Source organism: Agelaius tricolor, unplaced genomic scaffold (genome assembly GCF_023055355.1).
Source record: "Agelaius tricolor isolate 1412-34295 unplaced genomic scaffold, bAgeTri1.0.p SCAF_52, whole genome shotgun sequence".
Classification (NCBI taxonomy): domain Eukaryota; kingdom Metazoa; phylum Chordata; class Aves; order Passeriformes; family Icteridae; genus Agelaius; species Agelaius tricolor.
The window spans coordinates 2,047,288-2,116,664 of NW_027269312.1; the positions used below are offsets into that span (position 1 = coordinate 2,047,288).

At 56.7% G+C, this 69,377-nt stretch overlaps 3 protein-coding genes across 3 annotated transcripts; 2 read left to right on the top strand and 1 right to left on the bottom strand.

The window, feature by feature from the left end:
* Positions 1-6,375: 6,375 nt before the first annotated feature.
* Positions 6,376-40,379, bottom strand: LOC139604560 (Fc receptor-like protein 2). Its single transcript, XM_071455687.1, has 13 exons — positions 40,331-40,379; positions 39,419-39,432; positions 37,550-37,631; positions 36,838-36,858; positions 36,519-36,749; positions 36,042-36,296; positions 35,663-35,941; positions 34,827-35,096; positions 34,452-34,737; positions 31,812-31,831; positions 7,209-7,296; positions 6,643-6,722; positions 6,376-6,557 (listed from the first exon to the last, which is right to left on the bottom strand). Exons 1-13 carry the CDS (start codon positions 40,377-40,379, stop codon positions 6,448-6,450), a joined length of 1,785 nt encoding a protein of 594 aa, XP_071311788.1. The 3' UTR covers positions 6,376-6,447.
* On the top strand, positions 10,194-24,754 carry LOC139604524 (Fc receptor-like protein 5). The gene is made up of 17 exons (XM_071455660.1): positions 10,194-10,205; positions 13,787-13,868; positions 14,563-14,583; positions 14,672-14,902; positions 15,147-15,401; positions 15,502-15,780; positions 16,349-16,618; positions 16,708-17,010; positions 17,097-17,180; positions 17,566-17,587; positions 17,680-17,762; positions 21,963-22,168; positions 22,528-22,621; positions 22,722-23,000; positions 23,241-23,314; positions 23,777-23,958; positions 24,322-24,754. The coding sequence occupies exons 1-17, from the start codon at positions 10,194-10,196 to the stop codon at positions 24,752-24,754; spliced, it is 2,910 nt and encodes a 969-aa protein (XP_071311761.1).
* A 1,238-nt stretch (positions 40,380-41,617) lies between the features above and the next one.
* Positions 41,618-49,244, top strand: LOC139604561 (low affinity immunoglobulin gamma Fc region receptor II-like). The gene is made up of 8 exons (XM_071455688.1): positions 41,618-41,666; positions 42,189-42,209; positions 42,298-42,474; positions 42,771-43,058; positions 43,138-43,224; positions 48,857-48,878; positions 48,970-49,049; positions 49,135-49,244. The coding sequence occupies exons 1-8, from the start codon at positions 41,618-41,620 to the stop codon at positions 49,242-49,244; spliced, it is 834 nt and encodes a 277-aa protein (XP_071311789.1).
* Positions 49,245-69,377: the final 20,133 nt, after the last annotated feature.

Genomic DNA, 69,377 nt, shown 5'->3' on the forward strand with positions numbered 1-69,377 from the left:
GAATCCAGACAGGGTCACTCCCTACAGCCCCACCACGGCCGCAGGCAGAGCCACTGCTCTCTATTCCCTCACTTTTCCCTCTTGTCAGGCAGCCGAGGAAGAACCCAAATATTCTTCCCAGGACATTCCAAAGGGCTTCAGGTTTGAGACAGGAAGGAGGAGGGACCCAGTCAGGTTGTTGTGCAAAACATTATTGTGTTTGCAGAAGTTAGGGAGCTATCTCAGACCCTTGATGCTAGGGACAAAGTGATCAATTGCTGCATTTCCGGACTGCTTCCTCCAGAGCTGCCCTTGCAGGAGTGGTTTCCAGACAGCCTTGCTCTGAAAACCATCAAAGACCCTGGCAGAGCCACTGCTTGGGCTCCCTTTGGGGTTTGTGCTTCTTGCAGGGCTGAGCAAACCACAGGCAGGCCTTTTTCCCCCACAGAATTCTCATCTCTGCGGCACCTCCATAGACACAGAGCCCCTCAGAATCTGTCTGGGGCGACGCCCAGGCTGCCGGCACCTTGTGGGGCCATGGCTGGGCTTGGGTCACCCCAAAATCTAAGGCACCCAGGGAAGGCACTGAGATGCACAGGCCCACCCAGCAATTGCCCATTCCTGGGACCTCCATTCCCATGGGAACCGACCATGGGACCCTCTTTCCTTGTGTCCCACCCTCCCTGGGACCCCCATCCTAATACTGACATTCCCCAAGATGTCCATGGCCCAGGACCCCATTCCCAAGGAACCCTCTCCTGTTCATTTCATCTCCTGCAATCCTCCTTCCCCCTGGACCTTGATTCTACCAGGACCCCCATTCCCATGGGACCCCCCCATTCCCCCAGCATCCCCATCCCCTGACCCCAAATCCCTGGAGCCCACGTTCCCCTGGGACTCCCATCCCTAAGTCCCCCCAGCCCTGGGCACCCCCATTGCCATGGCACCCCCATTGCCAGTGACTCTCCCTCCTCAGCACCCCCATTCCCAGGGACCCCATCCCTGGGACCTCCCATACCCCTGGACACCCATTCCCCATTCCCAAACCCCCTGAGCCCCCCACTCCTGGGAGCCCCATGTCCCACCTTGTCCCACCCAGCCTTGTCCCCATCCTGTCCCCACCCTGCCCACAGCCTGTCCCCAGCTTGTGGCCACCCAGCCCCCACCAGGTGCCACCTACGCATGAGGACGAGACCTGACCTCTCTTCCTTCCCCTTTGGCCAAAGAGCCACCAGCCAGGGGACAGCCACCCCTGGCAGCGAGTGACAGCCAGTGCACATGGCTGGGGACACCGGGATGGTCGGGAAGGTGGCGCTGCTCCTGTGGGGTGAGTGCCCTGGGCAGGCATCTGACACCCTGGGGATGGGCCCTGGTGAGGGAGAGATGAGTGGGTAGGGGGCACAGGGGGGCTGCGCAGTTCCTTGTGATCCCCAGGGCCACCAGGGCATGGAGCCCAGTGTGACCAGAGCTGTGGGATGGCCGTGCGGACAGGAAAAGGGGAACAGGAACAGGGGAACTGGGATGAGTGCACAGGAGCATGGGATGGAGATGTTGGGACAAGGATGTGGCAGAAGGAACCTTGGGGCTGGGGCAGCTGTGGGGACAGGGACACAGACATGCAGGGACAGGGACAAGGGGACAAGCACCCTGTGTTTGGGCCATGGGGACAGGTGCCACCAAAATGGGATCATGGGAACAGGGCTGTGAGGATGTGTCTGTGGGTCTGGCAGGGGTGACCTGTGGTAGCACAGGGTCCCCATGCCTGAGCAGGAGTTGGCTGCTGCTGTGTCCCTGTCCTTGAGACATATGTGCGACACCAATGCCCCCACTCCCTTTTTCAGGGAAAGCCCCCACCCCCAGTGCCATCGTGCCTCTGTCCCCACGGTGCCACCCTCACCCAGCCCTGTCCCTTCTCCCTTCCAGCCCAGACCCTCGGCCTTGCTGGTGAGTCCTCGGGGGATGCCATGGCCCCACCCCACTGTCCCCAGCCCCACGCTAGCCCTGCCAGGCTGGTGTCCCCTGTCACCCACAGGTGCCCAGACCACCCAGCTCCTGGTGGAGCCCCCCTGGAGGCTGGCGGTGCTGTGGGACCAGGTGACACTGACCTGCCAGGGCTCGGGGACCGCCGGTGCCACCACCTGGTACAAGGATGGGCAGCACTGGGGGCAGGAGGGATGCGACCCCTTCAAGGTCACTGAGAGTGACACCGACATGTGTGACAGACACAGAACTGGGCTCAGCCCCCCTGGGACAGTCTTAAATGGTGAGGAGTTTTGGGAGTCCTGTGAGAGTCAGTCCGAATTTTCCCTCATCTGCCTCACGATCCTCATTGGGGAACCACTGAAGAGAAGACCCCCCCCTGTCTAAAATCTCTGGCTCTGAAGGAGAAAGTCACATGCCAACAAGGCCCTGAGACCTGAGAGCATTGTTTTTGTTTTTGTTTTCACATGTGTTGTTTGCTGTATGCTACACTGAGCCCAATGAGAAGAAGAAGGGGGCACCGTGCCCTTTTTGCAACAATAGCCTTGGAAGCTGTCCCACCTCTCGGCCTGGCTGGACTTTTCCTGAGTTCTGGGTGGTCCCCTGCAGAAGACCCTTCTCACTCATTTGCAACCACTGTGACAGACAGACTGAGATGTAAGAAGCCTTTCCATCAAAGACCGAGACATGAAACCCCTTTGTGAGAAGGCCCCCTCTCCTCCTTCCAAGGACTGGTACTGAAACCCCCAACCCGGCAGAGATGTGCAGGGGGAGGCAAGCTGACCAAAGCAAGATGGATGTTGCAGGTGTGAGCATTGGACCATGAACACAATGGCTCTCGCCTACTGCTGAGAACAGGGACTGTGTGTACCCTTTGCAAATACCATTCCCCCTTCCCCCATTGAAAGAGAGTAGAATTGGAGTCCAGATGAACTGCACCTCTGAGATCTCCCCGATGTAGCAGGCAGATCCTCAGCTGGACTGCACCAAAGGACTTCGTCTCTATGTTTGGTAGCTATATTCCCCCTCTTTCTCTCTCTTTTTTCTCTCTCTTTCTCTTTTTCTCTCCCTTAATCTCTCTATCGCATTTTGCTATGGTCATTCAATAAAGGTGCATTTGTTTTGATTATTACTGCAAATCCCCTGTGCCGTGTCAGTTTTTTTTTTCCACTCTGAGATCAATCCACGAACCATTTCGAAACTCGTTCGTAAGGACGGATCGTGACACCCCAGCCATGTGCACTGGCTGTCACTCGCTGCTGTGGCCATCACTCCCCTGGCTGGTGGCTCTTTGGATGAAGGGAAAGGAGCGAGGTCACGTCTGTCCCCACGTGTAGTTGGGCCTTAGTGGGAGGAGAGTGGGTACAGGATGGGGGCAGGGTGGGGACCTGATGGGACATGGGGGTGATGGTGGCACATGTTTGTGATGGTGGGACATGGTGGGGACATGGTGTTGCCAGAATTTTGAGGCTGAGGCAGAAAAGGGGGCCAGGGATGGGTGTTCAGGGTAATGGGAGGCCCGGGGATGGCGTCTGTGGGGAATGGGGGACCCAAGGATTTGGTGGACTCAAGCTTGGGGTGAGGGTCCCAGAACAACGTGGCCTCCAGGGATTTGTGATCATGGGATGGGGCGGAGGGATTGGCATGCCATGGGAATGGGATTCCTGGTGGAACCAAGGCCCCCAGGGGAAGGGGGATCCCAAAGGTCAGAATTACCAAGCTGGGGTTCCTTGGGAATTAAGATCCTGGGGACTGCCAGCCCTGGGATGATGGCCCAGGGAAGTTGGGATGGAAGGAGTGGGGATCATATGGTTGGGGTGCCAGGGGAAGGGGGTGCCAGGGATGGACAGTTGCTTGGGTGGGCTGGTGGGTCACAGCTCCTTCCCTGGGTGCCTCAGATTTTGGGGTGACTCAGGGCCTAGTGCTGCTCCCCTGGGGTGCTCGTTTCCTGGGCATAGGGGTCCTGGGTAGCTCTGCTGCTGTGCCCTTGACTTTTTTGAGTCTTTATTTATCTTTTTTCTTATTTTCCTCACTTTTCTGCCAGGTCCCATCATGCCCCGTTCCCAGCTCAGCAATCCTGGAGAGCACCTGAGCAGGGAATGAGTTGGGATGACTCAGAGGAGGGGGGAAACGGGGAAGTGGGGGGTGCAGGGAAGGGTGGGGAGGCTGTGGGGGAGGGGAGTGTCGAGCTGTGCCCCCCAACACTTTCTCTCTCCTGCAGAAGAAGGAAGAGGCCGTTTGTGCTGAGTATAATGGGGGTGGAGGGTTCTGTCCTGAGCAGCAAATCCAGGGGGGGTCCTCTCATGAGAGGATCCTGTCCCAGGGGGTGACACAGCCTAGCATGGGGGGTCCTGTCCCAGGGTATGGCAGTTCCGGAAATGTCCCTGCACATTCCTGGCCGGGTGCCTGTCCCAGGGGTGGCACATCCTGGGGACCCCTGTCAAGGCAAGGCTGGGGCCCAGCCATGGCCCAGCCCCACTGCACAGGGATGGCCATTGCCCAGCCCTGCTCTGCCCAGCCCCAGGTGGCAGCCAGCACCTGAGGGTCCCCCCTGCCCCCTTGGCTTTGATTCTGGCAGCTTTAGAGCTGCTGCAGAGGGGAGAATTCTGTGGGTGGAAAAAGGCCCTGCCTGTGGTTTGCTCAGCTCTGCAAGAAGCACAGAACCCAAAGGGAGCTCAAGCAGTGGCTCTGTGAGGGCCTTTGATGGTTTTCAGAGCAGGGGTGGCTGGAAACTGCCCCGTGCAGAGGCAGCTAAGAGGCAAGCAGTCTGGAAATGCACCAACTGATCATTAGGTCCCTTGCAGCAAGGATCTGAGAGAGCCCCAGAAACCTGCAAAGACAACAATCTGCTCAAAAACCTGACCTGGACCCACGTCCTTCCTGTCTCAAACCTGCAGCGCTTTGGAAAGGCCTGGGAAGAATAAATGAGTTCTGATTCGGCTCCTAGACAACAGGGAAATGTGTGGGAATACTGAGTAGGGGCTCTAACCCACAGCCATGGTGGGGCTGTGGGGAGTGACCCTGTCTGGATTCCAGGTGTCCCCAAAACTGCTCCATCCCTGTCTTCCTCACCTGAGTGAAAGGATGAGGGTTTGCAGGAATTGTGGTGTAAAGCCACCAGAGGTGCTGCTGTGGACCCGACACCTGCCTGGGGTCGGGTGCCGCCTTCCTCCCATTCGGGATCATGGAGAGCAGCCACGGGTGTTGTGCAGGGCGTGTGCCTGGCCCCGGGACACTGCTACGCTGCCAGTGGGCACTGGGATCCAACCTGCTGCTTTGGCGGCTTCTGCCCGCTGCCGGTGGTGGTGCCGGGACCGATTGGCGGCCGTGAGTTTGCAAAAGGAGCGATTTGCCCTCCTCCCTCCCGCCCGAGGCCGCCACGGCCCCTGAGGGGATGGAGCTGGAGCGGGGCGCCCCCTGCTGGCCGGGAGTGCTCCCTGCAGCACCCCCTGCTGGCCGCGGTTATAACTGCCACAAAAACCAACAGCGCTGAGCAGGAGGGAAAGTTCTGGGTTTGTGTTGTTGGTTCTGTTCTGCTTTATAAATTTCCTACTACAGAGCTATTATTCCTTTTCCTGGAATAAAAACACTTTTGCCTGGAAGCCCCATCAGTTTTGAAATTAAAGAAAATATTACACACTGTCTTCTTTCCATTCCAGGAATGTTCCCACTTTCCTTGGCAGATATTTCTCATTTAAACGAGATGCTAACTCTTTGGTTGGGGACAGACACCCCAAAAGGAGACAGGATCAAGGACTTGGTCACCTCATGCTCTGCCTTTTAAGCCACTTGGGCCACCAAGGGCTATGTCCCCAGCTGGCACTCCTGGTCACCCAGCCACTAAGGAGCTGGCTTTGGCAGAGCATCACACTGTCCCCAATGTGCCACGTCTGACAAACTGATGGACAGACGGGGCCCTGTCTCACCAAAAGCAAGGCATGACCCAGCCCTGCCACACGCAGCTTTTCCAAAATGTCTCCAGACATCAAACTTTTCCTGTCTCTGACACCCCACCCTGTGCCATGGCCTTATCCCAACTGCCCTGGAAAAGGGGGAGGCTCCGGAACCCCCACGGGGCCTTTGTGACATCCTCGTGTGGGGAACAGGGCAGAGGAGGGTTTGGGACAAGGAAGAAGAGAATCCAGAGCCTCCTGAACACCACTTTCGCCATCAGAGCAAGGAAGATCCAGGGCCCTGCAAGATTCCTGTGGTGGAGGAAACCTGCTGGGGGAAATGTCTGGGCTTTGTTCCTTATTGGGGGCTTTCCCTGGAAATTGTTCCTTCTGTGACCACTTGGACACTGAACCTTGTTGCTGTTGCTGTTGGTTTTACTCTCTCTCATTGCTGTTTCAGGAAATTGTTCTTCTCTCAGCCCTTTGGCATCTTTGTGCCTCAATGGGGTGCAGGAGAGGCAGTTTTTAGTGGCAGCACAGACACGAGTGGGTGCCCATGGGTGGGGACCCCCAGTGCCCCCAGTTCCCCCCAGTGTCACAGCACATTCCCGTAGATGTCACCGGGTTCCTGCGGTCGCCCCTGGGGTCCCGGCAGCTCCGCGTTGGTCACCTGGGGATCCTGGAGGGTGGTGGCACGGGGGGACGCTGTGAGAGACACGGGCTGTGGGATCTGGGTGGGGTGACACTGGTGGGTGACGTGTCCCTCTGCGTGTGTCCCGCCCGTACTCACCCCCTGCCCTCTTGGTGACCACGACGTGGGTGTACAGCACCTCCCCCTCCTCTGGGGGGGCCGGGGGATCCGGGGGGACCCTGAGGGAATAAAGGGGATGTGGGGGAGGGAATGGAGAGCTGTGGGGCAGGGGTAAAAGGGGACTTATGTTGGGAGCCCTTCACCAACCTTTCCTCGTGTTTCCTGGCAGCTGCAGAGGAAAGAGGGGAGATGTGACTGTGGGATCACAGGGCCCTGAACCCTCCCAGGATTCCTGAACCCCATGGGACCCTCAATTTACAACAGAACCCGCAAGCATCCCTGAAGCCTCCCAGAATTCAGGAACATCCCCAGTGTCCCCAGCCAACTCAGCCTCAGGAACCCAAAGCCCAGCAGGGACAGAGACCTCCTAACTGCCCCAAGGGCCTCTGAGAGAACCCGCAGCATCCCTGCAGGACCCTCCAGCACCTCCCCAAACCCTAAAGCACAGACAATGCCGCAGTTTTGGGGCTGTGGGTGCTGCCCAATCATTGTCCAACACTGGGTGCCTCTACAGCTCCCTGGGACGCCTGTGCCCCCATTGTCACCCACCCACATGGTGCCACCGGTGCCAGGCCACAATGACACCCACGAGCAGGAGCAGGAAAAAAAGGGCCCCACTGACCCCTGCGGCCACTGCAAGAAACAGAGGGGGACACATCAGGGTCACCCATGACCCCAGGGGTCCTGCACTCCCTGGTGACCCTGTGTGACCCCACCTTTGTTGCAGTGTCCTCGTGGTGTCACCTCCAGGACCAGCTCAGGGCTGAGTGCCCGGAACACGCGGTGCTTGTCCTGTCCCAGCTGGTTGGTGGCCACGCACTGGTAGGTGCCCACATGTCCCACATTGATGTCCCTGAGCTCCAGGAGGGCACCCTGGGGCACCTCCAGCCTGTTGTGCAGCCAGGTGAAGGTGACAGGGACTGAGCCCACCTGCACTGAGCAGTGCAGGGTCACGGGGTCACCTGCAAGCACCTGGTGTGCCAGGGTACTGGGGGTGATGGTGGCATTGGCAACGGGCAGTGTGCCGACAAAGACAGGGCTGGCACCTGGTGAAGTGGGATGGGAGTGCCATGGGTGGGCTCATCCCCAGCCAGAGGGTCCCGCTCACCCAGGACGGGGACATTCAGGGGGTCACTCTCGGCCATGCTGTCCCCGTCACTGACCCGGCACCGGTACTGGCCGCTGTCATTGTCCCCAGTGTGGCACAGCTGCAGGCAGCAGCCGGTGCCCAGCAGTGCCCCCGAGCCCTCTCAGTGCCAGGAGAAGGACGGGGGACCTGTCCCCATGGCCACCGTGCAGCTCAGCACCAGGTGGTCCCTGAGTGCCACCTGCCCCCCCATGGGGGCTGCACTGACAGGGACACCCCGGAGGGCAGGACCCCTGCAGGAGGGGAGGATAGCAAGGGACAGTGAGGGACCCAGGGGGGTGGTAGGGGAGGGGCAGGGAGACCCCAGTGAGGGAGAGGGGGCGCAGAGATTGGTGGGGCTTGGAAAGGAACCCCAAGGGACACCTGGAGAGGGGGGCGGATGACACCAGGGTGGGTATGGGGAGTCAGGGAGGGAATGATGTGACCTGGGGAATGTGTGGTGACCTCAGAGAGGGGTGGGAGGGATGCTGGGAGGGGTGAGGGGGCTCAGAGAGGGATGGGGAGACACAAGCCAGGAATGGTGGGACCTGGGGAGGGACCCGGGCAGGGATGGGAGGACACGGAAAATGTGTAGGGGTGGGATGGGGGCATCCCTCTAGGGGTGGGGGACCCTGAGAGGGACATGAGAAGGGAGCAGGGGAGCAAGGGTAGGATCTGGGAAAGGTTGGGACCACAGGGCAGGTGTCTGGAAGGACTGGGCACCCCCTGAAGGCCTGGGAGAGCTGAGGAGGCTGTGGGGGCTCCCCATGCCCTTCCCCGTGCCATCATTGAGCCCGCCCAGGCTCTGGGAAGGAGAGGGGAGGGGAATTTGTGAGCCTGAATCCCTGGGGAGGGGCTGTGGGGGTGTCAGGGTGGCAGCTGTGGGGTGCTCACCGTGCCCTGTCTCTGTCACCGGTGCTGAATTTCATGACTTCCCTGACCACCAGGATTTCACCCAGCCCCTGCAGCTGTAGCGACCGCTGTGGTGCGGCTGCAGAGGGGACAGGGAAAGCTCGGTGCCATCATGGAGCCCGCCCGGACGCTTCTCCTCGCGGTAGAAGGACACCGAGGTGACCGTGCAGTTCCACCAGCCCTGGCAGCTCAGTGTCACCGTGTCCCCCTCCAGCAGTGCCTGTGCCGGCACCTGCAGCACCAGCGAGCCTGGGGTACAGAGGGGTCCTGTTACACCCGATGGCACCAGGACCTCATCTGGGTTACACCCAGTGCACCAGGGGTCCCCAGTTCCCACATGGTTTCCCCAACACTAGGATAATCTGGGATGTCCCCATAGCAGGGGACAGGCTCCGGTTACACCAGGAGGTGACCCAGGGAGTGGAGCCCACCGAGAGCCCTCGGGGTCCCCTGGGTGCCAGGCTGGGGACACCCAAACCCCTCTCAATGTCTGAGACAGTCACAGGGGGACTGAGACTGATGCCAGGTCTGTCACATGTGTAGGTGCCACTCATGGTGACAGTGAGGTGTTCAGGTCCCTCCTGCCCGCAGTGCTGCCCATCCTTGTACCAGGTGGTGGCACCGGCGGTCCCCAAGCCCTGGCAGGTCAGGGTCACCCGGTCCCACAGCACCGCCGGCCTCCAGGGGGGCTCCACCAGGAGCTGGGTGGTCTGGGCAGCTGTGGGTGACAGGGGACACCAGCCTGCCAGGGCCAGCGTGGGGCTGGGGACAGTGGGGTGGGGCCATGGCATCCCCCGAGGACTCACCAGCGAGGCTGAGGGTCTGGGCTGGAAGGGAGAAGGGACAGGGCTGGGTGAGGGTCATGTGGACAATGTGGACACCCCATGTTTGCACACGTCACCTCCACCAGCCCTACAGCACCTGTCCCCACAGCCATAATCCATGGCCCTGTGCCCATCATCCCATTCCATTGGCACCTGTTCTCCCGGCCCATCCCCATGCATCATGGCCCTTGTCCCTGTCCCTGCATCCCTGTTCCCCTGTCCCTGTCCCCACAGCTACCCATGCCCCAAGGCTCCTTCTGCCACATCCTTGTTCCCACATCTCTATCCCCCTGTTCCTGTTCCCACATCCCAGTTCCCCTGTTCCTGTCCCCAAAGCCACCCCACAACTCTGGTCACACTGGGCTCTATGCCCTGCTCTGGCTCTGGTGGCGTTGGGGACCCCAGGGGATCCCGCAGCCCCCCTGTGCCCCCTCCCCTCCCCATCCCCGGGGTGTCAGGCCTGTGCCCGGGGCACTCACCCCACAGGAGCAGCACCACCTTCCCGGCCATCCCGGTGTCCCCAGCCATGTGCACTGGCTGTCACTCGCTGCTGTGGCCACCGCTCCCCTGGCTGGCGGCTCTTTGGATGAAGGGGAAGGAAGCGAGGTCTTGTCCATCCCCATGCGTAGGTGGCCCTTGGTGGGGGCAGGGTGGGGACGCTGTGGGACATGGGGGGGATGGTGGGACAAGGTGGGGACATGGTGTTGCCAGAATCTGGGGTCTAAGGCTGTGTAGGGAGCCAGGGATGGGTGTCCAGGGGAATGGGGTGCCCAGGGATGGGGTCCCAGGGGAATGGGGGTCCCAAGGGTTGGGTGGACTCAGACATGATTATGAGGGTCCCAGAACAATGTGGCCTCCAGCGATTTGTGATCATGGGATGGGGGCCATGGCATGGGGGTGCCAGGGGAAAGGGGGTCCCTGTGAGAATGGGGGCCCTGGGGAAATCAATGTCCCCAAGGGAAGGGGTGTCCCAGGGACTGGAATTACTGGGATGCGGTTCCTTGGGGTTGGAGATCCTGGGGAAGTGCAGTCCAGGGATGGGGGTCTCAGGGAAGGGGGGACAGAAGGAAATTGGGTCCCAAGGTTGAGGTCCCATGGGAATGGGGGTGCCAGGGATGGGCAGTGGCTAAGGGGGTCCTGGGGGTCACAGCACCTTGCCTGGATGCCTCAGATTTTGGAGTGCCCTGCAAAATCACCCCTGGGGTGCTCATTTCCTGGTCAGGCATTGCATGGGGGTCCTGGGTAGCTCAGCCTCTGGGTCCACCCCTGCCCCTGACATTTCCTGTCTTTATTTCTCTTTTTTGCTTATTCTCCTTACTTTTTGCCATGTCCCCTCACCCCCGGTTCCTGGCTCAGCAATCCTGGGAAGCACCTGAGCAGTGAATAGGTTGGGGGGACCCAGGGGATGGGGAAATGGGGAGAAGGAGGTGCAGGGAATGGTGGGGAGGCTGTGGGGGATGGAGGTGTTGGGCTGTGCGCCCTCAACACTTTCACTTTCTTTTTCCTGGACAAGAAGGAAGAGGCCGTTTGTGCTGAGAGTCAGATGGGAAAGGGGGGGTTCTGTCCTGGGGGGGCACATCCAGAGGCTCCTGTCCTGGGGGGATCCTGTCCCAGGGGGTGACACATCCTGGCATGGGGGGTCCTGTCCCAGGGTATGGCAGTTCCGGAAATGTCCCTGCACATTCCTGGCCGGGTGCCTGTCCCAGGGGTGGCACATCCTGGGGACCCCTGTCAATGCAAGGCTGGGGCCCAGCCATGGCCCAGCCCCACTGCACAGGGATGGCCATTGCCCAGCCCTGCTCTGCCCCGCCCCAGGTGGCAGCCAGCACCTGAGGGTCCCCCCTGCCCCCATGGCTTTGATTCTGGCAGCTTTAGAGCTGCTGCAGAGGTGAGAATTCTGTGGGGGGGAAAAGGCCCTGCCTGTGGTTTGCTCAGCGCTGCAAGAAGCACAAACCCAATGGGAGCCCAGGCAGTGGCTTTGTGAGGGCCTTTGATGGTTTTCAGAGCAGGGCTGGCTGGAAACTGCCCCTGCAGGGGCAGCTGTGAGGGAACCAGTCCGGAAATGCAGCAACTGATTATTTGTTCCTGCCCCAAGGGACTGAGAAAACCACAAAACAACTGCAAATCCCACACCAATCTGCTCAACAAGCTGACCTGGACCCTCCTTCTTGAACATAACCTCCTGCCCTTTGGAACTTCCCAGAAAGAATATTTGGGTTCTGGATGTGCACACCAGAAGAGAGGGAAAAGTGTGGAAATACTGAGCAGGGGCTGCACACGAGGGGCTGGGGAACAGGGGTGTCACAGCAGGAGCAGGGAGTGCCCAGACAGGGGAATTCAGGGCAGGCTGGAGTGGATTTACCAGGGAATCAGACCCTAAGGCACACAGGGGCATTTCCACAGATTCCTGTGCACTGTCCAAAGCATGGACAGAACTTCTCCCCTTCCTCCATGGGAAGTCAAACAAGTTTGAATTTTGGAACGAGCAAAATAGGAAGAGTTCCTTAATATGGCCCAAGAAAGGGCTTCCTTAGGTGCTGGGTTGCTGCCCAGCAGGCAGGGAACAATCCCATGGAGCTGTTGGACAGTCAGGGAGATTCCACCCTCTGTGTTATCCACAAGCAAACGCTGCTGTGGGATGCAGCAGGAGGCTGCTAAAGGGACCCAAAAAGTCTCATTTCACTGTGATTTGTTTGTGGTTTTATTGTGGTTTTATTTCCACTTATTTGTGTTTTTATTGTGTTTTGATTTTCTCTTGTTGAGAAAGCAATGATTAAAAGGATTCTATAAACCAGAGCATTTTATACCTTGTCAGTTTGATTTTTGAGGAGTTTGTTTTTTGTTGGGAAAATAATGGTATAGGAAAAGATTTATGCCTTTTTTCTATGGATGTATAATTTTGTCACAGTCAATAGGGCATCAAGTGTTTCCTGAGATTGCTAAGACAGGAAATTTGGGTGACAGGAAAAAGCCCAGGGGTGTGTGGGGCAGAGACCCAGAGCCTCCCAGGACAAGCCTGGAGCGCCCCAGGGTGGGGTCTGTGCTGGGCTCTGAGTCATCTCAAAATCTGAGACCAAAATATGACCCCAAAATTGTCCAAAGCAATTGGGCATCGGGGAATTCAACCAGCTTGATCCTGGGATTTACCATCATCAGGGCAAGGTCATAAAAGATGCCTCCTTAATTTGGTCACCCCAGAGGTCACAGGAACCCACTGGGGACAGCGGGAATGCTCAAGGCCCAGCCAGGACAGAGGACCCCAGGATGTGCCACCTCTGGGAAAGGAATCCCCAAGGATGTGGCACCCCCAGAACGAGGAGGAGCTCCCAGGGACAAGAGGCTGGGACAAGAGCCGGGTGTCAGCACAGCAGAGCTGCCCTTTTCCCTAAAGGCTGGACCCCTCTGGATGTGCCCCTGGACAGAATTCATGTCCTTGCCTCAGCACAAACCGCTGCAGGAAAGAGAAAGAGTTGGGGGGTCACAGACAGGGAGCCCCATCCCCCACAGCCCTGAAACCACTGCCTGCACCCCCCAACCCCTTTTTTCCCTTCCTGGGATTCTCCCAGCTGTTCCCTGGGATGGTTCAACCAGGAAATGCGGGGAGACAGGAAAAAGCCCAGGGGTGAGTGGGGCAGAGACACAGAACCTCCCAGGAGATCCATGGGGTGCCCCAGGGTGGGGACTGTGCTGGGCTCTGAGTTACCCCAAAATCTGAGGCACCCCAGGAAGGAGCTGTGACCCCCGTGCCCACCCAGCCACTGCCCATCCCTGGCACCCCCATTCCCCTGGGAACCCAACCATGGGACCCCGCATTGCCTTGGTCTCTCCTCCCTGGGGACCCCCATCCCAGGACTGACATTGCCCAGCACCACCATTGCCTTGATCCCATCCCATGGGCTGCTTCTTCCCCAGAACCCTTATTCCCAAGGGTCCCCTTTTTCCCCCTGCACCCCCAGCCCTGGCACCCACATGCTATGACCCCAAATCCCTGGGGACCATGTTCCCACAGCACCCCCATCCCTGAATCCCACCAGGCATGGAAACCCCAATTGCAGTGGACTCCCATTCTCCTGGACACCCATCCTTGGTTCCCCCCATCCTCTGAGCCCCCCACTCCTGGCAACAGCATCCCCCACCATGTCCCCATCCTGTCCCCACCCTGCCCACAGCCTGTGCCCTGCTTGTGGCCACCCTGCCCCCACCAAGGGCCACCTACGCATGGGGACGGACGTGACCTCGCTTCCTTCCCCTTCATCCAAAGAGCCGCCAGCCAGAGGAGCAGTGGCCACAGCAGCGAGTGACAGCCAGTGCACATGGCTGGGGACACCGGGATGGCCGGGAAGGTGGCGCTGCTCCTGTGGGGTGAGTGCCCCAGGCATGAGCCTGACACCCCAGGGATGGGGAGGGGAGGGGGCACAGGGGAGCTGTGGGGTCCCCTGAGGTCCCCAATGCAAGCAGTGCTAGTCCATGTTAACCACAGTGGACCTTGGTGGGACTGGGGATGTAGGGTGGCTTTGGAGATAGGAATAGGGGCGCAGGAATTTGGGGATGGGGATGTGGGGACAGGAATGTGAGGACTGGCACTTTGGGCTCATGTAACTCTGGGGATAAGGACAAGGGAACTGGGATGCAGGGACAGAAAGCGACAAGAACCATGAGGATGTGGCCATGGGGGTGGGATCATGGGGATGGGATCATGAGCTGGTGGGGGTGACCTGGGCCAGCATGGCTTGTGTCCGTGGTGTCCTTGTGCCTGGGGTATCCACAGTGTCCCCATGTTCTGCCTCAGCCCAGGGTGGCCTCAGTGTCCCTGTTCCCAAGGTGTTTGTGTCACAGGGATGTGGTGCACAGGTGGCTGTGACACAGACATGTCCCCCTGCCTCTCCAAATATTTTTGAGACCACCCACACACACTTTCCCACAAGAAATGCTGTCCCCATGGGGACAGTTTTTGGGGACAGCCACCACACCCTGTACCCTGGTGCCTCCTTCCCTGCAGTGCCACCCCCACCCAGCCCTGTCCCTTCTTCCTTGCAGCCCAGACCCTCAGCCTCGCTGGTGAGTCCTCAAGGGATGTCATGGCCCCACCCCACTGTCCCCAGCCCCACGCTGGCCCTGGCAGGCTGGTGTCCCCTGTCACCCACAGGTGCCCAGACCACCCAGCTCCTGGTGGAGCCCCCCTGGAGGCCGGCGGTGCTGTGGGACTGGGTGACACTGACCTGCCAGGGCTCGGGGACCACCGGTGCCACCACCTGGTACAAGGATGGGCAGCGCTGGGGGCAGCAGGGACCTGAACACCTCACTGTCACCAGGAGTGGCACCTACACATGTGACAGACCCGGCACCAAGCGCAGCCCCCCCGTGACAATCTTAGATGGTGAGGGTGGATCTTTAATGATCAGGGTGGCCCCTGAGAGGTCAGGGTGGGCTCCACTCCATGGGTGGCCTTACACCCCTCATGTGGCGAGAGCCTGTGCCCTGAACACAGGGATATCCCAGTGCAGCCCAGTGCACTCCAGAGCTCACAGATGTCCCTGGTGCTATGGGCAGGGACCTCATCAGTGAGATGAGGCCACCTCAGAATGGCCTCATCAGAGAGATGTGACCCTTCTGTCCCACAGACCCACTGGTGCTGCAGGTGCCAGCGCGGGCACTGCTCGAGGGGGACACAGTGACACTGCGCTGCCGGGGCCGGAAAGAAAATCATCTCAGCAGGGTGCGATTTTACCGGGATGAGAAGGATCTTGGGGGGTCCCTCAGGGGAACCGAGATGTCCCTGCCCCCCCTGCAGCTGCACCACAGCGGCCGCTACAGCTGTGCAGGCTTTGTGGGGTCCTCTATATCATGGTCAGCACCAGTGACAGTGACAGTGCAGGGTGAGCACCCCCAGGGCTGGAAGTCCAATATCTTGACAACCCGAAAGCCACTTCCCAGCAGATTCAGAGTCACAGTCCTCACCACCCCTCTCCTTCCCAGAGCTCTTCTCAGTGCCGGTGCTGGAGGGTCCCCCCGAGCCCACCCTGGGGTCCCCTCTGACTCTCAGCTGCCTCAGCACCCCCAGCCCCCTGCGGCCCCGAGCCCCCCTCCTGCACGTGTTCTACCGGGACGGGCAGGTGGTGGGGGGCCCGCAGGGGTCCCCGCAGCTGCTGGTGCCCACCGTGGGGATCTCCCACTCGGGTAATTATGGCTGTGAGGTGCACACCCAGGGTGGGGCTGTGCGGAAGAGCAGCGCCTGGCTCAGCGTCACGGTGCGCAGTGAGTGCGGGGATGGGCACGGGGAGCCCCCACAGCCTCCTTGGGTCCCCCACACTGCCTGGCATCGCCCAGCCCTCCCTGATGCCCGCTCTTGGGTACCCGACCTTTCCCGGATCCCTCTCTGGCTCCCACCATCCTTTCTTGGGTCCCTCCCTGGGACCCCCCCCAGCCCCTACATGGGTACCCCCATCCCTCCCTGGCACCGTTTCCGTGTCCTGCCATTGCTGCCCCGGTCCCTCCCCAGGTCCCCCCATTCCTGGCTCGTGTTTCCCTCCATCCCACATTGGGTCCCCTCACCCCTCCCTGGGTCCCATCACCCTTCTCTGAGTTCTCCACACATTCCCCAGAACACACCATCCCCTCCTTGGGTATCGTACCTGCCATGGTGTTGCCCACATCCCTCTCCAGGTGTTCCCTCCCTGACCCCCCCAGCATCCCTCAGGGTTCCTTTTGAAGAACCACCCCGCCCCCCCCATCTCTGCGCCCACTTTCCATCACTGGAGTTCCCCTGCCCCTCCCTGAAACCCCTGGGTCCCTCACCGTCCCCTGATGTCCCCCTCTCCTTCAGGGGTCCCTCCGTCGGGGGTGTCCCTGTCAGCGCAGCCCCCCGGGGGACAGGTGGCACTCGGGGACAGCCTGGTGCTGAACTGCTCAGTGACCATGGGGACAGGTGCCCTGTCCTTCTCCTGGCACCGGGAGGGCTCAGGGGCACTGCCTGGCACCAGCCCCCGCCTGGAGCTGCACCACGTTGGGGACAATGACAGCGGCCAGTACCGGTGCCGGGTCAGTGACGGGGACAGCGTTGCCGAGAGTGACCCCATGAATGTCACCGTCCTGGGTGAGCGGGACCCTCGGGCTGGGGATGAGCCCACCCAGAGCACTCCCATCCCACCCTGCCAGGTGCCAGCCCTGTCTTTGTCCCACCAGTGCCCGTGGCCAATGCCACCATCACCCCCGGTCCCGTGTCACACCAGGTGCATGCAGGTGACAACGTGACCCTGCACTGCTCAGTGCAGGTGGGCTCAGCCCCTGTCACCTTCACCTGGCTGCACAATGGGCAGGAGGTGGCCCAGGGTCCCCTCCTGGAGCTCAGGGACGTTGAAGTGGGACATGTGGGCACCTACCAGTGCGTGGCCACCAACCAGCTGGGACAGGATGGGCACCGCGTGTTCCAGGCACTCAGCCCAGAGCTGGCCCTGGAGGTGACACCTCGCTCACCCTGGGTCACAGGTGGGGTCACACAGGTGGGGTCACCAGGGAGTACAGGACCCCTGGGGGATGGGTAACCCTGATGTGTCCCCCTCTGTTTCTTGCAGTGGCTGCAGGGGTTGGTGGGGCCCTTTCCTTCCTGGTCCTCCTCATGGCTGTCATTCTGACCTGGCGCTGCTGGCACCGTGTGGGTGGGTGACAATGGGTGGATGGGGGGTCCCAGGGAGCTGTAGAGGCCCACAGAATTGGGGAACCATAGGTGATGACCCACATACCCACAATTGTGACTTTGGTTCAGGGTCCTGTGGCGTTTGGGGAGGTGCTGGAGAGTCCTGCAGGGATGCTGGGGGTTCTTTCAGGGGCTCTGGGGGTGTTCGGGGGTCTCTGTCCCGGCTGGGCTTTGGGTTCTTGAGGGTGATTTGTTTGGGGCCACAAGGAGGTGCATGAATTCCGGTGGGCTTCAGGGATGCTTGGGGGTCCTGAGGGGGATTGAGGGTGCCCTGGGGGTACAGGATTCCTCAGAGGGTTCAAGGCCCTGGGGACTCCTCAATTACCCCTTCCCTCTTTCGGTTGCAGCTGCCAGGAAGCAGCAGGAAAGGTGAGTGCGAGGCTCAAACCACACTCTCCCCTTTTTACGCCAACCCCCAAAGACCTCCCATTCCTTCCCCCACATCCCCTTTATTCCCTCAGGGCCCCCCCGGATCCCCCGGCCCCCCCAGAGGAGGGGGAGGTGCTGTACACCCACGTCGTGGTCACCAAGAGGGCGGGGGTGAGTACGGGGGGGACACACGCAGAGGGACATGTCACCCACCAGTGTCACCCCACCCAGATCCCACAGCCCGTGTCTCTCACAGCGTCCCCCCGTGCCACCACCTTCCAGCATCCCCAGGTGACCTACGCAGAGCTGCGGGGACTCCAGGGGCGACCGCAGGAACCCGGTGACATCTACGGGAATGTGCTGTGACACTGGGGGGAACTGGGGGCACTGGGGGTCCCCACCCATGGGCACCCACTCATGTCTGTGCTGCCACTAAAAACTGCCCCAATCCCTCCCCGTGGGGGCACAAAGATCCCAAAGGGCTGAAAGAAGAACAATTTCCTGCAACAGCAACGAGAGAGAATAAAACCAACAGCAACAACAACAAGGTTCAGAGTCCAAATGGTGAAAAAAGGAACGATTTCCTTGGAAAGCCACCGAAAAGGAACAAACCCCAGACATTTCCCCCAGCACGTTTCCTCCACCAGAGGAACCTGGAAGGTCCCTGGACCTTCCTTGCTCTGATGGCCAAAGCAGCCTTCAGGAGGCTCTGGATTCTCCTCTCCCCTGTACCAAACCACTCTTCTGCCGTGTTCCCCACACGAGGATGTCACAAAGGCCCTGTGGAGGTTCCAGAGCCTCCCCCATTCTCAGGGCAGTCTCTCGATCAGGCCATGGCACAGGGCAGGGTGTCAGAGACAGGAAAAATTTGATGTCTGGAGACATTTTGGAATACCTCCATGTGGCAGGGGTGGGTCAGGCCTTGCTTTTGGTGAGACAGGGCCCTGTCTGTCCATCAGTCTGTCAGCCGTGGCACATTGGGGACAGTGTGACACTGCCAAAGCCAGCTCCTGAGTGGCTGGGTGACCAGGAGTGCCAGCTGGGGAGAGGACCCTTGGTGGGCCTACTGGCTTAAAGGGCAGAGCATAAGGTAGCCAAGTCCCTGACCGTGTCTCCTCTTGGGTTGTCTGTCCCATCCAGGCTGGAACACAAGAGTTGGCAACTCATTTAAATGAGAAATATCTACCCAGGAAATTGGGAATATTTCTGGAATGGAAGACCCATCTCTAAAACATTTTTTAGTTACAGAAATGATGAGGCTTCCAGGCAAAAGTGTAGGAAATGAAAAACAGCTCTTTACTGAGAAAATAATAAAGCAGGACAGAAAAAACAACACAAACCCAGAGCTTTCCGTCCTGCTCAGCGCTGTTGGTTTTTGTGGCAGTTATAACCGCGGCCAGCAGGGGGCGCTGCAGGGAGCACTCCCGGCCAGCAGGGGGCGCCCCGCTCCAGCTCCATCCCCTCAGGGGCCATGGCGGCCTCGGGCGGGAGGCAGGAGGGCAAATCGCTCCTTTTTCAAACTCACAGCCACCAATCGGTCCCGGCACCACCACCGGCAGCGGGCAGAAGCCGCCAAGGCAGCAGGTTGGATCCCAGTGCCCACTGGCAGCGTAGCAGTGTCCCGGGGCCAGGCACACGCCCTGCACAACACCCACGACCGCTCTCCATGATCCCGAATGGAAGGAAGGCAGCGCCTGACCCCAGGCAGGTCTCGGGTCCACAGCAGCACCTCTGGTGTCTTTACTCCACAATTGCTGCAAACCCCCAGCCTTTCACTCAGGTGAGGAGGGCAGGGATGGAGCAGCTTTGGGGCCACCTGGAATCCACACAGGGTCACTCCCCACGGCCTCAACATGGCCGCAGGGCCGACCCCCTGCTCAATATTTCCACACATTTACCTCTTATCTGGCAGCCAAACCAGAACCCAAATATTCTTCCTGGGATGTTACAATGGGCTGCAGCCTTGCCATAGGTAGAAGGATGGACCCGGGCAGGTTGTTGAGCAGGTTGTTGTGGGATTTGCAGAGTTTTTGGGGCTCTCTCAGAATCTTTCTGTACGGGACAAAATGATCAATTGCTGCATTTCTGGACTGGTTCTCCCACAGCTGCCCCTGCAGGGGCAGTTTCCAGCCAGCCCTGCTCTGAAAACCATGAAAAGCTCTTGCAGAACCACTATTTGGGCTCTCTGTGGGGTTTGTGCTTCTTGCAGGGCTGAGCAAACCACAGGCAGGCCTTTTTCCACCCACAGAATTCTCACCTCTGCAGCAGCTCCACAGACCCAGAGCCCCTTGGAATCTCTCTGCGGTGACGCCCAGGCTGCTGGCACCTTGTTGGGGCTGTGTTAGGTCATGGTTCACCCCAAAATCTGAGGCATCCAGGGAAGGAGCTGCGACCACAGGTCTACCTAGCCACTGCTCTTCCCTGGCAATCTCATTTCCCATGAAATTATACCATGGGAGTCCCATTCTTTAGGTCCCACCGTGCCTGGGACCCTGAACCCAGTACTGACATTCCCCAGGATGTCCAGGGCCCAGGACTCCATTGCCAAGGAATCCTCTCCTGTTCATTCTATCCTCTGAAATCCTCCTTCCCCCACGACCTTGATTGTCCCAGGACACCCATTCCCATGGGAACCCCCATTCCCCCAGCATCCCCATCCCATGACCCTGGAGCCCACGTTCCCCTGGGACTCCCGTCCCTGAGTCCCCCAGCCCTGGGAACCCCATTCCCAAGGCACCCCCATCCCTGGTGATTCCACCTCTGCAGCACCCACATTCCCACAGACCCCATCCCTGGGACCCTCCATTCTCCAGGACACCCATCCCTGTCACCACAAACCCTCTGAGCCCCGCACTACTGGGAACCCCATATTGCATCTTGCCTCACCCAGCTTTGTCCCCAGCATGTCCCCACCCTGCCCACAGCCTGTCCCCTGCTTTTGGCCACCCTGCCCCCAACAAGGGCCACCTACACATGGGGACGGACGTGACCTCGCTTCCTTCCCCTTTATCCAAAGAGCCACCAGCCAGGGGAGCGGTGGCCACAGCAGCGAGTGACAGCCAGTGCACATGGCTGGGGACACCGGGATGGCTGGGAAGGTGGCGCTGCTCCTGTGGGGTGAATGCCTTGGGCACGGGCCTGACACCCTGGGGATGGGGATGAGGAGGGGGCACAGGGGGGCTGTGGGGTACCCTGAGGTCCCCAATGCCAGCAGTGCCAGTCCATGGTACCCACAGTGGACCTTGGTGGGACTGGGGATGTAGGGTGGCTTTGGAGACAGGAATAGGGGCGCAGGAATTTGGGGATGGGGATGTGGGGACAGGAATGTGAGGACTGGCACCTTTGGGCTCAGGTAGCTCTGGGGATAAGGACAAGGGACCTGGGATGCAGGGACAGAAGGGAACAAGAACGGTGAGGATGTGGCCATGGGGATGTGATCATGGGGATGGGGTCATGAGCTGGTGGGGGTGACCTGGGTCAGCATGGGCTGTGTCTGTGGTGTCCTTGTGCCTGGAGAGTCCACAGTGTCCCCATGTTCTGCCTCAGCCCAGGGTGGCCTCGGTGTCCCTGTTCCCAAGGTGTCTGTTCCACAGGGATGTGGTGCACAGATGGCTGTGACACAGACATGTCCCCCTGCAGTGAAAAATCTTTTGGAACCACCCACACACACTTTCCCACAAGAACTGCTGTCCCCATGAGGACAATTTGGGGATAGCCCCCATGCCCTGTACCTTGTGTGCCTCTGTCCCTGCAGTGCCACCCCCACCCAGCCCTGTCCCTTCTCCCTTCCAGCCCAGACCCTCGGCCTCGCTGGTGAGTCCTCGGGGGATGCCATGGCCCCACCCCACTGTCCCCAGCCCCTCACTGGCCCTGGCAGGCTGGTGTCCCCTGTCACCTGCAGGTGCCCAGACCACCCAGCTCCTGGTGGAGCCCCCCTGGAGGCCAGCAGTGCTGTGGGACCGGGTGACACTGACCTGCCAGGCCTAGGGGACCGCTGGTGCCACCACCTGGTACAAGGACAGTAAGCCCTGGGGGCAGAAGGGACCTGACCACTTCACTGTCATTGTGAGTGGCACCAACATGTGTGACAGACCTGACACTGGGCTCAGCCCCCCTGTGAGAATCTCAGATGGTGACGGGGGCTTTGGGTGTCCCCAGGCTGGCACCCGTGGGGACCCCAAGGGCTCTGGGTGGGCTCTCCTCCATGGGTCACCTCCTGTGTGATCACAGCCTGTCCCCTGCTCTGGGGACATCCCAGAGCATCCTAGGCTGGGAGGATCGTCATGCTGGATATGGGGACCCCTGGTGCACTGGGTGTGACTCTATGGGGGGGTTCCGGTGCCATCAGGTGTGACAGGACTCCTCTGTCCCCCAGTGTGGCTGGTGCTGCAGGTGTCAGTACAGGCACTGCTGGAGGGGGACATGGTCACACTGTGCTGCTGGGGCTGGCGGAACCTCAATGTCAAATCCATGTCCTTCTCCCACAAGGGGAAGAAACTGGAGGGGCTCCGCAATGGGACTGAGCTGTCCCTGTCTCCTCTGCAGCTGCACCACAGAGGTTGCTACAGCTGCAGGGGCTGGGTGAGGTCCTGAGTGTTGGAGGAGTCAGCACCTGTGACAGTGACAGTGCATGGTGAGCATCCCAGAGCATCCCAGTGTGGGGGGAGCCCCGTGTTGGAAGTGGGGATCTCTGGTTTGCTGGGGATGACCCAATGGGGAATGCTCATGCAAACAGGACCGCCGGTGTGACAGGACCCCCGTGTCGCGCAGCCCAGTTAGAGTGGCAGGTGTCAGCGTGGGAGCTGCTGGAGGGGGACACGGTGACACTGCGCTGCCGGCGTTGGCAGAACAACCCAGTCACTGAGGTGTGATTCTACCATGGAGAGAAGGAGGTGGGGAGGTCCCTCAATGGGGCCGAGCTGTCCCTGTCCTGCCTGCAGCTGCACCACAGTGGCCACTACAGCTGCAGGGGCTGGGTGGAGTCCAAAGTGTCACCATGGGCGCTCTCAGCACCAGTGACAGTGACAGTGCAGGGTGAGCACCCCCACGGCTGGAACTCCAATCTCCTGACACCCCCAAAAGCACAGCCCAGTGCACTCAGAGTCACAGTCCTCACCTCCCCTCTCCTTCCCAGAGCTCTTCTTGGTGCCGGTGCTGGAGGGTCCCCCCGAGCCCACCGAGGGGTCCCCTCTGACTCTCAGCTGCCTCAGCACCCCCAGCCCCCTGCGGCCCCAAGCCCCCCTCCTGCACGTGTTCTACCGGGACAGGCAGGTGGTGGGGGGCCCACAGGGGTCCCCACAGCTGCTGGTGCCCGCCGTGGGGGTCTCCCACTCGGGGAATTATGGCTGTGAGGTGCACTCCCAGGGTGGGGCCGTGCGGAAGAGCAGAGCCCGGCTCCGTGTCACAGTGCACAGTGAGTGTGGGGATGGGCACGGGGAGCCCTCCCAGACTCCTGAGGTCCCCTGCCTGGGCATCTCCATGTTCCCCAGACACTTTTGTTTCGTCCCCCCACATCTGCACTGTGTCGCCTCACCCCTCTGTGGTGTGACCCCATCCCTGACATCCCCCACCACAACCATACCCCCGTCCCTTTTATCCCATTCCCAGCTGTCAGCCCCTCTCTGTGTCCTCAGCCCTGTCTCTGTCCTCGCAGTGCCCGTGGCCAATGACACCATTACACCCGGTGTCCTGGAGGTGACACTGCAGGACACAGGGACACACAGGGATGTAGAGAGCTTTTGGATAATTGGTTAGCTTTTTGGATAATTGGTTAGCTGAGAAAGGACATTTCGATGTGATACCGATGGATAAGGATAGGGGAAACAAGCTGGAGATTGTGTAACCAGTGTCTAATCACTGACAAAGGTCATAGTGACCTTCTCTGAAACGGGAAGACGGGGGAGAAAATCGCTTGCCAGAAAATGTAGATATCCTAGGTAGAGAAGCTAGAAGAATGCAAACATAGAAGCCAAATAATCATTAGAGCATAGAAGTAGGTGTGGTTGATCAAAGTGTGCTTTAACCAATAATGAGCTCAGCTTTTGCAATATGTATAAGCTTCATTAACACCAATATAAATATGTGTTAGTTTTCAATAAACTTTGGGATTTGTCATCCACGCATATTGTGTGCTGCAATTCCTCCGCCGATCACGACAAATGGTGAACCCCGGACGTGATTCAACGGTAGCCACGGTCGAGCGGTGTAAGAAGTTCGGGTCCTATCACAGCTGAGGACGGCAAAAGCACCGCTGAAAGAGGGAAGGTGCCGTGCCCTGGGGACCTCGTCAGAGACCCCGGCCGATACGTGCTGCCGGAAGCCTGCAAGGGCTGCAAGAAGAGCGCTGTTATCTTTAACACGGATAAAGAAAGGCAAGCAGCATATGATTTATTTCCTAGCTTTTTATAAAAGCGTAAGGTTAAGGGTATAGATTTGCAGAAAGAGCTTAATGGGTTGTTAGCTCATGGGTATGCACAAGGACTTTTTCGGAATCCTCGCGCAGTGCATAGGTTATCAGAGTGCCGTATATTTGGGGATTAGTTGTGGCAGGCAGTCATAGATGATGATAAAGCCGCGAGAAAGTTGGGAAATTTAGGGCGAGTCGTGCATGCTGAATTCTTGAAATACCAGGCAGAGGAAAGAGCTGCCCAGCAGGCTAGTGCAGCCCGTGAAAGAAACAGGAGTTACGGAGACTGGTTTGGGTCCCCGCTGACGCTAGCTCCTGCTCTAAACAGCAGCTCCCTGCAGCTATCAGCTTCTGCTTCGAGCAGCGCCCCCCCTCCCCCCCCCGGCGCGTACTCCAGACGTGCCGTCCACGCCTTCAGCCTCCCCACCGCAGCGCGGCCTGCGGCCATCCCGCCGGGGGGGCTCGTGCCGGCCCCGGCCCTGGGCGGCTTAGCAGCTGCAGTGCGGCTGCCTCCCGCTCCGGATCCGCTCCGCGGCCGCCCCGACCCCGAGCCGAGGCGGGGGGCGGCAGGACGGGCCTCCCACCCCCCGTGGGGCAGCGGGCTCCAGGGGGTCCACCCGCCCCGCGGCTGCCCGGTGCGGTTCTGCTTCCCGGCCACCAGCTCCCTGCGCCTGGACACAGGTAGCAGCTGTCACCACTTCAGCTCAACCTGCCTCCAGCCCGCCACCACCGGGAGCCTCGGAGTGGACCTGGCACCGTAGCCACAGTAATCCTGATGACTATTCACCCAGAAAAGGTTCCAACTGGAGTAAAGGGACCACCCTTATTGATGGATTACCTATGAGACCCTTGCAACCAGGATTACCTAATCTGGCTGTGCTGCCGAGGGACTGGCCACTTTTGATTATTGATCTGAAGGACTGTTTCTTTACTATTGCTCTTCGTCCACGAGACACTGCAGCAGATATTGGACTGTGTTACACAAGGCAGTGTTCGGAGACGTGATCTTGATCTCCCTATACAGCTGACAGTTTGGTGTGGACCAAAATTTTTACTGGGTGCACTTACTCAGCATAACAGAAAAACGGGGGAGATATGGGCCTTGGAATGGGTATCTCCTCCACTTCAACAACATAAAACCCTTCTTCAGAAGATTGAAAGTTTAGCTGATTTGCTCAAAAAGGGTCGTGATAGGACAATGGGGTTGGATTCAATGCCCAAAAAGATCACTAAAGCCCTTATCGGATGCTATAACTGTTTACACAGATGCAGGAAGAAAATACAAAACTGCAGCAGTGACCTGGCGAGAAAAGGGACAATGGCATCGTCATATACTCCGAGCTACTGAGTTGGACACTTTGCAAACAATGGAGCTATTGGCTGTTGTATGGGCCATGATGCATTTCTCTGGACCTCTCAACATTGTAACAGATTCTTTGTATGTTGCAGGCGTGTGTGAGCGAATAGAGGATGCCTCTATAAAAGAGGTTCAGAACAGGAGGTTACATGAGCTGTTTATGCAACTGCAGAGAACAATTAAGCTAAGAAAGCATTCCTTTTGTGTTATCCATATCAGAAGTCACAAATGGGATATTGGTCTGGGGGAAGGTAACATGCGAGCAGATAAATTAGTCTCAATCACACAAGCAACTCCGATTCCCAAACAAACCATAGCCAGGGAGGCACACTCCATGTTCCACCAGAATGCAAAAGGCCTTCATAGAGAATTTCAGATATCTATGGAGGAGGCACAGGCAATAGTCAAAGCCTGTCCTATATGTAGTCATCATAATGGAGGCTGTGGTTTAGGTCTTGGAGTTAACCCAAGAGGGCTGAGCACAAATGAGACCTGGCAGATGGATGTCACACATGTGGCAGAGTTTGGGAGGTTGAAGTATGTACATGTTACCATAGACACTTACACTCATTTTATATGGGCCACAGCACAGACTGGTGAAAAGGCAGGGCAAGGTAGAGAGACATCTCAGCAGTTGTTTTGCAGTAATGGGAGTGCCACAGCGCATCAAAACAGATAATGGGCCTGCTTACTGTAGCAAAAGAATAAAGCAATTTTTGCAGATGTGGGGGATAGAACACATAACAGGCCTCCCCAATTCTCCTACAGGGCAAGTGATTGTGGAGAGAGCAAATGGTACCTTGAAAAGATATCTGAGTAAATATATGGATACCAGAGAGCCACAAGAGAGATTGTTAAAGTGCTTGTTTGTTTTGAACCACCTGTGTGTTTTTGGGGAAAATAAGGTTCCTGCTGTGATTCGTCACTATGTACATGAAACAGATGGTGTAAAGAAAGATGTATGGGTGAGATACAGGGATCCCAAAACAGGACAATGGCAAGGTCCTGCTAAGGTGTTATATTGGGGCCGCGGATATCTTTGTGTTTCTACCCCTACAGGATCTCTGTGGGTACCTGCTAAATGGACCCGAGCAGCTGTGTTTGATGGAACACCTCGATCAGCTGAGCGAAGAGGATCGTCAGCAGGTGGAGACGAAGCTGCTGATCATCCTTCGACCGATACTTCTCAAGCTGAAAGGACAGTGTGATGCTGCCATCGATCGAGCAGTTGATCGGTGCAAATCTCTTGATAACATATTAAGCTTGTATTCGATGCTTTCTGATTTTGAATCTGAAGGGCCTAGGGGTTTAGCTTGTATTAAGTGTCAAATAGACATTGTACTGCATGGGTACTGCTTTTCTGTGGAGGTTGTCAGGAAACTAAGTGGGTACACCAAACTCGATTACCTGAGTTGTGGTTTGAAAGGTGTGGTTTCTATTGGCGGCTTAACTCTTGGCAGAGAGATCTTAAATTGTTCACAGGACTACCTGGCCGCCAAGGGTTACAATTGTATGAGTCCCCAGAACAGAAAATCCTTGCATGGTTTAGGTGGGAAATACAACATTTAGTCAAACGTGTTTTGGGGATATCTCGGTCCTGTATTTTGCAGACTAAGTGTGGTAGAAATATTCCTCTGTCACAGTCGAATGTGATAAGTCCTAGTTTGGGAGGTCAGGATCCCAACCAAGTGTGGGAGGATTGTCTGAGGAACCTAAAGAAGCTGAAGCTGAGAAAGAAGAGATATTCTTAAGGGTTTGTGACAGATATGATGGCCGAGTGGTCCAAAAGGGTGCCTGGAAAAATCAAGATGGGATGGAAACTTTATGTTGTTGCTTTATTAATTTCTGCTTCTTTTGGGGACTGTGTAGACCATCAGGCATGGGCCCCACCTCAGCCAAAGACTAACATATGGGTCACCCTGGCAAACCTAACTAAACAGGAGACTATTTGCCTGTCATTATCTTCTCCTGGCAATCCTTTCACAACTTGTTTGGTTGGATTACCAGCAGATCCCTGGCCGTGCCCTTTACATGTACCAACTTGTAAGGTCAGCAACACTAGGACGAGTGTGGATAATTGGGATCAGTGGATTTCCCACTTTCCTCTAGCACCACAGGAACCCCAAGAGTTAGAGTTGTTAGGGGTCAGTGATGGCAGATGCGTGCATTCATTTTAACCATAGAAGCCTGCTGTCAGTCAAGAACCATTCTAACGTTGTAACTTCTAGCATGGCTGTCTACCGAAATGCATCGGCCTGGTGCAATTATACAACAAAGAGAGTGTCAGTCTCATCAAATGACCCTATTCAATTGCCAGCAGGATATTTCCTGATATGTGGGGACCGTGCTTGGGCCGGTATCCCATCAATGCTGCACGGGGGACCATGTACACTTGGACGGCTGTCTCTACTTACACCTAACATGTCCATGATACTAAACATGAGGCGCCGCCATCGTAGAAGCAAACGAATGGCTCATGCATTTGCAGCTGACTGCCGGGATGATGTAAAATTTTGGTCCCCAGCGGCCATAGTTGCAGCATCTTTCTTAGCCCCAGGGGTATCAGCAGCAGGTGCTCATGCTATTTTAAATAGGTTAGGGTGTTGGCTTGCTAAACAAACAAATGCAACTTCTTTAGCGATTTCTAGTCTTTTGCTTGATGTAGATTCTATTCGCCATGCGACACTTCAAAATAGAGCTGCAATTGATTTTCTCTTACTTGCACAAGGCCATGGCTGTGATGAATTTGAGGGCATGTGTTGCATGAATCTTTCTGATCATGCACAGTCTGTACACTCACAGCTCTCTGAGTTACGAAGGTTAACTGGGAATTTACAGGTAGAATCAGGCCTGGGTATTGATGGATGGCTCAAATCTTTAAACTTAGGATCATGGTTACGTTCTATTGTTAAGGTTAGCATTGTAGTAGCTATTGTAGCTTTGTTGTTAGTATTAGTCTTGCCTTGTTTTTGTATATGCTTGCAGAATATGGTGCGAAAGATGATAACTACCGCATTTAATCAAACCATGCTTGTTCAACAGAAAAACGGGGGAAATGTAGAGAGCTTTTTGGATAATTGGTTAGCTGAGAAAGGACATTTCGATGTGATACCGATGGATAAGGATAGGGGAAACAAGCTGGGGATTGTGTAACCAGTGTCTAATCACTAACAAAGGTCATAGTGACCTTCTCTGAAACGGGAAGACGGGGGAGAAAATCGCTTGCCAGAAAATGTAGATATCCTAGGTAGAGAAGCTAGAAGAATGCAAACATAGAAACAAAATAATCATTAGAGCATAGAAGTAGGTGTGGTTGATCTAAGTGTGCTTTAACCAATAACGAGCTCAGCTTTTGCAATATGTATAAGCTTCATTAACACCAATATAAATATGTGTGAGTTTTCAATAAACTTTGGGATTTGTCATCCACGCATATTGTGTGCTGCAATTCCTCCGCCGATCACGACACAGGGATACAGGTGGGGTCACACGGGGTCACCAGGGAGTGCAGGACCCCTGGGGTCATGGGTGACCCTCATGGGTCCCCCTCTGTTTCTTGCAGTGGCTGCCGGGGTCGGTGGGGCCCTTTTCTTCCTGCTCCTGCTCGTGGGTGTCATTGTGGCCTGGAACTGGTGGCACTCTGTGGGTGGGTGACAATGGGGGCGACGGGGGTCATGGAGAGAGGTGGGAAGGGCCCCACAGAAGGGGGGCCATAGGGTGGCACCCACAGCCCCTGACTTGGGAGGGGCTGAGCCCCCAGTGTCCATGGCTCCGAGCCCTGGGAGCTGTTGGAGGGTCCTGCAGGGATGTTGGGGGTTCTATCAGGGGTTCCCCTCCCTGCCAGGCTCGGGGTTCTGGGGGCTCAGGCTGCTGGTGCAAGGGGGGGGGTTCAGGGATACTGGGGGGGCATCAGGGATACTGGGGGGGCCTGGGGAGGATTGTGTGTCTGGTGGTGGTTCAGCATTCCCAAGGGTGGATGGGGGCCCCTGGGTCTCCAAAGTCACCCCACCAGTTTTCCTTTGCAGATGCCAGGAAGCACCAGGAAAGGTGGGTGCAGGCTCCAGCCATGATACACCTTTTACCCAAACCCCCAGCACCTCCCATCCCCTTCCACACACCCCATTATTCCCACAGGGCTCCCCAAGACCCCCTGGCACCCTCAGTGGAGGATCCTCAGGCGACATACATGGAGCTGCAAAGGCAACTGTGGGAGCCCAGTGACATCTATGACAATCTACACCAAAAGTTGTGATGCTCTGGGAAGCGGGAGGCACTGGGTGACACTGGGGGTACTCCCTCCATGGCTCCTGTGGTTGCCCATCCTTCCAACGGAGGTGGTCTTTGGTCAGGGGGAGGCTACACAGGGCACCCTCTGCTCCCCATTTCCTCTCCCACTACCTCCAAGGGCTCCCCCATCCCTTTGCTCGTACCTGCAGGGGCTCCCCAGCCCCATCCAAGTGCCCAAGTACCCTCAGGGACTGCCCCATTCTCTCCCCACAGTGCTTGCAGTACACCCAGGGCTCCCCATTCCCCCTCCCACTACCCCTGTCCCATCCCACTGTAAAAGGGGGAGTCAGGGAGGATTCTTGCTGAAAGGTTTCTCAGATGAAATTGAAGCACAAACACGGCAATATTATATCTGAGAACTGTTTATTGATAAAGGAGGGTAAGGGTTCTTACTGAAGGGGCAGAGAAGGGAGTAGAAAGGGAAAAGGACAGAGAGAGAAACAGAAGACAGGGACAGCGTTACCGCAAGAAGCCCAGGCGCTCTGTGGGCATCAGCTCGGCAGATGGAGTGTGTGTGCTGCAAGCCAGGGCGAGCCCACATGGCTTTTGTGAGTGGCTGGGCGTGATTTCCAAGGACGGCCCCTGCGTGTCTCTGGCATTGCGAGCGATGGCTGCAGGGGCTGCTGTGGGCTGGCTGCGGGCTGGTGCTGGGCACTGGTGGCTCTGGGCTGGCTGCCGCAGGCTGGGGCTGCCCTGGGCAGGTGCAGCAGGCTCGGGGCTGTGGGCAGCGTGGGAAACAAGGCAGAGGCGGCGGGTGGGTGCAGGCAGCATCCGCTCCATCGGGGAAGCAATGAAGGAACGTCCAGGAGGAGCAGGAATGAGCTTCCTCGGGGAAGCAGCGAAGCAGGGAAGAACAGGTGCGGACAGGGAAGAAGGACCACCAGGAGGAAAAGGCGAGGGGGGGCAGTATCGGTGATATTTTTGCCCAACGTCCGAGAGGAATGATGCACTTGACTCCATCTTATCAGAAGGCTAATTAATTACTTTATTATACTATATTATTCTATATCATATTACATTACATTTTAACTGAATCTGCCAAGCACTCAACTGCACTCCATTGCACACAATCTCATGACTGTCAGCCAACAGTCCCCACACACACACACCTGGATTCAATTGGTCAGTGAATCAAAACACTCACACCAGAATCCAAGTATCAATTCCCTTCAGGTAAACAATCTTCCACAATGCATTCCACTTGTGAAAAACACAGGAGCAGTAAATGAGGTAAGAACTCTTTGGATCATTCTTTGTCTCACTGCTTCTCCCAGGTTCAGAGAATGTGAATCCCACAGGGGAGGAGGGCCAAGCTGATCCTCCGAGCAAGCCCCTGATCCCTCCAAGAAACCCAAAGCAAAACACTCCTGTTGTGTCACAGTTTGCTGCTTTGATTTGCAAAGGCTCCTCCCACAGCCCGATTTCCTGGGATTTTTTTCCTGGGCATCTGTCCCACCAGCCAGCAGGGATCACTCACAGCTCGATCACTGGAGCTTTCTCTCCCCTGATTCTCTGTTGTGTGAAGTCTTTCCAGGGACAGGGTTCCCAGCACATGTTCATTTTTCACCTCATGTGTAGCATATGTTGAGACATAAATCAAAATCAGATTTGTTCCTCTTAACCCCAGTGTGCTTAGTGGCTCTGCAATCCCCCTCCCAGTGCTCCCACTAAGGTGGCTTACTGGTGCCCGTCCCAGTTGCAAGGGGGCACAGGACCTGGTTCCCTGCTCCTGGGACAAAAATGCAGCTCTTTGGTTAAACTGGCAGAAATGGTGTTTCTTTGTTCTGCTCTGTCAAGGAAGCTGAACAAGGGGGCAACGACACTTGGAGTGGAAAATACAACCACCATCTCTCTGAACTATTGTAACATTGAAATTACGGGGCATTTAGGCAAAAAAGTGGGAACAGGAATACAGTTCTTTACTGGTATGTATTGTGAGAAACAAATTAATGGAAGTTGACTTTCGTGTGATAATATATGAATTGATATTACATTATTGATTATCTTGTTGATTAAATATTCTGATTTTGTTGGGACAGTGCTGTGTATTGTGGATTGGCTGATGTTGTTGGGGTGCCCATCCAAGGGTGGGGCCCAGCCATGGCCCAGCCCCACTGCACAGGGATGGCCATTGCCCAGCCCTGCTCTGCCCAGCCCCAGGTGGCAGCCAGCACCTGAGGGTCTCCCCTGCCCCCTTGGCTTTGATTCTGGCATCTTTAGAGCTGCTGCAGAGGTGAGAATTCTGTGGGTGGAGAAGGCCCTGCCTGTGGTTTGCTCAGCCCTGCAAGAAGCACAAACCCAATGGGAGCCCAAGCAGTGGCTCTGGGAGGGCCTTTGATGGTTTTTAGAGCAGGGCTGGCTGGAAACTGCCCCTGCAGAGGCAGCTGTGGGGGAACCAGTCCAGAAGGGTATCAATTGATTCTCTGTCCCTTTGCCCAAGGGACTGAGAAATCCACAAAACTTCTGCAAATCCCACACCAATCTGCCCCACAACCTGGCCTGGATCCTCCTCCTCCTCCCTGCCTTGCCATGCATGGGCAGTGCCCGGATGCCCCGCACCCACCACAGCCGCTCTCTCACTGCCCTCCACACCTGGATGGGGAGAGAAAATTGAATGAAAAGTTCCTGGGTTGAGACAAGGACCAGGAGAGATCACTCATCAAATCCTGTCATGGGCAAAACTGCCTCGGAATTAGAGATATGAATTGAATTTATTGCTGACAAAATCAGAACAGGGTAAAGAGAAGTCAAATAAACCCTTCCATACACCTTCTCCCTGTTATGAATAACTACGTAGTCATTGGCTTTCACTATTATATTGGTTTTTCCAAATTATTTTGGTATAATACAGTTTGTAATCACTTTTTAACTGCTTTTGATACACTACAATTTTTGTCAGCCTTTTACCCTAATCCCTGTGTAAAATATATATTTATAGTGTAATAAATATATTCTAGTTTAGACACTCACAAAGTATCAAGATAAAGACAATGTGCTGTGTATTACAACATGAACTGTTGCAGAAGTAGCTAATACCTTTCTTTGTGTAACTAAGTGACAATGGTGAGAATAACTCAGATAATTTTGTGAAATAGCTAATGTTAATTTAATGTACTAGTGGATTATCTTATCTGTATGAGAAGAACACATTGACAAGTAGTGAGTAAATAAACATCAAAAAAGAGAATGCAAAGAGGAATTTACCACTGACCCTTCATTTATCAAAAACTGTCAAATCACAGAACAGGGGGGACTTGTGAGAATATAAAATATTTAAATTTAATCTACAGTATGGTGTGTACTTTATGAAAATTAATCAAGGGTGAAACTAAGCAAAAGAATTCCCAGAACATGTAAACTGGAAAGAGTGTTTGAATATGTATAACCCTCCTGAGTATGTATTTATCCAATACAATGAAAAGGTATGTACGGAGCATTGTTGTAGTTAACTGTAGGCCTCTGGCAGTTGCCAAGCACCCAGCCCGCTGTTTACTGTCCCTTTTATCCCTTATTAAACATTTACAAATTTTAAAGAGTGAGCCTTGTTTCTCACAGAGTTTAATCAAACGTGTCACTTTGTGTACAATAAGAGGGAAAAACATTGTGTGCCCCCCTGGCTCTGGGAGGGGGAATGAGGAGCCCTGTGGGTGCTGTGAAGAGGAAGAAGAGACCCCTGAGGGGAATCGATGCCCCCAGTGTCCCCAGTGTCACAGCACATCATCGCAGTCACAGGGGTCCCACTGTCCCTCGTGGGGTCCCGACAGCTCCGTGTTGGTCACTTGTGGATCCCAAGGTGGGGCAGGGCTGGGGGACACCCGTGGGGGCCCTGAGAGAGACACCGGTTGTGGGGATCTGGTTGGGGGGGTGACACCTGTGGGTGATGTGTCCCTGTCCCCCCTGTACTCACCCTCTGCCCACTTGGTGCCCCTGATGTGGGTGTTGAGCACAGCCCCCTCCTCCACGGGGACATCCTGTGGGGATAAAGGGGGGCCTGGGTGGTGTCTGGGGAGGGGGAAAGGGGAGTTCCAGCCTGAGCCCCCCACTCACCTGTCCTGGAGCTTCCTGGCAGCTGCAAGCAAAAGAGGAGGGGGTGACCGTGGGGACACTGGGACCCCTGAACTTTCCTGGGACCTCGACAGGTCTCATCACCCACGGGACCCCCAAATCCCCACTGCAGCCCCAATTCCTGATGGATCCCTGACTCCCCCCAGAGACTCTGAGCACCACTGAACCCCCCGGAACTTCTGCATCACTGCAGTGCCTCCAGTCCTCCTGGTGCTCCCAACCCTCTGAGCCCCCAGAACCCCAAGCCTGGCAGGGATGGGCACCCCCAAACTCCCATAGGACCCCAGAAAGATCCCCCAACATCCCTGCACATCCCTCCAGGACCTCCACAAATGCTCCACGAGCTCCCCGTGCCACACCAATGTTCCTCAAAGCCCCCCCAGGGAAGGCCCTGGAGCCCAACCAAGACCCTCCAAATTTCCCCCAGATCACTCAGGACCCCCAGCTGAGGTCACTGCAGGCTCAGTGTCCCCCAGCACAGGGACCCTGGGTGCTGCCAATCTCTGCCTCAACTCTGGGGGCTCCCCCTCAATCCAGGACCCCCCATCCCCCCCATTGTCACCCACTCCGGTGGTGCCAGCAGTGACAGCCCCCGATGACAGCCAGGAGCAGGAGCAGGAACAGGAGGGTCCTGCCGACATTCACAGCCACTGCTGGGGACAGAGGGGACACATTGGGGTCACCCTGAACTGCAGGCATCCTGAACACCCCAGCAACCCCGTGTGACTCCACCTGTGAGCAAGGATGACTGAGGTGTCACCCCCAGGGCCAGCTCAGGGCTGAGTGCCCGGAACACGCGGTGCCCGTCCTGTCCCAGCTGGTTGGTGGCCACGCACTGGTAGGTGCCCGAATGTCCCACTTCAATGTCCCTGAGCTCCAGGAGGGGACCCTGGGCCACCTCCTGCCTGTTGTGCAGCCAGGTGAAGGTGACAGGGGCTGAGCCCACCTGCACTGAGCAGTGCAGGGTCACGTTGTCACCTGCACGCACCTGGTATGACAGGGGACGAGGGGTGATGGTGGCATTGGCCACGGGCACTGTGGGGAGAGAGACAGGGCTGGCACCTGGCAGGGTGGGATGGGGGTGCTCTGGGTGGGGTCATCCCCAGCCCGAGGGTCCCGCTCACCCAGGACGGTGACATTCATGGGGTCACTCTCAGCCACGCTGTCCCCGTCACTGACCCGGCACCGGTACTGGCCGCTGTCATTGTCCCCAACGTGGCGCAGCTCCAGGCGGGGGCCGGTGCCAGGCAGTGCCCCCGAGCCCCCCCGGTTCCAGGAGAAGGACAGGGCACCTGTCCCCATGGTCACTGAGCAGTTCAGCACCAGGCTGTCCCCGAGTGCAACCTGTGCCCCGGGGGGCTGTGCTGACAGGGACACCCCCGAGGGCGGGACCCCTGCAGGAGAGGGGGACACCAGGGAACAGTGAGGGACCCAGGGGGTTAAGGGAGGGGCAGGGGAACTCCAGTGAAGGAGAGCGGGCTCAGAGATGGAGGGGGGGGTGTGCTTCGAAAGGAACCCTGAGGGATGCTGGGGGGGTCAGGGAGGGAACACCTGGAGAGGGAGGTGGGCAACACCAGGGCAGGTACGGGGACCCAGGGAGGGGATGGTGTGATCTAGGGAATGTGCAGAGAAGTCAGAGAGGGGTGATGGGACCAAGGGAGGGGTGAGGGGACCCAATGTGGGATGGAGGGAAACACAAGCCAGGAATGGGGGGACCTGGGGAGGGACCCGGGGCAGCAATGGCAGGACACGGAAACGGTGGCAGGGAAGGATGGGGGTACCCATGTAGGGACTGGGGGGGTCCCAGGGAGGGACCCAAGAAAGGATGGTGGGAGCCAGGGAGGGATCCGGGAAAGGTTGGGTACCCCAGAGCAGGCATCAGGGAGGGCTGGGCGATGCCAGGCACTGTGGGGGACCCAAGGAGGCTGTGGGGGCTCCCCGTGCCCATCCCCGCACTCACTGCGCACCATGACGCGGAGCCGGGCACTGCCCTTCCGCACAGCCCCACCCTGGGAGTGCACCTCACAGCCATAATTCCCCGAGTGGGAGACCCCCACGGCGGGCACCAGTAGCTGCGGGGACCCCTGTGGGCCCCCCACCACCTGCCCATCCCGGTAGAACACGTGCAGGAGGGGGGCTCGGGGCCGCAGGGGGCTGGGGGTGCTGAGGCAGCTGAGAGTCAGAGGGGACCCCTCGGTGGGTGTAGGGGAACCCTCCAGCACCGGCACCGAGAAGAGCTCTGGGAAGGAGAGGGGAGGTGAGGACTGTGACTCTGAGTCTGCTGGGAAGTGGCTTTGGGGTTGTCAAGATATTGGAGTTCCAGCCATGGGGTTGCTCACCCTGCACTGTCACTGTCACTGCTGCTGACCATGACATAGAGGACCCCATGAAGCCTGCACAGCTGTAGCGGCCGCTGTGGTGCAGCTGCAGGGGGGACAGGGACAGCTCGGTTCCCCTGAGGGACCCCCCGAGATCCTTCTCCTCCCGGTAAAATCGCACCCTGCTGAGATGGTTTTCCTGCCGGCACCGGCAGCGCAGTGTCACTGTGTCCCCCTCCAGCAATGCCTGCGCTGGCACCTGCAGCACCAGTGGGTCTGTGGGACAGGAAGGTCACATTTTACTGATGAGACCATTCTGAGGGGGGTGTCCATAGCACCAGGGATATCTGGGTGCTCTGGAGTGCATTGGGCTGCACTGGGATGTCCCTGTGTGCAGGGCAAAGGCTCTCGCCACATGAGGGGTGTGAGGCCACCCATGGAGTGGAGCCCACCCTGACCTCTCAGGGGCCACCCTGATCATTAAAGATCCACCCTCACCATCTAAGACTGTCACGGGGGGGCTGCGCCTGGTGCCGGGTCTGCCACATGTGTAGGTGCCACTCCTGGTGACACTGAGGCGGTCACGTCCCTGCTGCCACCAGTGCTGCCCATCCTTGTACCAGGTGGTGGCACCGGCGGTCCCCGAGCCCTGGCAGGTCAGTGTCACCCGGTCCCACAGCACCGCCGGCCTCCAGGGGGGCTCCACCAGGAGCTGGGTGGTCTGGGCACCTGTGGGTGACAGGGGACACCAGCCTGCCAGGGCCAGCGTGGGGCTGGGGACAGTGGGGTGGGGCCATGGCATCCCCTGAGGACTCACCAGCAAGGCTGAGGGTCTGGGCTGCAAGGAAGAAGGGACAGGGCTGGGTGGGGGTGGCACTGCAGGGAAGGAAGCACCAGGGTACAGGGTGTGGTGGCTGTCCCCAAAAACTGTCCCTGTGGGGGACAGCATTTCTTGTGGGAAAGTGTGTGTGGGTAGTCTCAAAAAGATTTGGAGAGGCAGGGGGACATGTCTGTGTCACAGCCACCCGTGCACCAAATCCCTGTGACACAAACACCTTGGGAACAGGGACACTGAGGCCACCCTGGACTGAGGCAGAACATGGGGAAACTTTGTATACCCCAGGCACGAGGACACCATGGACACAGCCCATGCTGGCCCAGGTCACCCCCACCAGCTCATGATCCCATCCCCATGATCCCACCCCCATGGCCACATCCTCATGGTTCTTGTCCCCTTCTGTCCCTGCATCCCAGTTCCCTTGTCCTTATCCCCAGAGTTACATGAGCCCAAAGGTGCCAGTCCCCACATTCCTGCGCCCACATCCCCATCCCCAAATTCCTGCCCCCCTATTCCTGTCCCCAAAGCCACCCTACATCCCCAGTCCCGCCAAGGTCCACTGTGGGTAACATGGACTGGCTCTGCTGCCATTGGGGACCTCTGGGAACCCTGCCGCCCCCCTGTGCCCCCTCCCCATCCCTGGGGTGTCAGGCCCGTGCCCGGGGCACTCACCCCACAGGAGCAGCGCCACCTTCCCGGCCATCCCGGTGTCCCCAGCCATGTGCACTGGCTGTCACTCGCTGCTGTGGCCACCGCTCCCCTGGCTGGCGGCTCTTTGGATGAAGGGGAAGGAAGCGAGGTCACATCCGTCCCCATGCATAGGTGGCCCTTGTTGGGGGCAGGGTGGAGCTGGGCACAGGATGGGGATGAGGGTGGGTGGGACAAGGTGGGAGATGTGGTTTGCAGGAGTGGGGGGCTCGGTGGGTTTGGGGAGCCAGGGATGGATGTCCAGGGGAATGTGGTCCCTGAGGAGGGGGAGTCATGGGTCTGGGGGTGTCCAGGGCTGAGGGGACTCAGGGATGGGAGTCCCAGGTGAGCGTGGGCTCCAGGATTTGGGGTCATGAGATGGGGATGCTGGGGGAATGGGGGTTGCCATGGGAATGGCATTCCTGAGAGAATCAAGGTCATGGAGGTAGGGGGATTTCAGAGGACTGAATGAGCAGGAGAGTGTTCCTTGGGAAAGGGGTGCTGGGCCATGGAGATCCTGGGAATGTCAGTACTGGGATGGGTGTCCCAGAAATGAGGGGCCATAAGGAATGTGGATCCCATGTTTAGATTCCAGGAGGAATGGGGGTGCCAGGGATGAGGAGTTGCTGGATGGGCTCAGGAGTCTCAGCTCCTTCCCTGGGTGCCTCAGATTTTGGGGTGACCCAGAGCAAGCAAAGCTCCCCTGGGATTCTTGTTTCCTGGGCAGGCATCACATGGGGGTCCTGGGTAGCACGGCCTCCGTGCCCTCCAATGTCCTTGACTTTTTTGTGTTTTTATTGCTTTTCTTTCCTTATTTTCCTCACTTTTGTGCCACGTCCCCTCTGCCCCCGTTCCTTGCTCAACAATCCCTGGGAGCACCTGAGCAGGGAATGGGTTGGGGGGAGCCAGGAGAGGGGGAAAATGGGGAGCAGGGGATGCAGGGAAGGGTGGGGAGGCTGTGGGGGATGGAGGTGTTGGGCTGTGCCCCCTCAACACTTTCACTTTCCTTTTCCTGGACAAGAAGGAAGAGGCCGTTTGTGCTGAGAGTCAGATGGGAAAGGGGCAGGTTCTGTCCTGGGGGGGCACATCCAGAGGCTCCTGTCCTGGGGGGATCCTGTCCCAGGGGGTGACACATCCTGGCATGGGGGGGTCCTGTCCCAGGTGTGGCAGTTCCAGAAATGTCCCTGCACATTCCTGGCCGGGTGCCTGTCCCAGGGGTGGCACATCCTGGGGACCCCTGTCAATGCAAGGCTGGGGCCCAGCCATGGCCCAGCCCCACTGCACAGGGATAGCCATTGCCCAGCCCTGCTCTGCCCAGCCCCAGGTGGCAGCCAGCACCTGAGGGTCCCCCCTGCCCCCTTGGCTTTGATTCTGGCAGCTTTAGAGCTGCTGCAGAGGTGAGAATTCTGTAGGGGAAAAAGGCCCTGCCTGTGGTTTGTGCAGCCCTGCAAGAAGCAGAAATCACAAAGGGAGCCCAAGCAGTGGCTCTGGGAGGGCCTTTGATGGTTTTCAGAGCAGGGCTGGCTGGAAACCCCCACTGCAGAGGCGACTGTGAGGGAACGAGTCCGGAAATGCAGCAATTGATCATTTTGTCCCTCTCAACAAGGGACTGAGAAAACCACAAAACTACTGTAAAGACAATAACAATCTGCTCAACAATCTGACTGGAACGCCCCTTCTTGAAGGAAATCTGCAGACTTCTGGAACATCATGGAAAGAATATTTGGGTTTGGGCTCTGGCCACCAAATAAGAGGGAAAAGTGTGGAAATATTGAGCAGGGGCTGCACACGAGGGGCTGGGGAACAGGGGTGTCACAGCAGGAGCAGGGAGTGCCCAGGCAGGGGAATTCAGGGCAGGCTGGAGTGGATTTACCAGGGAATCAGACCCTGAGGCACACAGGGGCATTTCCACAGATTCCTGTGCACTGTCCCAAGCATGGACAGAGCTTCTCCCCTTCCTCCATGGGAAGTCAATCAAGTTTCAGTGTAGGAATGAGAAAAATGGGGAGAGTTCCTAAATATGGCCCAAGAAAAGGCTTCCTTAGGGGCTGGGTTGCTGCCCAGCAGGCAGGGAACAATCCCATGGAGCTGTTGGACACTCAGGGAGATTCCACACTCTGTGTTATCCACAAGCAAACGCTGCTATGGGATGCAGCAGGGGCTGCTAAAGGGAACCAAAAAGTCTCATTTCATTGTGATTTGTGTTTTATTGTGAGGGTCTTGTTGAGAAAGCAATGGATTCTATAAACCAGAGTATTTTATACCTTGCCAGATTGATTTTTGCTGATTTCGTACTTTATTGGGAAAAAAAAAAGGTGTGGGGAAGATTTATGCCTTTTTTCTTTGGATATATAATTTTGTCACAGTCAATTGGGCATCAAGTGTTTCCTGGGATGGTTCAACCAGGAAATGCGGGGAGACAGGAAAAAGCCCAGGGGTGAGTGGGGCAGGGACACAGAGACTCCCAGGACAGCCCTGGGGTGCCCCAGGGTGGGGACTGTGCTGGGCTCTGAGTCACCCCTAAAATCTGAGGCACCCCATGAAGGAGCTGTGACCCCCGTGCCCACCCAGCCACTGCCCATCCCTGGCACCCCCATTCCCCTGGGAACCCAACCATGGGACCCCCATTGCCTTGGCCTCTCCTCCCTAGGGACCCCCATCCCAGGACTGACATTGCCCAGTCCCACCATTGCCTTGATCCCATCCCATGGGCTGCTTCTTCCCCCGGAACCCCTATTCCCGAGGGTCCCCTTTTTCCCCCTGCACCCCCAGCCCTGGCACCCACTTGCCATGACCCCAAATCCCTGGGGACCATGTTCCCACAGCACCCCCATCCCTGAATGCCCCCAGGCATGGAGACCCCAATTCCCCTGCACCCTCATTCTGCTGGACACCCATCCTTGGTTCCCCAAATCCCCTGAGCCCCCCACTCCTGGCAACAGCATCCCCCACCATGTCCCCAGGCTGTGCCCAGCTTGTGGCCACCCTGCCCCCACCAAGGGCCACCTCCATGTTGGGACAAGATGTGACCTCGCTTCCTTGCCCTTCATCCGAAGAGCCGCCAGCCAGGGGAGCGGTGGCCACAGCAGTGAGTGACAGCCAGTTGTCACAAGCCGTCCTCACGGATGGGTTTCGTGATGGTTTGTGATCTCAGAGTGCAAGAAGAACCGACACGGTCGAAGGGGGTTTGCAGTGATAATCAAAACAAATCACCTTTATTGAAATAACCACAGTTAAAATGCCTTGGGGAGGAATTGGGGGAAAGGGAAAAAGAAAAGGGAAAAGATGGAGGAAAAAGAAAAAGGTATGTAGCTACCAAACGTAGTAATGCGGAGTCCTTCGGTGTCCAGCCGATGGAGTTCACCAGGTCACGTCCAGGGAGATCTCAGGGGTGCAGTCCATCTGCACTCTAATAATACCCTTTTTTAATGGGGGGAGGGGAATAGATCTTGAAACCGAATCAAAGATAGTCTATTGTATGCTTGGGGAAAAGAATGGTATTTGGAAAGGGTACACACAGTCCATATTCTCTGTAGTGGGTGAGAGCCATTGTCTTTGTGGTCCAATGCTCCCACCTGCAACATCCATCTTGCTTTGGTCAGCTTGCCTCCCCCCGCACTCCTCCCCGGGGTTGGGGGTTTCAGTCCCAGGCCTTGGAAAGTATGAGAGGAGGCCTTCTCACATAGGGGTTTCATGTCTGGGTTTTTCTCTGGTGAAGAGGCTTCTTACATTTCAGTTTGTCTGTCACGGTGATTGCAAACGAGCCAGAGGGGTCTTCTTAGGAGGACCAGCCAGAACTCAGGAGAAGTTCAGCCAGGCCAAGAGAAAAATCCCACAGCTATTGTTGCAAAAGGTCAGAATGTCCTTCTTTCTTCTTGTTGAGCTCAGTGTAGCATATAGTAGATACACCTGTGAAAACAAAACTTTAGCAATGCTCTCAGGTCTCGGGGCCTGGCTGGCATATGACTTTCTCCTACAGGGCTAGACAGGGGGGTCTTTTCTTCTGTGGTCCCCCAATGATGATCGTGAGGCAGATGAGGGATATTTCAGACAGACTCGCAAACCAGTCCACATGGCTGACAACACCGGGATGGCCGGGAAGGTGGTGCTGTTCCTGTCGGGTGAGTGCCCTGGGCATGGGCCTGAAAGCCTGGGGATGAGGAGGGGAGGGAGCAAAGGGGGGCTGCAGAGTCCCCTGAGGTCCCAAGTGCCGGCAGTGCCAGTCCGTGTTACCCACAGTGGACATTGGTTGGACTGGGGATGTAGGGTGACTTTGGGGACAGGAACAGGGGCAGGAATTTGGGGATGGGGATGTGGGGACAGGAATGTGGGGACTGGCACCTTTGGGCTCCAGTAGCTGTGGGGATAGGGTGGGGGACAAGGGAACTGGGATGCAGGGACAGAAGGGGACAAGTTCCTGTTCCCAAGGTATCTGTGCCACACAGATGTGGTGCACAGGTGGCTGTGACACAGAAATCTCCCCCTGCTTTGCCAAATCTTTTGGGGGCCACCCCCACGCACTTTCTCACAAGAACTGCTGTCCCCATGGGGACACTTTGGGGACAGCCCCCACACCCCGTGACCCATGTGCCTCTGTCCCCGCAGTGCCACCCCCACCCAGCCCTGTCCCTTCTCCCTTCCAGCCCAGACCCTCGGCCTCGCTGGTGAGTCCTTGGGGGATGCCATGGCCCCACCCCACTGTCCCCAGCCCCACACTGGCGCTGGCAGGCTGGTGTCCCCTGTCACCCACAGCTGCCCAGACCACCCAGCTCCTGGTGGAGCCCCCTTGGAGTCCTGTGGTGCATTGGGACCGGGTGACCCTGACCTGCCAGGGCTCGGGGACCGCCGGTGCCACCACCTGGTACAAGGACAGGAAGCGATGGGGGCAGCAGGGACCTGACCATTTCACTTTCACTGAGAGTGGCACCTGTGAGTGTGACAGACCTGGCACCAGGTTCAGCCCCCCTGTGACTGTCTTAAATGATGAGGGAAGTTTGGGTGTCCCCAGCCTGGCACCCACGGGGACCCCAAGGGGTCTGGGTGTGCTCTGCTCCATGGGTCACCTCCTGTGTGACCAGAGCCCATGCCCTGCTCTGGGGACATCGCAGAGCATCCTAGACCGGGGGGATCCCAGTGTTTGCATTGGGAATCCCTGGTGGACTGGGTGTGACCCAGTGGGGAGGTCTTGGTGCCATGGGATGTGACAGGATCCCTCTGTCCCCCAGACGGGCTGGTGCTGCAGGTGCCTGCGCAGGCGCTGCTGGAGGGGGACACGGTGACACTGCGCTGCTCAGTGCAGGTGGGTTCAGCCCCTGTCACCTTCACCTGGCTGCACAATGGGAAGGAGGTGGCCCAGGGTCCCGTCCTGGAGCTCAGGGACTTCGATGTGGGACATTGGGGCACCTACCAGTGCATGGCCACCAACCAGCTGGGACAGGACGGGCACCGCGTGTTCCGGGCACTCAGCCCTGAGCTGGCCCTGGGGGTGACACCTCAGTCATCCTTGCTCACAGGTGGAGTCACACGGGGTTGCTGGGGTGTTCAGGACGCCTGCAGTTCAGGGTGACCCCAATGTGTCCCCTCTGTCCCCAGCAGTGGCTGTGAATGTCAGCAGGACCCTCCTGTTCCTGCTCCTGCTCCTGGCTGTCATCGGGGGCTGTCACTGGTGGCACCACCAGGGTGGGTGACAATGGGGGGCATGGGGGTCCTGGAGTGAGGGGAAGCCCCAGAGTGGGGACAGAGATTGGCAGCACCCAGGGCCCCTGTGCTGGGGGACACTGAGCCTGCAGTGACCTCAGCTGGGGGTCCTGGGGGATTTTGGGGGAATTTGGAGGGTCTTGGTTGGGCTCCAGGGTTATCCCTTGGCAGGCTTTGAGGAACTTTGGGGTGGCACTGGAGCTCCTGGAGGGTTTGGGAAGCACCTGGGAGGCTGTACAGGAATGTTGGAGGATCTTTTGGGGGTTCTGGGGGAGTTTGGGGGTTCCCCTCCCTGCCAGGCTTGGGGTTCTGGGGACTGAGAGGGTTAGGGGCACCGCGGGGGGGGGAGGGTTGGGTCCCTGCATTGATGCAGAAGTTCTGGGGGGTTCAGGGATGTTCAGCGTGTCCGGGGGGAAATCAGGGGTCCATTGGGAATCAGGGATGCAGTGGGGATTTGGGGGTCCCGTGGGTGGTTGGAGCTGCAAGGTCCCAGGAAGGTTCAGGGGTCCCGGTGTCCCCATGGTCACCCCCTCCCCTTTCCTTTGCAGCTCCCAGGAAGCTCCAGGACAGGTGAGTGGGGGGCTCGGGCCTGGACTCCTGTTTCCGCCTCCCCAGACACCACCCAGATCACCTTTATCCCCACAATACCCCCCAGAGGAGGGGGATGTGATGGACCCCAACATCATGGGCACTGAGTGGGCAGTGGGAGAATTGCAGGGTAGGACAGGGGCACGTCACCCACGGGTGTCACCCCCCAACCAGGTCCCCACATCTGGTGTCTCTCTCAGGGCCCCCACGAGTGTCCCCCAGCCCTGCCCCACTTCAGGATCCACAAGTGACCAACACGGAGCTGTTGCGACCCCACAAGGGACAGCGGGACCCCTGTGACTGCGATGATGTGCTGTGACACCGGGGGCACTGGGGGCATCGATTCCCCTCAGGGGTCTCTTCTTCCTCTTCACAGCACCCCACAGGGCTCCTCATTCCCCCTCCCAAAGCCAGGGGGGCACACGATGTTTTTCCCTCTTATTGTACCCAAAATGCAGTTTTTTGGTTAAACTCTGTGAGAAACAAGGCTCACTCTTTAAAATTTGTAAATGTTTAATAAGGGATAAAAGGGTCAGTAAACAGCCTGCTGGCTGCTTGGCAACTGCCAGAGGCCTACAGTTAACTATAACAATTCTTCCTACATACCTTTTCATTGTATTGGGTAAATACATACTCAGGAAGGTTATACATATTCAAACACTCTTTCCAGTTCACATGTTCTGGGAATTCTTTTGCTTGGTTTAACCCTTGACTCATTTTCATAAAGTACATGCCATTCAGCAGATTAAATTTATATATTTTATGTCCTTACAAGGCCCCCCTGTTCTGTGGTTTGACAGTTCTTGATAACTGAAGGGTGAGTGGTAAATTCCTCTTCGCATTCTTCCTTTTGATGTTTATTTACTCACTACTTTTCAATGTGTTCTTCTCATACAGATAAGATACTCCACTAGTACATTAAATCAACATTAGCTATTTCACAAAATTATCTGAGTTATTCTCACCATTGTCACTTAGTTACACAAATAAAGGCATTAGCTACTTCTGCAACTGTTAATGTTGTAATAAACAGCATATTGTCACTATCTTGATCTTTTGGGAGAGCCTAAACTATATTTTTCACACTAAATATATTCACACTAAATATATATTCTACACAGGGATTAGGGTAAAAGGCTGACAAATAATAGTGTATCAAAAGCAGTTTAAAAAATGATTACAAACTCTATTGTATCAAAATAATTTGCAAAAACCAAAACAATAGAGAAAGCCAATGACTACATAGTTATTCATAACAGGGAGAAGGGGTATTGAAGGGTTTATTTGACTTCTCCTGATCCTACTCTGATTTTGTCAGCAATATATTCAGTTTGTATCTCTAAATCCCAGGCAGCTTGGCCCGTTGTCACGATCTGGAGATCTCAGAGGCACAGTTCATCTGGACCCCAATTATACTCTTTTTCGTTGGGGCAAGGGGTAATAAATCTTGCAACCGAAACAAAGGTCTTCGGGGGGGGAAAATAGAAAGGGGGGTACACAGAGTCCAAGCTAGGCAGCAGGTGAGAACCATTGTTTTGTTGGTCCAGTGGTCACAACCTGCAGGCAAGCATCTCACTTTGGTCAGCTTGCCTCCCCCCACACAGCTCCCCGGGGTTGGGGGTTTCAGTCCAGGCCTTGGAAGGAGCAGAGGGGGCCTTCTCACATGGGGGTTTCATGTCTCAGTCCTTGATGGAAAGGCTTCTTGCATCTCAGTCTGTCTGTCACGGTGGTTGTAAAACAGGCGAGGGTCTTCTGCAGGGGACCACCCAGAACTCAGGAAAAGTCCAGCCAGGCCGAGAGGTGGGACAGCTCCCAAGGCTATTGCTGCAAAAAGGGCACGGTGTCCCTTTCTTAGCATACAGCAAACAACACCTGTGAAAACAATAACTTAGCAATGCTCTCAGATCTCAGGGCCTTGTTGGCATGTGACTTTCTCCTTCAGAGCCAGAGATTCTAGACAGGGGGGTCTTCTCTACAGTGGTCCCCAAATGATGATTGTGAGGCAGATGAGGGAAAATTTGGACTGACTCTCACACCCTGACAGGATATGATGAGTGATCTCTCCCAGTCCTTGTCTCAACTCAGGAACCATTCATTAAATTCTCTCCCCCCATCCAAGTGTGGAGGGCAGTGAGAGAGCGGCTGTGGTGGGTGTGGGGCATCCGGGCACTGTCCATCCATGGCAAGGCAGGAAGGAGGAGGAGGAGGGTCCAGGCCAGGTTGTTGAGCAGAATGGTGTGGGATTGGCAGTAGTTCTGGGGCTCTCTCAGTCCCTTGGGGACAGGGACAATGCGTCCAATTGCTGCATGCTGGACTGGTTGCCTCACAGCTGAACCTGCACGGGCAGTTTCCAGCCAGCCCTGCTCTGAAAACCATCAAAGGCCCTCACAGAGCCACTGCTTGAGCTCTCTTTGGGTTTGTGCTTCTTGCAGGGCTGCAGAAACCACAGGCAGGGCCTTTTTCCCCCACAGAATTCTCACCTCTGCAGCAGCTCTAAAGCTGCCAGAATCAAAGCCAAGGGGGCAGGGGGGACCCTCAGGTGCTGGCTGCCACCTGGGGCTGGGCAGAGCAGGGCTGGGCAATGGCCATCCCTGTGCAGTGGGGCTGGGCCATGGCTGGGCCCCAGCCTTGCATTGACAGGGGTCCCCAGGATGTGCCACCCCTGGGACAGGCACCCGGCCAGGAATGTGCAGGGACATTTCCGGAACTGCCACCCCTGGGACAGGACCCCCCATGCCAGGATGTGTCACCCCCTGGGACAGGATCCCCCCAGGACAGGAGCCTCTGGATGTGCCCCCCCAGGACAGAACCCCCCCTTTCCCATCTGACTCTCAGCACAAACAGCCTCTTCCTTCTTGTCCAGGAAAGTGAAAGTGTTGAGGGGGCAGCGCCCAACACCTCCATCCCCCCCCAGCCTCCCCACCCTTCCCTGCACACCCCACACCCCAATTTTCCCCTCCCCTGGCTCCCCCCATCCCGTTCACTGCTCAGGTTCTCCCCGGGATTGCTGGGTCAGGAACAGGGACTGAGGGGACCTGGCACAAAAGTGAGGAAAATAAGGAAAAATAGAAATAAATAGAGGAAAATTCAAGGGCAGGGGAGGTCACAGGAGCAGAGCTACCGAAGACAGCCATGTGATGCCTGCAGAGCAAACGAGCACCCTAGGCTGGCTTTTCTGGGCCCTGGGTCACTCCAAAATCTGAGGAACCCCAGGAAGGAGCTGAGAGCCCCGTGCCCGCCCAGCCACAGTCCATCCCTGGAAGCCACATTCCCCTGGCACTCCCATTCCCCTGGGACCCCCATTGATCTCTCCTCCCTGGGGACCCGCATCCCAGGACTGCTGTGGCCCAGCACGACCATTGCCTTGATCCCATCCCATGGGCAGCCTCTTCCCCCAGAACCCCTATTCCTGAGCATCCCCTTTTCCTCCTGCATCCCCAACCCTGGTACCCACATGCCATGAACCCAAATCCCTGGGGACCTTGTTCCCACAGCACCTCAATCCCTGAGTCCCCCCAGGCATAGAGACCGCAATTCCCCTGGACCCCCATTCTCCTGGACACACATCCTTGGTTCCCCACATCCCATGAGCCCCCCCACTCCTGGCAACACCTTCCCAAACCATGTCCCCAGACTGTCCCATAACGTCCCCAGCCTGTCCCCAGCTTGTGGTCACCCTGCCCCTCCCTAGGGCCACCTACACGTGGGGACGGACGTGACCTCGCTTCCTTCCCCTTCATCCGAAGAGCCGCCAGCCAGGGGAGCGGTGGCCACAGCAGTGAGTGACAGCCAGTGCACATGGCTGGGGACACCGGGATGGCCGGGAAGGTGGCGCTGCTCCTGTGGGGTGAGTGCCCCGGGCACGGGCCTGACACCCCAGGATGGGGAGGGGAGGGGGCACAGGGGGGCTGCAGGGTACCCTGAGGTCCCCAATGCCAGCAGTGCCAGTCCATGTTACCCACAGTGGACCTTGGTGGGACTGGGGATGTAGGGTGGCTTTGGGGACAGGAATAGGGGGGCAGGAATTTGGGGATGGGGATGTGGGGACAGGAATGTGGGGACTGGCACCTTTGGACTCAGGTAGCTCTGGGCAAAGGGATAAGGGAACTGGGATGCAGGGACAGAAGGGGACAAGAACGGTGAGGATGTGGCCATGGGGATGGGATCATGAGCTGGTCGGTGTGACCTGGGCCAGCATGGGCTGTGTCCGTGGTGTCCTTGTGCCTGGGGCATCCACAATGTTTGGGGTCCCCATGTTCTGCCTCAGCCCAGGGTGGCCTCAGTGTCCCTGTTCCCAAGGTATCCGTGCTGCAGGGATGTGGTGCATGGGTGGCTGTGACACAGACATGCGCCCCTGCCTCTCCAAATCTTTTGGGGACCACCCACACACACTTTCCCACAAGAAATGCTTCCGGGCATGTGGCCCAGAGCTGGCCCTGGAGGTGACACCTGGCTCACCCTGGGTCACAGGTAGGGTCACATAGGTGGGGTCACCAGGGAGTGCAGGACCCCTGGGGTTCAAGGTAACCCTCATGGGTCCCCCTCTGTTTCTTGCAGTGGCTGCAGGGGTCAGTGGGGCCCTTTAGTTCTTGCTCCTGCTCGTGGGTGTCATTGTGGCCTGGCACCAGTGGCACTGTGTGGGTGGGTGACAATGGGGGCACAGGGATCCCAAGGAGCTATAGAGGCCCCCAGAGCTGGGGAGCGATAGGACAGCACCCACAGCCCCAGAATTGTGACCTTGTCTGGGGATCCTGCAGGGTTTGGGGAGGTGCTGGAAAGTCCTGCAGGGATGTTGAGGGTTCTTTCAGGGGCCCTTGGGCATTTGCGGGGGTCTCTGTCCCTGCCGGGCTTTGGGTTTGTGAGGCTGAGGTCGTAAGGGGCACTGGGGAGGTTCATGAATTCTGCAGGGCTCCGGAGAGTCTTGGGGGTCCTGTGGGGAATTGAGGGTCCCGTGGGAGCTCAGGATTCCTGAGAGGTTTCAGGGTCCTGGGACCCCACAGTCACCCCTCCCTTCTTTCCTTTGCAGCTGCCAGGAAGCAGCAAGAAAGGTGAGTGGGGGGCTCAAACCACACTCTCCCCTTTTTACCACAACCCCCAAAGATCTCCCATTCCCTTCCCACACCCCCTTTGTTCCCTCAGGGCCCCCCCGGATCCCCTGGCCCCCCCAGAGGAGGGGGAGGTGCTGTACACCCATGTCGTGGTCACCAAGAGGGCAGGGGGTGAGTACGGGGGGGACACACGCAGAGGGACACGTCACCCACCAGTGTCACCCCACCCAGATCCCACAGCCCATGTCTCTCGCAGCGTCCCCCCATGCCACCACCCTCCAGGATCCCCAGGTGACCAACGCGGAGCTGCCAGGAACCCAGGGGCAACCTCGGGAACCCGGTGACATCCACGGGAATGTGCTGTGACACAGGGGGGAACTGGGGGCACTGGAGGTCCTCACCCATGGGCACCCACTCGTGTCTGTGCTGCCACTAAAAACTGCCCCAATCCCTCCCCGTGGGGCACAAAGATCCCAAAGAGCTGAGAGAAGAACAATTTCCTGACACTGCAATGAGAGAGAATAAAATCAATAGCAACAGCAACAAGGTTCAGAGTCCAAATTGTCACACAAGGAATGATTTCCTGGGAAAGCCACCAAAAAAGAACAAACCTCAGACCTTTCCCCCATCACATTTCTCTCACCAGAGGAACCTGGCAGAGCCCTGGACCTTCCTTGCTCTGATGGCCAAAGTGGCCTTCAGGAGGCTCTGGATTCTCTTCTCCCCTGTCCCAAACCCCTCCTCTGCCCTGTTCCCCACACGAGGATCTCACAAATGCCCTGTGGGGGTTCTGGAGCCGCCTCCTTTCCCAGGGGAGTCAGGATCAGGCCATGGCACAGGGCGGGTGTCAGAGACAGGAAAAGTTTGATGTCTGGAGACATTTTGGAACACCTGTGTGTGGCAGGGGTGGGTCAGGCCTTGCTTTTGGTGAGACAGGGCGCCGTCTGTCCATCAGTCTGTCAGCCATAGCACACTGGGGACAGTGTGACGCTCTTCCAAAGCCAGCTCCTGAGTGGCCGGGTGACCAGAAGTGCCAGCTGGGAAGAGGGCCCGTGGTGGCCCAACTGGCTTTTAAAAGGCAGAGCATGAGGTGGGCAAGTCCCCGACCCTGTCTCCTCTTGCATCGTCTGTCCCATCGAGGCTGGAACCCAGGAGCTGACAACTTGTTTAAATGAGAAAAATCTGCTCAGGAAAGTGGGAACATTCCTGGAATGGAAAGAAGACCATACCTAAAATTTTCTTTAATTTTAAAGATTATGGGGCTTCCAGGCAGAACTGTAGGAAAAGCAATAACAGGTCATTACTGGGAAATTTATAAAGCAGAAGAGAACAAACAACAGAAACCCAGAACTTTCGCTCCCGCGCAGCGCTGTTGGTTTTTGTGGCAGTTATAACCGCGGCCAGCAGGGGGCGCTGCAGGGAGCACTCCCGGCCAGCAGGGGGCGCCCCGCTCCAGCTCCATCCCCTCAGGGGCCATGGCGGCCTCGGGCAGGAGGGAGGAGGGCAAATCGCTCCTTTTGCAAACTCACGGCCACCAATCGGTCCCGGCACCACCACCGGCAGCGGGCAGAAGCCGCCAAGGCAGCAGGTTGGATCCCAGTGCCCACTGGCAGCGTAGCAGTGTCCCGGGGCCAGGCACACGCCCTGCACAACACCCGCGACCGCTCTCCATGATCCTGAATGGAAGGAAGGCGGCGCCCGACCCCAGGCAGGTCTTGGGTCCACAACAGCCCCTCTGGTGGCTTTGTGCCACAATTCCTGCAAACCCTCAGCATTTCACTCAGTTGAGGAGGGTAGGGATGGAGCAGCTTTGAGGACACCTCGAATCCACACAGGGTCACTCCCCAGAGCTCCACCATGGTCGCGGCCAGAGCCCCTGCTCGCTATTTCCATATTTTCCCTCTTATCTGATGGCCACAGCCTGAGACCAAACATTCTTTCCATGAGGTACCTCAAGGCTGCAGGCTTTGTTCAAGAGGAGGGTCCAGGGCAGCTTGTTGAGCAGCTTGGTGTGGGATTTGCTCTTCTTCTGGAGCTCTCTCAGTCCCTTCCCAAGAGGAAAAAATGATCAATTCCTGCATTTCTGGACTGGTTTCCTCACAGCTGCCCCTGCAGGGGCAGTTACCAGCCAGTCCTGCTCTGAAAACCATCAAAGGTCTTCTCAGAGCCACTGTTTGGGCTCCCATCAGTGTTTCTGCTTCTTGCAGGGCTGAGCAAACCACAGGCAGGCCTTTCCCCCCCATAGAATTCTCACCTTTGCAGCAGCTCTAAAGCTGCCAGAATCAAAGCCAAGGGGGGCCGGGGAGACCCTCAGGTGCTGGCTGCCACCTGGGGCTGGGCAGAGCAGGGCTGGGCAATGGCCATCCCTGTGCAGTGGGGCTGGGCCATGGCTGGGCACCACCCTTGGATGGCCACTGGCTTCATGGAGCAGGAGTCTGTGTCTCCTTCCTGGCTGGGGCTCTATTCCCCAGCTCCTCTTGCTGGCTCAGATCCTGCAGGGGGCGAGCAAGAATGGAGAAGTCTGGACCCCTCCAAAGCTGCCATGCTCCAGGACAGGAGCCCCTTGTCCAGCATGTGTCCCCCCTGGGACAGGATCCCCCCAGGACAGGAGCCCCCTGGATGTGCCCCCCCAGGACAGAACCCCCCCTCCATGGGACAAATGTGTCAAACGGCCTCTTCCTTCTGCTGCAGGAGAAAGAAAGTAAAAGTGTTGGGGGGGTAAAAGCTGGACTCCCGCATCCCCCACAGCCTCCCCAGCCCTCCCTGCAGACCCCTCACCCCTGCTTCCCCCACCCTTGGCTTCCCCCAACTCGTTCCCTGCTCAGTTGCCCCCCAGGATCATCAAGGCAGCAACTGGTGGGCTTGTGAAGTTGAGGGGTAAAATGATGGAAATGGAAAGGAAGAGAGGGAAAAGTCACTGGGAGTGTGGAACACAGACCCAGAGCCCCTTGGAATCTTTCTGGGGTGATCCTGCAGGTGTATTTCCCCCGCCTCTTTGTGCATCTGCTCTTCTAAGTGTTCCTCAGCACTCTGGATATGCCGAGATTAGGTCGATACCTGTGGGAAGTTAGGGACAGGCAATCATGTTGTACAGGCAGACAGAACCCCTCCCCTCAGCTGTTATGGTTACTTAGCCCCCTGTTTGTTGGCCAGTGACCCCCGTTTGTGATGCGAGCAGAACCAAGGTTCTATAACCCCACGTAAACAGTTAATAAACACCATTTTGCCATCCACCATATTAGTGTCTGTGAGCACATGGCCTGAGTGGCTGGAGGTTTGCCGCCATGCCATTCCTGAACCAGGTCACTACACCTCAGCGGAGGCAACAAGTGGTGCCAAAACCCAGGAAATTAGCCGGGAAACGGGAATCTCCTGGATGGGTGAACGGTGGCCGTAGTGGCTGTGCCTGCTCGGCAGGGAGGACGCTCCCGGACCAGCGAGGAGGATGTAAGCTCTCATGAAGGTCGTATTTCAGATCCATAAGTAATGGGGTATTGATTGTAATCCAAAAGACTTTACCCTCACAGTGTCGAGGCTGGTGCAAATTGGGGTCATTGACCAGCTGGTGAACATACTCCACCCAGAAATATGGGATAAATGTACCAAGGCTCTAGCCAAGGAAACAATGTCCTCAGGTTCAGGGAGAAATCTTAAATCATGGGGAAAAGTGGTACAGGCTCTGCAAAAGGCTCGGCAAGAGCAGGAAACTTGGAAAGCCGCGTGGGACTGTTTGCTAGCAGTGCCCTGGCTGGGTGTTGGGGCAACTCCGCAGACTATGGGCGATTGCGGTTCTGCCGAGTGCAAGGATTTGCAGCCACGGGGACCCTCTTCACAGCTCCCGAGCCCAAGCCCACCGGCTGAGGGATAAGAGCAGGCGGGGTCTTTTTGGGACAGGCTGTCAGGGGAGGCGAGGAGCGCCGCCATTAACTTGGAGTCTGAGGGTGCCTGGGAGGGACCTCCGCCTTACGCACCGCAGGGTGGTGCCGAACCCCAGAGAGACGGGGGGGACGCGGACGTGGTCAGCGGGAATAGAGAAGGTTTGCAGGACAGCACAGACACATGCGAGCAGGAAAGAGGGCAGAGATGTGGAGGGGGAATCAGAGCCACTCAGAGCGTTCATCTGGAAACATATTCCTATAAGACGCAAGCCTCCCCCACCAGGAGGCGGGGCGAGCCTAGAGGGCAGGAGCGGCCCAATGCTAGAAAAAAGGGGCGGGGTCAAAGCCTGACAAAAAGGCTCTGGAGTCCATAAGTATCCAGTCAGTCGACTTCCGGACCTGAGTCAGACTCGAGCTGGGATGAGTGGTTAGACAAGCGGTCCGTAGCTGACTCCGATTCCGACTCCGACAAGGAGGGAGCGAGAGTATATAAGATTAGTAATCACAACGCTCCTGCTTGGGTTAAGGGGAAGTTAGAAAAGGGACGAACTCCACTTACAGACTGGAGGAAAATAAAAATAGCATGCGCCAATTGGGCCCCATCAGCCACGCTAGCTTTCCCGGTCTGAGTGGGGGGGCACGGCGGAAATCAGAGAACCTACTCGCCGGTACACCCTAAGGATGTGCAAGCCCTTGTTAAAGCAATTGCAGACAGAAGGATTAATCCAGCTATGGTTTCCACTCTTATCGATAGCGTTTTTGGAGGAGATGAGTGCTCCCATTTGATATTAAACGAACTTGCAGATTAATTTTAAATGGGGCGGGGATGATTGTTTTCAAATAGGAATGGGAGGACAACTGCACAAAGCAACTAGCCTTAGTGACTGGGGCAGGCCACCCACTGCACGGTTCTAGTATACAGCAGTTAATGGGTACAGACCCAACCATGGTCACCCCACAGGCACAAGCCGAGGGCCTCCGGGCCCATGAGGTTATGACAACTACCCGCGCCACTAGAGAGGCTATCCTCTCTAGGATATGAAGCAATGACCTGCTTCTAAGGTCATTGCTAGACCATTGCCATGGTCTACTATAAGCAAAGCGAGAGTCAAAGTTTTACACAATTTGTGGACCACCTCCAGGTAGCACTTGATTCCTCAGCCCTACCCTCGGAAGCGAAGGGCCCTGTGTTAGCGGAGTGTTTGCGCCAACAATGCAATTCAGCCACTAAGGACATTTTACGGTCATTACCACCTGGGTCTAACATCGTGGACATGATTAGGCATATTGCAAAAGAAGAACATCTAGCCCCAATCCAGGCAGCTGTCCGCACTGCAATAACTAGTGTGATAGCATACTTTAAGTGTGGCCAGGCAGGTCACGTTGCAATGAACTGCCCCCAGTCAGGGTATCCACCAACAGCTGTTCCCCTATGCCAGACGAGACCACGGGGGCCATGCTGGGCATGTGGCAAAAAGGGGCATTTTGCCAAAGAGTGCAGATCTAAATATCAGGGAAACAGGAGGCGGGGGGGGCACCCGGGCCGCACACAGCTCCCTCCCACCTGGGACATGAAGCGGCCCAGTTATGCCAATTTTCAATGGGGCGCAGAGCTCCCACACCCATGGCCCCCTCCAATGACCAATTTCTCAACTCAACCAATGGCTCAGCCAAACCCATCTACACCCCAGGAATACCAAGAACGGCTCCCTGGGGGTGAGGTCCCTGGGTGGCCCTGGCCATGAAAGTGTGGGAGCGGGACCCCTGGGTGGCCTTCACCGTGAAGGTGGGCAGACACCGGCTGATAGTGTGGACAGTTTGCTGTCTCCATAACAATTCTGATGACTCTGCTATCTGCCTCCCCTTTTGGGTTGATACGGGTTTAGAAGTTACCGTCATCCCAAACATACACTGGTCTTCACAGTGGAAACTGGAAGAAGCCCCCATGGTGGGCAGGGTTGGAGGGCTGTCTTGGGCCCGAAAAAGCACTCAACTGGTAGCGATAACGCTCTGCACCGAAAGACGACTGGGGAGAACTATCATCCTTTCCCCACATGTTATGTCAGAATGCCCACCCTTGCTGGGGAGGGATGCCCTAACCCTGTTGGATGTCAGGATGACAAATTTATTCTAAGGGCCACTGCCGCGTACCCGCCACTACCCATCAAACTAACATGGAAATCAGCGGACCCAGTATGGGTGGAGCAGTGGCCCTTGTCAAAGCCTCGAATGACTGCCCTTCTTGAGCTTATTAGCCGTGAGCTACAGCAGAACCATGTAGAACCCTCCACAAGCCCGTGGAACGCTCCGATCTTTGTAATACCCAAACGTTCCAGTGAGCACTTCTGCCTCCTGCACGACTTGCAAGAAGTGAACAAAAGAATTCAACCAATGGGTCCTGTACAAACTTTGCTGCTGATGAATTCGATGATACCAAGAGGACAGCCCTGTGCAGTTCTTGACATTAAAGACTGCTTCTTTTCCATTCCCCTGCACGAGGAAGACAAAGAGCGGTTTGCCTTTTCCTTCACCTTCCTGAACAGCCAGCGGCCCAACCTGCACTTCCAGTGGAGAGTATTGCCTCAGGGAATGGTCAACTCCCCAACCATTTTCCAAATCACGGTGGACCAAGCACTAGCACCAGTCCGGCAGAACGATCCGACTGTGACCATTATTCAATACATGGACGACATCCTGATCGCCGTGCCATCAACGAGCCAAGTAGACCGGCTAGTGTCGACAGTCTCGGAGACCTTGAAAATTAAATGGGTTCGAAATCACAAGTGCAAAAATAAAAAAGGGGCTGTGCGTAACTTTTTTAGGAGTGGGAATCTCGAACTCCTATATAACCCCTCCCCAGATAAAAATTCGCTGAGACATCAAGATGCTCCATGACACGCAGCAGCTGGTAGGATCCCTACAATGGCTCCGCAATATCATCCTGATCCCTCCCAAGGTCATGGACCCCCTAAACGACCTCCTGAGAGGGAAAAACCCATGGGAACGAAAAACTCTGACACCAGAAGTGATAAGTTCACTCAATTTTATCAAACATCAAATGTCAGTGAGTACGCTCACCAGATGGGACTCAGGTGCACCGATTGACCTGTATGTCCACTTTACAAAGAAAGGGGGAGTAGGAGCCCTAGCCCAAGGGCCCCCCAACAAAGCCCAACCGATACAAAGGGTGGTCTTGGGAAAACCATCATGCGCTTTTTCCCTGAGAGTTGCGTTCCTTAGCAGCCTTATCATGAAAGGCAGGAAACTCGCCCTAAGGCATTTGGGCATTGAACCTGCCAAGATATATCTGCCCTTCTGCACGCAGCTTTCCACATAGTCAGCGACAATATTAGAGCATTTAGCCATAGCCCTTGCTGGATTTGGAGGAGAGATTCGCTATGCAGCAAAACCCCCTTGGACTCAGCTGCTTGTGATTGTCAACATTGATCTCCCGCCAAAAATAACTGACCGGCCGCGAGCAGGATCGACGGTTTTCACGGACGCATCTTCGCTAACCTCCACCGCAGCAGCAGTATGGCAGTCAGGAGAACAGTGGCAATGCATCATAACGACCGATCCTAAGCTTTCAGTCCAGCAACTCGAAGCAGCCACCGTAGTACTAGCATGTGGACTGTTCACAGAAGAGCACCTCAGCATCATAACCAACTCTATATTTGTGGCTAAGCTTTGCCTAGCCATGTCTGGACCCAGTGTGTCAGTGTCTGCGGTGGCGATGATGCTCAAAGAGGCACTTTTTTCACAAAAAGGCACCATATCTATCATCCACATTAACAGCCATAATCCGGTTAAGGGATTCTTTCAAATTGGCAACGACAAGGCAGACGCTGCCACAAGAGGACTGTGGATGCTGAGAGATGCCCATCAACTACATGAGTCTCTTCATATCGGAGCTAAAGCATTCGCGAAAATTGTGGGATTTCAGCGGCTGATGCAAAGCACATTGTCGCCACATGTCCCCACTGCCAAAAATCACCACTGTGGTCTAGCGGCATCAACCCCAGAGGCCTCAAAGCTACAGAAATATTGCAAACAGACTTTACATTAAGTCAGCTGCTTAGACCCCGAGCGTGGCTTGCAGTGACTGTGGATACATATAGCGGAGTGATCGTGACCACACAACATCAAAAAACTGATTCCAAAGCAACCATCCAACATTGGTTAACGGCCATGGCGTGGCTTGGTGTTCCAAAGCAGATCAAGACAGACAATGGCCCAAATTTTGTTTCAAAATCGATCCAAGCATTTGTTTCAAAATGGGGTATCACTTTAGTACATGGCATCCCATACAATAGCACTGGGCAGGCCATTGTTGAGCGAGCAAATCAAACTCTGAAAGCCAAGTTAGAGGTATTGGCAAAACCAGAGGGTTTTACTAATTCCGTTCCCCCAAGAGACCAAGCGCGCATACTGGCAACTGCTCTGTTAGCATTAAATCAATTCCCTAGGGGGGACGAGACAAACAGCCCCGCCCAGAGGCACTGGGCCACCCGAGCATTAGAGGAAGGCCCACAGGTTATAATTAAAAATGAACTAGGGGAATGGGAACAAGGTTGGAGACTGGTGCTTATGGGGCGAGGGTAGGCAGCTGTTGAAAAAGCCGGTAGAGTTAAATAGTGCCCACTTAAGTCTATCAAACCAGACCTTCAGAGTAGAACTAATGAGAATTGTGAAGTTTTATTTGCAGGACTAGACCCTTGGACGCCCCGCAACCCGTATACCCCAGTACCTGAGGAAAAATCATCAAGCACCCCGACAGCTCCCAGGAATCCCGCACCAGTGAGATCCAAGCGGCAACGGTATCCCTGTGTTATCTTGCTTTTAGGGTTAGTTGGCAGAGGGCAGGCCAATGCAGGGCATTACCCTCACCAGCCATTCAGGTGGGTTTTATGTCACCTCTCAAGCGATAACATTATTAAAGAAATCATCACACCGGATAGCCCATCCTTTGAGTTTAAGCTAAGGGACATTTCTCCCCCACAACTAGGATTCCCCAGTTTTGGAGATTTATCACTATACAAGACCTATTGGTGACCTGCTTCCAACCCTGGCAAAAGTTTCTGTAACTATCCAGGGTATGGATATTGCGGATATTGGGGTTGTGAAACTATCGTGACAAGCAATAGATGGCAACCACAGCAACCTGATAAGTTCCTGCAAGTCAGGTATGCTCCCCATGGCTGTCTCGAACCAAAATTTGGAAGTGACAAGCAAATATACATGCCCCAAGACGGGAGAAAACACAATTGTAGAGCTACACAATGACAATTTTGCAGCCGACCCATGAGAGTTGGACCACGGGTAAGGTGTGGTCAGTGTTTGTCCGCACCTTTCATGACATTTGGGTGAACACATGAATTATCAGGCTCCTACTGTCAGTATCCCGATCAATCGGACCCAATCTAATTCTTACAGCAAGTGGGCCCAAGAGGGGAATCACAACTAGCGCCAATTTTACCCTTAATGCACAGGTAGTAAATTCTACCTCCTCCGCATCTGGTCTTTTAGATACACCAGCTCCTTACGACTCATTTTTTGTTATATTAAATGCTACCTTTTTATCACTAAACCAATCTAACCCGAACCTCACTAAATCATGCTGGTTATGCTATGATGCAAAGCCCCCTTTTTATGAGGGTGTTGCCTTTAATGTCCCCTTTACCTATTCAATGGCAGAGAATCCACACCAGTGGAGGTGGAACACCCCCTGGAGGGGAATTACCCTGAGTCAGGTCACAGGCCAAGGCAAGTGCTTCAGCAATGCAATTTTAGCAAGGCAGATGGGCAACATCTGCACCGAATTTATTGAGCCTAATGGAGGGATCTATAAGTGGGCGATCCCATCTACATCAGGAATGTGGGTCTGCCAGCAATCTGGAGTAAGCCCCTGCGTACTCCTTGATAAATTCAATAACTCTATTGATTTTTGTGTCCAAGTTCTAATTGTTCCTAGAGTCCTGTACCACCAAGAAGAAGAAATGTATCACCTTTTAGAAAAACCTAACTGGCTCCACAGAAGGGAAGTAATAACGGGCATAACCATTGCAATGCTCCTCGGTCTAGAAGCTACCAGTGCAGCCACAGGTGTCTCGGCCCTTGTAACTCGACACCAAGGACTTTCTCAACTGCAGATGACCATCGATGAGGACTTACAGAGAATTGAGAAATCCCTCTCCTCGCTTTCAGAAGTTGTCCTGCAGAACAGACGAGGATTGGACATCTTGCTCATGCAACAAGGAGGCCTGTGTGCTGCCTTGAAGGAAAAATGTTGTTTTTATGCAGACCATACGGGGGTCATACGAGACTAGATGGCTGAACTAAGAGAAAGGCTAGCCCAGAGAAAGACAGAAAGGGAAGCTCAACAAGGATGGTTTGAGTCATGGTTCAATCAGTCCCCATGGCTGAGTACCATTGTTTCAACTTTAATAGGCCCTCTTAATATGATACTCCTGACATTGTTTTGGGCCTTGCATATTGAACAAATTAGTATTGTTTGTTAAAAACTGTTTGGAAGATGTTAACATTTTATTTGTTGGCCACCAGAAATTCCTTTGAGGTGCACTTGTTGCAGATATGTTGCATTGTCTTTTACCATTTGTCGGTTTTACCATACATCAGTTTAAGACCCTTTGCAATTTTAAACGGTTTCCACTTCGTATGTTTTTAATTAATCATGAGGGAGGGGGGAAATGTGGGAAATTAGGGAAAGGCGATCAGAAGATATTGCATTGTACGGGCAGAAAGAACCCCTCACTTCAGCTGTTAAAGATACTTAGCCCCCCGTTTGTAACGTGTGGCCAGTGCGTAAGATGAGGCTGCAATGACTTGTGATACTCCCTCCATGCCAAGCACAGCTCCATTGTGGCACAGCTTCCCATCCATTGACCAGTTCATTGTTTCCCTCAAGGGTCAAATTCCCACCAGTTAAACCATAAGGTTTCCTTCATTGTCTGTTCTTCATTATCTTGTTGACACGCACAACAGCGTGTGTCCAAATATGGCAGGGCCTTAGACACCACTTTGGTCCTGACACACAGGCTCCTTGTGCCACTGCTGGCCTCCAGTGTGCTCAGCAAGATCTGGAACTGCACAGTGCTCTGCAACTGCACCTTCAGCACAGGGACCTTTCCAGCCTGGCCTGCCCTTGTTCCTCTGGCTCGGTGCACAAAACACGGCGTGGCAGAGAACGGCAGCAGGGGCCTGTGTGTCCCAGGGCCCCGGATTTGCTTCACCTCCACAGGCATGCAGGCAAAGTGAAGAAGCCAAACTGTTTATTCACAGAAGGCCAAGCAAAGGGAGGAGTGGTGAGGGAAGAAAGGGGACGGGCAGGGTCTGAGGGCTGGGGAGGCACGCAGTTGTCAACAGGCAGGGAGAAGGCAGGAGCTATGGCAACTTCCCACAGGCTCAGCTGTGCCAATCATCAGCTGTGCCTGAAGCTCCAGCTGGTCTCTCCTGGTCTCTTCTGGTCTCTCCAGGTGATCTCCTCTTCCATGGTGTCTTTAGGCCTTTTAGCAGCAATGGTTCTTCTGAGCCGCCAGATAAACGGAGTTCTGCAGATCTCTCCATGATTCTCTGCTGAAGCGCTATGTTCATTTGGGAAGGGCTGTCATCTCTTCTCAGGCCTTGAAGGGCTGCAAGAGAGATGAGCAGAGCCACAGTCAGAGCCTGGATCTGCAGGTAGCCAAGCAGGCCTTCCTGCCAGGGCCATAGCTCCTAACTCTGGCCATGGACAGGAGGCAGCAGGAGACAATGGGATGGGTTAGAAGGTGCTGGCCACCAATCTCCCCTGCGCGTCTCCCTGAGATCTCTCTGTGCTTGTCCACACAGGCAGCGAAGCCTGCCACAGCCAGGGCAGGATTTGCAGTTCCCCCAGCGGCAGCCCCCGCTGTCAGCCCGCTGCCCGCACTCACCCTCATTGAGGAGCTGAAGCTCTTCCTTGCGGCCCCTCATGACCATCCCGGCCATCCCTGCCAAAACAGAGCCTGTCACGGCCCCAGCGGCGCAGCTCCCTGCCAGCGCCGCTGCCGGCGCCGCGGCCACACGGGCTGCTGGCCCGGCAGGGCTCAGCCCGCGCCCTTGCCGCACGCTGCCGCCCCAGGGCGCGGCTGCCAGAGGGCGGCAGCAGCCCCCAGCCCGGCCGGGGCTCCACGGCGCCGGGCCCGGCCGGCGCTGCTGGGGCAGCAGGCGGGGCCGGGGCCGAGCTGCGGCGGCCCGGGGAGGGAGCCCGGGCTCGGGACTCACCGATGATCCTGACGGCCGCCTCTCGCAGGGGCTCCTGTGGGCTCTGCAGGTAGCGCAAGGCCCCGCGCAGGTGCTCGGCCGCTCGGCTCCTGTCCTCTGCCAGCTGCAGAGAGCGGCAGGAGGGAAGCGTTGGCGCGGGCTCAGCCCCTGGGCCGGGCGCTGCCTGCGCCCAGCCCCGGCCTCCCCTGCCCGCACAGCCCTGAGGCGCGGCCACAGCAGCCGCTGGCCAAGGGCTCCCGAGGGGAGGGGGCAGAGGGACGGCTGCTGCCCGGGGAGCCGCCGTGCCGCCCCGCAGCCCCGCCGGGCCGGGGCTCCATGGGCACCCGCCTCGGGCCCACGGGAGCCTGGAGAAAAGCCCGCGCAGGCTCTGCCTGCTGCAGCGGCCAGGGGCACAGCTGCCCGGCCCCGCACCCTGAGCACCGCCCTCAGGGGCCTTCTCCAGCCTCAGCCTGGGCCTTCCAGGCCCTCCTTACCAGCACCTCGCTGAACTTTGACAGCTGCCCCTTCTTCACCAGCTGCTTCAGCTTCCTCCTCTTCAGGAACTTGGCCACACCAAGCAGCGTTTCCCGAGAGGCCTGCAGGGCACCAGACACCCACAGATGGCCCCACAGGCCAAGGCACAGGACCCACATCCCTGTGCCAAGGCCTGCACCAGGCTGCACTCCTGGAGGTGCCAGGGCAGGAGGCAGCCCAGCCCCCTCCCCAAGATCCACCAGCATCACACCAAACCTCACCTTTGCCACACACCGCTTCTCATCATGGCACTGGAAGAAGAGTGGAAGGAGGCTTTGGCTCAAAATCTTCGCAAGGGGCTTTTTTTCCCTCATCCACTACCAACTCCATCACCCTGAAGAAGAGCTCAAGGGAGAGCACTTGCACATAGCTGTTGTTCTGGAGGAATGCAAGAGGATCAGGCCTTTACACCAAATACTCCACGCTCACCTGGCCAAAGTTTCTGGGCAGCAGCCAGTGCCTGCAGCTGGGGACACAGAGCCTTACGTGGTCAAAGAGCAGCAGCAGTGCCTCAGCCAGCTTGGGGGCAGTGGAGCTGGATACCAGCATGTCTGCCTGGAGCACATTTGTCAACACATGCATGGACATGCTGACCACCTTTCCATCGGCCTCACCCAGCAGCTCCAGAAGGCTCGCAGACAGGCTGCACAATCTCCTGGCCTGGGTGGAACACAAGGCTGCACTGCAAAGCCATGGACGGCTGCACCGCCAACACCGCCCTGGCACTGCAAGCCCACCCTGCTGCTGCTGCTGCTTCTGCTGCAGGGCCCACAGGCCAAAGGCCTGAGCCAAAGCACTGGGGCAGCTGAGGCAGGAGAGCTGGGAGCAGCTGCCTCAGCTCCTGAAGCCCTGCACGCCCAGGGGGCTGCTTTGCACAGCGCAGCTTCAGCCGCAGCCCCCTTCTCACCATCCAGGGCTCCCTGCTGAGCACCACCAGGCCTCTGAGCGCCAGGCGCCGCCGCTCCCTGCACTCCATCTGCAGGCAACTTGACATCATCTTCACAACAGTGCCAGCACATTTCCTCAAGTGCAGGCACTCGAGGACCTGAAAGGCACGGGGCAGTGACAGGGGAACCATCCAGCAGGAGCCCAGAACCCCACAGGGCCGGGCCCAGGCAGCAGCACAGGGCGTGGCCACTGGCCCAGGCAGCTGTGGCTCTGAGAGGCCAGAGAGCTGCGAGGCAGCTCAGCCAGGCACTGCTGGCCATCAGGCTCACCTCCACAAGGAATGCCAGCAAGGGCAGATCCCAGCTTGGCTTTTCACTGCTGAGCAGCAGGAGAAGGCCATATGCCACATGGGAACACAGTGGGCTCAAGTCATAACGCATCTCCCTGGCAGGGGGAAAAAAGGCACCGAGAGCCTGAGGTGGGGGACAAACCTCTCCCAGAACTGACTCACAGAGGCTTGGTCTTTTCCCAGCATCGCTGCAGGGGATGTGGCTGCTCTGGGAGGTGGCCCCTTCTGGGCACTCTCCTCTCCCAGGCTTTTTCAGCCTCCTTGGCCGTCCCTCAGTGACGAGCCTCTGTGGCCCATGCCCACAGGGACTGCCTGGAGCACAGGGCACAAATGCCGGCGACAGCGGGGACAAGGGGGTCTCACCTGGCCAGCAGAGCCATGGCATAGTGCTGGCTGTCAGCACACAGCAGCGTCTCCCAGGCACACTTGCGCTCCATAGACATCACCACGTGCTCACACCACAGTCGGCAGAGCAGAACCTTCATGGCCTGCACTGCAAACCTGTGTGCAGAGCAAAGCCCAGGTCACACTAGGAGCGCTGGCGCTGGCCACAAGGGCATGGCAAGGACAGGAGGACTGGCACCTGTTAAGCGTGATGGGAAGGCACTGCTCCTCCTGGCACGCTCCCCAGAAGCTATCAACTTCCTCTGCTGGCGGCTGCTGTGTAGTGATGACAATATGGAAGAGCAGTGCCAGAAAGAGTTGCTCAGAATAAGGGATCATGGCCTTGAGCAACCTGGGCACCTGCACAGTCACCAGAGCTGCCTGCAAAAGAAGCAGCCAGAGACAGCGCTCAGTGTCAAGGTGTCCATGGGGCAGGGCCCAAGGGCAGGTGCAGGAGGAGCAGCGGGCCTGGTGCCCCCTGAGCCTGCCCCTAGCCCAGCTTTCAGCCCAGTGACTCCGGCACTGAGAGCACTGAGAGCTACTGCAGAGGCCACCTGGCGGCCCTGAGCATGGGCCCAGAAACTCACAGCCAGGGCAAAAACGTCCCTGTCGTCCCCATCAGAGGCGCATGCGCTGTGCAGTGGCCAATCCTCCATTACACGGAGCAGTGTTGGCAGCAGTTTCTCCATTGTTACTCCTGACGAGCCAGTGCTTCTCCATATCCTTGCAGCAGCTCTGTGGGATCAGATCTCTGTGTCAGGGGCATCTCAGTCACAGTACCGTGCCCTGTGCAGCTGTGCGAGTGCAGGTGAAAGAGCCCCGGTGCCCTGGGGGGCAGGGGAGAGCATTGGCAGCAGGCTCGGGAAACAGAGGGGCCCAAGGCTCCTGGACCTCTCTGCCTGTCCGGCAGACCCCATAGCACAGGCTGCGCAGGGCCACGGGCCCTAAAGGCTGCTGAGCCCTGAGCTCTCCAGGCACATGGGCCCGTACCTGTCACATGTTGGGGCACAGCGCAGGAGGGTCAGCACCACGTCGGCAGGGTGCTCTTCAGCCAGCCTCACAATGTGGCTGTGCAGCCTGGCATCCACAGTGCCATGGGACAGTAGAGTCTGGTGGATGTTTCTTACCATGGCCGGCACCTGGAGGAGGCATGGGGGAGATTTGGAGTGCTGTCCAAGGGAGCAACTTGCCCAGCTTCCCCCAAGAAGTGCTTCCCTTCCCGCCACACTCTGCTGGCCTCAAAGGCTGAGGGGCCCAGGGACCATGGCTTGAGGGGACACACCGTCCTGGCAGGCCTCCAGGCCCAGCCCCAGGCTGCTTACCTGCTGCTGAGAAGGAGCAGCACTGTCCTCCAAAAGATCCTTAGTGGGAGCATGAATCCCAGTGAGAGTGGGCCTGCTGCCAGTATTTGCGATGTCCTCAGTCTTGGCGGTGTTGGTGTTTCTCACGGCCACATCCTCACTTGCTGCCTTGTCTGCCTTTGCCCTGTCCTCATTCATTGCAGCCTCAGAGTCTTCTGAGCGCTCAGCCCAATCTGGGCTGACATCAGGCTCTGCCTGGAGCTCGGTCAGCCCCGAGGCAGGCTGGGCTGTGCCCTCAGCTGCTGTGGGGCCCACCTTTCTATGTCGTCGAATGCGCAGCAATTTCCCAAACATCTGCAGGCGAATAAAGGGCAGGGAAGCCAGGCATGCTCCGTGGCATGCTCCAAGCGTGCTGCTGGGCTGAGCAGGGACAGCAGGCCCAGCCCAGCCGGGGGTAACTGCAGGTACCTTCAGGGTTTTGCGCAAGCGGCCGCGGCTGGCTTCCTGCTCTTTTGTCTTCTCCAGGGCTGCACCTGGCAAAGAGCGAGCACAGCCAGAGCTGAGGGGCTGCGGGAGAGGCCGGAGAACACAGCCCAGCCCTGCGCTCCCCAGGCAGGGAGAGCCCCGGCATGACCCAGGCGATGGAGCGCGGCCATTGTGGGCTGTCTGCTCTGCCCCTCGTCCATCCTGTCCATGGGCATGTCCCCAGGCCATGGGATGGGATGGCATGGGGCCACGCTGGCTGTAGCCATCAGCCCTGTGGCCCAGCTCTGCTACTCACCATCCTGCAGCGTCTGGATCTGCTCCGGGTCTTCAGGCTCTTGTGCTGGGGCAGCTCCAGGCCTTCTCTTTTTTTCCCCCCTGAACACTTTCAACAAGCTGGGCAATCTGGCTGCCATGCCAGAGTCTGTTCTTGAGGGTGCCTTCAAGAGAGATGCCTCAGGATATCGCCAAGTCAACAACTGCACTTGTGCCTTCAAGGCACCTGTGACAGACAAGCCTCAGGAAGGCTGCAGGACAGCAAGTCCTGCACTCTGCTCTTGAGGGCTCCTGCCACAATGACAGGAGACTCCTCCTAAGCCATTCAGGTGACCAAATCCCACCATCTGGACTTGATGGCGCTGGCCGCAGGAATGGCAGACGCTTCGGAAAAGCTCCAAGTCACAGAGTCCCGCAGGCTGGCCTCGAGCTCAGCTGCGGGAATGACGCTGCGGAAAAGCTCCGGCTGAGACGGGAAGGAGCGAGCTGTGCGGGGGCTCCTCACGGCACCGCTCTGTCCCCTTCTGTCCCGTCGCCTGTTCCAAGCACCCGGGCAAGCTTCTATTTCCCACGTGTCACAAAGGGCCCTTGGTCACCGGCTTCCATTCCATGCAACGCCGACCCTGCTGCAGCGTGCCAGCCAGGGCCCTTGCACACACTGCCGCCTGCCCCGGGGCCGCCCCCAGCCCGGCCAAAGTGGCCCAGGCTGGAAGCAATCCCTGCGCCCACGTGTCTCAGGCAGCCCCACAGGATCTCTTGCAACTGCTCCAAACATCAGCAAATGCTGCCCTGCTCTGTGGGCTCGGGCCAGTTAAGAATCCTCACTTCAGGAAAGCTTTACTTCCCATTGCTCAACTCAAGGACTTGCAAAAGTTGCAAACTTCTCCAATTAATAGCCACGAGAATGGGAATGCTTTGGAAGTTTCTTCCCTTCTCAAAGCAGCAACTCCTTTGCCTTAACATCATCCACTGCAAGTGACTTGACCAAACATAACACTACACAGAGCCAAAAAGAAGGCCATTCATTGATTGGCAAGTGCTTTTCCAAGAAGGGATTATCATCTCCTCATTCTCTTAAAGGAATAAAAGCTCTCAAGAAATGAAAGACCACTCAGCATTACAAGAGTAACCCAAACAAATGAGTAGATGGCAAAAGGGCTAATCCTCCCCCAGTACAGATATCTAAGTGGCCAAGAAAGTACAGCTCTCCCCTCTTGTTCCCTGCAGGAGAAACAGGACCAGGAAAAGAAATAGTCACAGAGATTTTTTTCTGCCCTCCAGAACCAAAGCTGTGCGAAAGCACAGATGCTGCCTTCAAAGGGACTCAAATTCCAGCCCAGACCTCTCACCTTCCAGAAAACTCCTTCCCCAACACCCACCCCCCAAACACCCCCACAGAAGCCCTCAACAGCCCGCCAGGACCCCCAGCTCTGCCCGTCCCTCTGCAGAGCTTTCCCAGCCTCCAGCAGAGCCCCTGCTTCCCTGCACCTGCCGTGGGATGGCACTCAGGAGGATCTGCTCCAAGGCCTTCCCTGGCTTGGAGCAAAGCCAGCCTGCCAGGCCTATGGTTCCTGGGTCATCCTTGCCAGCCAGCCTTCCCGTGCACGGCTCTTCCATGGGCACATCTGCGCTCAGCTCGCACTTCTCCACTCTGGCAGGCCTGCTGGGAAAGGATCCAGAGCAGCCTGGCAAGCTCTTTCTCCAGCTCCTTCTTCACTCTTGGGGGAGCTAGAACATCCCACAGGAAAGACACTGCTGCCACAAGAAGTGGGTGGCATCAGGCAGCTCTGGGAAGACCCCTCAGCACTGCTGTATCCTGAGGGAACGCTGCTGGCCATCCCCTGTGCGTATCCGCAAAAGCTTCAAATCAGCTGCCTCAGCTTCCAGGGCCTCTCTTGGCCAGCATCCTGATGTGGATGCAGGGCTGCTGCCAGGCACCGCTGGCACCCAGCGGGACAGGACCGGCTGTCTCGTGTCCACGCAGCAGCCCTGACACACAGCCAGGGCCATGCCGAAAGCAGACAAACGCTCCCGGCTCAGCAGAGAGGAGCAAGGAGCACTGGGCTGCTCTCAGCCTATCTCAGCTGGGCTCACTCCACCACACACCCCCATTTTAAGGCTGGCTGATGCCCAGCTGCCAGAAATCCTTGCCTTGTTGTCTCCAAGATGCACAAGGTGAGCCAATGAGCAGGACACCTTGGGAGGCCTTTTCCTAGGCCAGGGACACACCAAGATCAGCCAAGACTCTCCGCGCTCCCTGGCCCATACATCCGCGCTCTGTGCTTGCCCTGGGTCACAGCAGCTCCCACCAAGCAGGAGGCAAATGCATATTGCCATGAGTTGAAACACAGCAGACAGGAAAGATGTGAAAAGTGTGTGTGTAAAGGCCTTTTAATTCACAGCTCTCACAGAGGGCTTTGGGGCTCATGGCTGGACAGAGATGCTCCTGCTCACACCTTTGTCCAAAGGGGGTAACACACCCTGCTGCAGGTGCTTGGGTTGGTTTCCACAGGTCCAGGCAGATGCCAAACCTACACTTCACTGCCTTTTCCCTGCCCCTCTGCCAAGTTCAACAGGCCTCAAGGACTGAAAGGAGCACAGAAGAGTGCCAGAGGGGGACACTCACACTTGCCTCACTGGGAGCTCCCTGGGAAGCTCTTTCCTTGAGAAGCAAGCCCCTTTCCTCCAAAGGCATTTCCCCAAATGTGCAGCTTTCCTAGGGAACACCAACACACTCTTAAGAAAAGCTGGCAAGGCTGAATGACTTCAGGTCCTTTCAGGACAGGCACTCCAGCTCTAGCTCCTATTCCCCCAAGTGAGTTTCCAGGTGCAGGTTCAGACGTGCAGCCCCAGGTCCTCTACAAACACAAGCTGCCCGCTGCCTCTTCACCTGCCTCAGCTCCTGCCTGCGCTCACAGCACCAAAACCAGGCTGTTCCTGGCCAGGGACCAGAGCCCTGTTCCTGCAGGATGCTCTTGCCAGCACCTTCCAGGACTCTGTGCTGTGCACACAGCGCTTTTCATGCCCGCTCCCAACAGGCTTTGGAACACAGAGCACAACCTGGCTGGCTCTGCCACCTGCACAGCCCAAACACAGGTGGAGGAAGAAGCAGCAGGGGCTGTTTTGCGGCCATGCCCAAGAGAGACTGGAAGGGTGCCCTCCCTCTGCTCTCCCTTGGTTGGCTTTCTGCCTGGGTCTGAGCCTGGGGCTGCCATTCCTCACTTGTGGGGACCAGAACCACAGCCGGGATCCCGGCACTGCCTGACAGCACTCCGGGCACTGCCTGTCGCAGTGAGGGTGGCTGTGACAAACCTTTGGGTCCCCTGACTTCAGGGTGAACGTGGTGCAAAATAGGAGAGAAGGAGAGGGAACAATGGAGTGCCCAACAAGGAAATTACTTTTAATGAGAAATAAAAATGGGAACTATGCTTAGGACCAGAACACAACATAGGGAGAAGCTCCAAGGGCCACAAACAAGGAAGAGGTAAGAATATATAGTCTTGGGGGTGGAACATTCTAGAAACCATACTCTATATGGAACACATGTAACCAATAGGGGAGTGGAACTTGGACTAATGAGCATAACTACTCCAAAGGCTCTTGGGAGGAGATCTGAGGCTTGCCCTGATTTAGATGAATGTTTCCCAGACCTTGAAGATCAGGCTTGGTTTGTTTGGTGTGAAGTCCAGCTGACCCTATGCCTTAGTTTGGTTGACTCCAACATCTTACTCTTTTCTTGTAAAGCTAGAAATAAATTCCATAGACACTGCATTTCTTGCAGTGTTAGGAGAAAAAATGCAACTTTATGGTCTCATTTTTCAATGGAACACCTCTGAGAAAGATCCTTTGTTAATCACACAGTGGGTTTTTCTTCCTTATAGGTCTCCAAAAACAATTTTTACAACCATGGAGATGACCGCTGAAATCATAATTAGAGCCAGAACGAGATTGCTAACGATGGCAAGCCAAGATTTTGTATTTATTTATTTACCTGTGAAAAGGGTTGATTGGGCTTTGCAAAATTCAGACTTGCAAATTGCATCGCTAAATTATTCAGGTGTTTGTTCTATTCATTACCCAGGCCACAAATTGTTGCAAGCTAAATTAAGTTTTAGAGAAAAACCCATGCTAAGTGAGGAGCCTTTAGGTGCTATAACTCTCCTCACTG

Coding starts and splice junctions, on each gene's coding strand:
- LOC139604524 (XM_071455660.1), top strand. Junction 15,402..15,501: donor AGTGACAGTGACAGTGCAGG/GTGAGCACCCCC, acceptor TCTCCTTCCCAG/AGCTCTTCTCAGTGCCGGTG. Junction 22,622..22,721: donor AGTGACAGTGACAGTGCAGG/GTGAGCACCCCC, acceptor TCTCCTTCCCAG/AGCTCTTCTTGGTGCCGGTG.
- LOC139604560 (XM_071455687.1), bottom strand. CDS start 40,379: ATGGGGGTGCTGTGGGAACATGGTCCCCAGGGATTTGGGGTCATGGCA. Junction 36,297..36,518: donor CCCCGTGACAGTCTTAGATG/GTGAGGGTGGAT, acceptor CCTGTCCCACAG/ACCCACTGGTGCTGCAGGTG. Junction 31,832..34,451: donor GCCCTGGGGGTGACACCTCA/GTCATCCTTGCT, acceptor ATCAAAGCCAAG/GGGGCAGGGGAGACCCTCAG.
- LOC139604561 (XM_071455688.1), top strand. CDS start 41,618: ATGGCTGACAACACCGGGATGGCCGGGAAGGTGGTGCTGTTCCTGTCG. Junction 43,059..43,137: donor TCAGTCATCCTTGCTCACAG/GTGGAGTCACAC, acceptor CTCTGTCCCCAG/CAGTGGCTGTGAATGTCAGC. Junction 43,225..48,856: donor TCACTGGTGGCACCACCAGG/GTGGGTGACAAT, acceptor TTTCCTTTGCAG/CTGCCAGGAAGCAGCAAGAA.